The following is a 72,089-nucleotide window of genomic DNA, read 5'->3' as shown; positions in this document are numbered from 1 at the left end:
TTGTGGTGGCACTGCTGTCTATCTAATTTTACAACAAAGCAATAAACATTGCGAACTTCTGCAATACAAGTGTCCTGTTGGTTTAACATCGATTGTTGTTCCAACATGAGCTCCACTTGTATAGCAGTCCACTATCTAATTCGACACGGCCATTCAAGCGTTACTTGATTCCTGAGCAATACGCAAACGAAAGTTTCGTACTACTTTCACGTTATCGCGGCACAAACATTTCTCCAAGGCTTACATCTCGGGTTTAAAGTGAGTGCTGACGTTATGTCAGAGCACAAAAAGTTACCCTTCGAAGGGCAGTGTTGTCGACGGTTCCGGTAAACCCATAATGAGCACACACTTAAACCACTGGTTGACCCATATGGTGACGCTTGGATAAAGTCGCCTAATTCAGCAAAGAGAGTTACGCGCCGACTGCTTCGCATGAAAGCGATTCCCATAATGTAATGGATCTTCGTTCAAATAACCAGAATCTACGCGTCTCCCACGAATGCTCTTCGTGCCTAGGCATGTTTGGCAGCATCGTTGAAGAGCTCGTTTTGAGGAAATTCAGTTTCGATGTCGTTGGCTCTCAGCAACAGTATTGTTCGTTGCCAAAAAACTGAAAAAAAAACATGTGAATAAAATAAATTATAGAAATCTTTAAATTGAGTAAATATCAAACCGAGGCGACCAACGTAGCGTCCAGGTGTTCTCCTACACAGCACTTATATTGCTCGAAACCACTTTGAAAAAAAAATGTATGTATGTATATGTATGTATGTATGTATGGTATGTATGTATGTATGTATGTATTGATGTATGTATGTATGTATGTATGTGTATGTATGTATGTATGTATGTATGTATGTAAGTATGTATGCATGTATGTATCAGTGCTGCAGAGCGGCCACTTCGGAATCGGAGTGATTCCGAAATTATTCCACATTTTCATGGGATGGGAATGGAATGAGAAAAATGCTTGGAGGAATAGAATGGGAGCGAAATTGAGCACCTTTCGCCCGGGTTGCAATGAGAATAGAATTACGTCTTTTACCGAAAATGGGGCACGTTTTCATGTACACGCTGTTTTTAGGACTTCAAACATTTGTAAATCAGAGCCTTGAATTTTGCATTAAAGCAGCAATTTTGAAATAGCTTGGCTGATTACAAGCACAATGCATTTATAAGCAACGCGTCTACTACAAGTTTGTCCTTATATTGACTGTGCTCCTCTGAAGTTTATCTCTATTTGTCGGCTAACCGTGGTGGAGCAGAACTACAACGAAAGCATGCGCCCCCCTCCTACCCTTTTTACGCCTTGAAAATTTTTTAAAATTTTTTTGCCCTCAGTGGAACCCCAGATACAGTCCACAGCTCTCTGCGATCTTCACACCATTCACGTCTTGTGCTAGCTTTTGTCACAGCTGGCCGATTCGGACGCATGTCCGACAAAATGCTTGTGATGCTTGTGTAATGTGTAAATGCTTGTGCAAGTTGTGATATGTACTTTTGTCAATCTGCCCCCCCCCCCCCCCCCTTGTCTAGACACATGAGCGCCTTCGCTCGAAACTGTTGGCGCAGGTCTCTAGGTCATCAGAGCAAACAGTCGTGCACGATGAACGGTGTGCACGAGAGATAGAAAATATTCCTTCGATAAGCATTGGTTCAGGAAGCAACATCAAGCAGGAAAGCCCACGTACGCATGGCGTCACCCCCCGATTCTTGAAGAAAAAAAATGGCAGCATTACCACGGAGTGAATGATGGAGAGTTGGGCGAAGCATGCGTCCATTCATTCGTTCTTGCTTCCGTTCGTCCATGCGTCCGTCTGTGTGACCGTCCGTGCGTCCATCCGCCCGGCCGTTCGTGCATCTGTTCGTGCGTCCGCACGTCCATCCGTGCGTCCGTCCCTGCGTTCGTTCATGCATCCGCCCCTGCGTCCGTCCATGCATCTATTCGTCCTTGCTGCGATCCGTGCGTCCGTCCATGCATCTGTCTGTGTGTCCATTCCTCCATCTATTCAACAGTCCAAGTACCACCATCTCGCATCTTTTCATTATATATTCAGCATGTGCACAGCCATCCAGCGGACATTCCAAGGACTAAACGAGAGGTGGCACACGCACACTTCCTTACGGCTTGCGCGTCGTGTCTACTTCCCACCTTTAACCACCTTGATTTCATGGTATATACTAGTTCACTGTATTCATGGCACTGCGGCCCACTGCTCGCTAAACCTTTCTTAAACCGAGGAGGTCATGCCCAGCCAGTATAACGTAGCGACCCTTTCTTGTCAGATAGTGCTCAATGTACATGCCAATGGCTGCTAAGGGGAAATGAAAGACAGGAGAATTCGGGTTTTAGTTAAAGCACACGCTGCAAATTTTTGATTGTTCAAGAACGCACCGAAGACATCTCTCACCGGCACCACCTTAGAGGTCAAAATGTAAGACTGGTAACTCGCTACGACTACTACTACGACTACGAGGGACGAACAGGTGCTGCTATAAGGAGCTTCGCCCTTAAATCTAGTAACAGAAGGACTCACTTTGAGCAATATATGACCACAAAGAGTTGCCACAGCAAACTCACTAAGCGTAACCTCCTTGGTTTCAGCAAAGGTTAGCGAGGGCTACGCCGCAGTGACATGAATATATGGAACTAGTATAGAGCCATGAACTAGAGGCGGTGAAAGGTGGGAAGTAGACTTCAGACGCAGGCCATGGGAAAGTGCGCGAGTGCCACCTCTCGTTTAGACCTTGAAATGTCCGCTGGATGGCGGTACTTTTACATGCTGGATATATGATGAAAAGAAGCGAGATGGCGGTACTTCGAGTGTTCACTAGACGGACAGATGAATAGATGGATAGACAGACAGGCAGATGCACGGACGGGCAGGCGGATGGTTGGATGGACGGATGGCCGCACGGATGGAAGCACAGATGGACGCACGCATGGACGCGTGGACGCACGAACAATTTCACAGGCGGACGCACGCACGAACGGACGGAAGCAAGAATGAACGGACGGACGCACGCTTCACCCCGCTTATTATCATTCACTCCGTTGATATGCTGCTATTTATTCAATTAGCATTTGCCTGTGTCGATTTCGCCAGTGAATATTTTTTAATACTTAAAAAAAACTTTATGTCAAGCCTAAAGTACAGGGTGGATCAGTCATTCTCGTGCCAAGCTGTCATAGGAATACATGGGATGGGGACCTGGAAACGTTTGACCCCCCCCTCCCCCTGTATCAATAGAGCGTCTCTATTGACCCTAGCCCCTAGTGTTTAGTGAACTTTTGATCGACTTTCATTGGCTTAACGTTTATCGGACACTGTTCTGTGACGGATATATGCCACCTAGGTGACGCTAATCTATAAGAAATCATTGAGCTGTCGCATTCAACTCCTTCAAAGAATTTAAGCTTACTCACTTATTCGAAGAGCACTTTGCTCTACGTGCGCCCGTGATCACCTTTATAGTGAAGCCAATCTCGAAGGCCATGTAGAAGGAAATGCGTTAATTACACTAATGCCGCCAGATGTCATAACAATCCCACCTATTATAAAGAAACTACTCTTCCAATGAATTCATTCAAATAAATTTTATGACTTATCCTCGCCGTCAATTTGCTATCCAATTAAATATTTGCTCTCGTATTCTTTATATACACTATACAACTATTTCCTTAAATTGTTATCAGTTAGTACATCGAGTTTTATTTTTTGGTTTGCTGCTCTACCTCGTCAGTCATTGTAATCGTCCGTCGGCGTCAACCGTCCTTAGTACTCTGTGTCTGCTTTTGCCTTTTATGACTTGTTATTTTGTAGTTTTGAACTACTTCTGATAAGGCTAACTAATTCTGAAGCAATTTGTTTGGACCTGCTAGCTTCTTACACGTTGTCCTTATGGTGCAAGCTTAGTTTTTTTAAACTTTGAAGCTTTATAGCAAATGTTTTCCTGTCCGATGAACAAAAAATAAACACTCGGCCGAGTCTGCGCCACAAAATTTTGGAAGCTCCCCTATCATCCAAAAACGAAATGAAGTTTTTTCACGAAGAAAAACTCAGTCAGTTGTGTGAAGAACTATCGTCGTCATGATCGCAAAAACTCGGCTGGCACGCGCTTTTTCTTGCTTTTTTCATCTTCTGTTTGGTTTTCAGAAGGAGTGCGCAAGTTTGCCCAGCGTGGTATGATGGGCAAGAGAACGAGTATCAAAAAAGAGCAAGAAAAAGAGAGAAAGCAAGGCGTAGAAAGATAAATAGAGAAAGCAACAAAAATAAAGAGATAGGCAAATATATGAAAAGACTCAGAAATACCTAGACACAAAAAATAATACAAAGAAACAGAGACAGAAAAAACATACGCGAAACAGATAGAAAGAGATAAATATAGAGAAAGAAAGAGCGGGAGACAAAGAAACAAATCGAGAGAAGGAGTAAAAGTACAACGAAAGAGAACTAAATAGAGATAGAAAGAGAAAAGAAAAAGAAGATCGAGCAGAAAAAAGAAATGGGTAGTTCTAGAAGGAAATAAAAATACACAGTAATAAAACAGATAAAAAATAGACAGAGATGCAAAAAGAGACAGCTATACATAAGGAAACCTTTACATCAGTAAGTGAAGTAGTTTACTAAGCAAGACATCGTCCGATTTATTGCCTGTCTCCCGGTGTTGGTTGTGCCAATATGTTTAGAGAAAAGCCCAACACTCAACCAAATAGAAACAAGATATACCGCCAAGCTCCGCTATTTCTACAGGCTTCGTATCAATGCTGCTCATGTGCCTTTTTTTGCTATAATCACGACAGAGGCACGAATGTTTTTCTTCCACTTCTCTCATATCGCGATGCTTTGACTTCGATGAGCGTATGCAGCTATATTCTTCTCCAATAGACTAATATCAACTATTTGTATTCTCTGAAAAGAAGAATGCCTGTCGGTATCAAGATGAAGGGCGCGTACGTTTGCCTTCACTGTGTCTGATGGCGAGACCTGTTGAACGCTTGCTTGTACGAATGCTACATTTTACACCATCTGATCGATTTCCTAACTGGTTTCGAAAATTAAGGGTTATGATTCTTTCACCTTCCACTTTGAAAATCATCTCATCTCGTATTCTGCCGTACGCCTTCATCCTTTTTTAGGGCACCTAAAGTTTTTAATGGATATACTGCTGTGGAACGTTTCGGAGCCGTTCAGTGCTGAACCCCTCTCCTTGGCTATTTTTGGGCAGAGTTCTTCTTTCCGTTTGATATGTCATTTCAAGGTGGCTCTATAGACCTCTCTTTACGGAGAGGAGGATCTCCTCCTTTCTGAGAGCACAAAGGCGACGTCGCAACCTCAGCAGTTCATGTTTGGGGGTCACGCATGTTAATAGGCAAGCGAGGACATTGACGACACCCAGGAAGCCTTCAGTAAAAAGATCAATATAGTGTCTTCTATAGCAATCCGCTCTATTAGGGCTTCACTTTAGTGACGCTATTTTAACAGCCAGTATAGATTCATTGACGCATTTTAAGCATGGAATACTTTCTGCGAATGCTCATAAGCGCACATTTAGGTTAGGCATGTTTATAACAAAATAAGTGCACATTTCATTGCAGACTAAGTCAGATCAAATCTTAGCAACTTTTGTGCCTCTTACGACTCCAGACTGCGAAGAAACAACATTTAACGCATGGAAAGCACAGCCTGTCGATGATGTGGTCAAAATACTTCATATGACTGACTGAAAATCACGCACCCTGGTATTCAAATTGTAAGTGTGCTTTAGTGCTGACCCAAAAGTCACGGTATAGAATGCCGGCAATGGCGACTGCATTTTCGCTGGAAGCGAAAATGCTTGGGACCTGCGTACTGAGAATTAGGTGCGCGTTAAAAAACCCCGAGTGGTCGAAATTTTCAGAGCCTTTCACTACAGTGTTTCTCACAATCGTGGCAGGTTTTTGGTCGTTAAACATCAGTTATTATTATTATTATTATTATTATTATTATTATTATTATTATTATTATTATTATTATTATTATTATTATTATTATTATTATTATTATTATTATTATTATACTTAGAATGAGGGTTGTTGGTTTATAGAATTCGGCCTACCTTCCTAAAGCGACTTCAGATATGAGAGATGCCTTACTGGAAGGCTTCGGACAATTGCAAGTACCTATAAACACTATATTGAATGCGGAGTTTTGAGTCGCACTTAGTCGCAATTCCAGCGTTGCCGGTGTATTCAACACCCTACTGTGCATGCTGGCGTCTCATGCCAACTGTCACTCTATTTACCTGCCCATCTCTCTGAATGTCGTTTGTACAGTGAAAAAAGAAAAGGAAGACAGAGACGAGGATGATGAGGACAGAGGTGAGTGACACGAAGACTTTTTTTTACTCTAAAGGTGAATAATATATTATAAGACCACTCAATTATTGGCCAATCCCCCACAGTGGTTAAGAGCCACACGAGAAGGTCAACAACAACAACAACAACAACAACAACAACAACAACAACATGTCGCCGTGCGGCAGCTGCTTAATTTGTCACTCACATTAAATGATTGGCTCATATGTAAGAGGCCACCCTAAACTCACCGAACGAAGCCTGCCTCCAGAGCAAACTAAGCTTCTCGGATTAAATGATGGAAAAACAGGGACTGAAAAGCTCTCCAACAGGCTTGCAGTACCCGAAAAAGAAGGCCGATAAGGAACGTGAAGAATAATCGAGAACGATTTACTGCCTCACGTGGCTTAAATGTATAACTTTTTCTTTTCTTTTTTTGTGGGTGTCACACAATCTTATATATCGACTCCTGACCACCACCGCTGCTCCTATCGATCAATACGAACGCCTCCCCGTCACACTAAAAGGGTCATTCACACCTCGTGCGGAGGTTGTTCTTGAAATCTGACGCAATCAACTCGAAAGTCATTAAAAAAAGAAATAATGTAATTGAGAATATTCTTGCGCAATAAGTATCCGTTTCATAAAACAGACTTTTCCCACTCGCTTGCAGTTTGTTGCTTTTGTGTTTTTTTTTTCTTTTCGCTCCCGAATTTGAAATCCTGGGATTCAACGGACACACGTAAAATGAGTTACTGCTTTAAAACGTATTGTGTAAAGAGCATGGCTTTGGATCCTGTTCGGAGACAGATATGGTCGTCTTGTAGCGATGCGAAACGAGTGGCATCCATTTGCAAAACAGGGCTCTCCACAGGCGCAATGCGTCTTTTCTTCGAAAAAGGGCGTTTGGTGAGCTCTTTCAAAAAAGCACAATATTTTCATTTTTTAACCCCATAACTCTAGCAGCTCAATCACCATTGCATTGAAGTGACATAGTTCTATATTGATGCGATGAACTAAAGCAATTGTCATGTTTATTTTTTAATGCAGTTCCGCCTGCAAGTGCAATGCATGCAATACAATGAAAAAACAAAACAAGGTCAGAGGAAGAATAAATAGAATATGGTGCATATATCACATGAAAAGCAATGTGATGTTATAAACAAGTAATAATATCTATTTCCCGTCGTAAACAGTGGCAGAAGTTTTATGTCGCTTTCGCAACTCACAGGTTTCAATGTGTTCAAAAATTGTGTGCTGAAGAGGCTTAGGAAAACATCGCGAATTGATAAATTGAGATAGAATATTTAAACAAATGTTTCTCTTCACGGCTGTTCCGACTACTAAGGGAAACGTCTTCGTGGCGAGTGTTGAGGTCGGGCAGTGCATTATGGGTATGCTTTGAAACTTCGTGAACGATAGGCGCACACTCTCAGAACGCACACTTAGACCGTACGTACAGTATCATACAATGGCTGTCTTCAATTCTAATTTATTGAATGTGGACTGCCAGTTGCATTTCGCGAGCGTTAGTCTTGATAACAGAGAAATCGTGGCGGTTTTCCAGTTTACCAACCACTGACGAGATGCTTTTTTTTTCTTGTCTGCATTTTCTTCGGTCACCGTGCTTTGTGTTTTATGCGTGCTTTTCTTACCTTCAAATATACTTGGTGGGTAAGAGCGCACAAGTATTAGAGTGACAGCACACCTTTAAGAAGCCTGTCACTGTCCCGACTAGTGAGTGTCTCGGCAGTCATGCGCTCAGATAAGTTCCCTTGAAATACGGTATTTTCCAACAGCTTACTTTGAGTGCAAGTACCACTAAAGTCCCTCCTAAAAACGGCATTCGTTTGCAATAAATAGTCTGGCTAATAGTGCAGGCTTCTAGTGTTTTAGCTACAGCTTTAGTATAGCTTTTCACTTATCTTCTGCTTTGTTCTGTCATATACAACATGTGCTGCGGATGAAATGCCCTCTGCAGGCAGTCGATTTATATTGATTAAATTAAAAAAAACTAACAGTGTTTTGTGGACATTCAGACAAGACGACTCCGAGATGAAAGCCGTGTTTTCCTTCTCGTTTTATTGTAATAGTACTGCCCCACGCCTCTCGGAAAGCTCTATGAAAGCTCACGCGATTTTTACACGATTTTCAAAATTGAAGTCACCTTACCTGGTCTCGTATTACCTCCGAGATCTGCTGATCTTTGACCGAGCTACGATGTGAGGACATGACATTGTATATGTCACGCCCAACTTACGTTTATTATGGCGTCTCAATTTTTGACGATTTTGGGACGTTGCGATGACGCCACATGGTGACGTCACCACGTGATGACTTTTTTGCTTAACTCACTCCCGATTCCCCGGCAGGTTGTGGGTGGTGCATTTTCGTGTTTTGCGAGACATCTAGAACTATCAGCTTAATTAGTAAGCAAATACTACATATAATATTCTAGCAGACTAATCCGACATTATTTCTTCCGAGCAGTACGTTACATTTCAAATTTACGTCACGTGTAGTGAATATCCGCTCTTAAAACTGTTGTTCAGCTGGAAGCTTTCCAAGCATCTGTTGTCGACAACCTTAGTGAGTCACATTTAAGTTAGAACCATGAGCCTTTCGTCGCTCATGCTCGGCTCGCGCTATGCCGGTTAAACGCAAAGCGGCAGCTGCGCGAACCGTAGTAGATAGAACAAAGAAGGTAGCATTACATCACGTAGCCAGCCTTTGCAAGCCAACTCGTTTTAAAGCCAGCGGTGTCGGCCCAACACATAACCTTATTGGTCGAGATCACGCAAGAGATGAGATTTCTCGAGACTTCGGGCTATGGCATCCCCAGGTTTTAATTGAAGCGGGCTTGCTCGGCGCAGACCGGCCGGCTCATGGAGAAGGTTTAAAAACAGAATGCCACCGACGGTACTGAAATTTATTGCATGCTCTGAGGTTTCGGTCATGGATTAGGCCGACGCGGTGCGCTTCAATCGTGGGACGTAAGGCTCCATCCTCTGTTTATTCTTCCTCCATGGCGAGGATGGTATCCGTCGTGACCGTGACTTGCGGCGGCTTCTTCATGAGACATAAGTGGTTAGGTGAGGCTCAATGCAGGTGCTGCTTAGCTGTGCCTTAGTTATTGCTTGGCGACGGCACGGAAAGATTTTCCCAGACGATGGACGTTTTTAGCCCTAACAAAAGACGGTAAAACAAGCTCAAAACTTCAGCACAGGATTGCATGCGATGTATTAAGCGTAATTCTAGCTATATGCTGCTTTCATTTTTTAACCAGGCGTCGCAAGAATGATTGGTTAGTTTTCATAATGTATGCAGCTGTGCCCAATCGTTCCCTTACCGAACAAATTGACAGCACCGCACCCGTAATGGGTCGCCGATGGTCTGACGTCACAGACAAGAGTTCTGGTGTAACGAAATACACTCTGTGGTGTAATTATATATATATCACAAAGAGCAGTCGCCGACATAGTCTCCTGGATCGAGCAACACTTCACTGTACAGTGCTGAGTTATAATAATGCATACGCAATCTTTGCCGCATTTTTATGCAAGTGGATAGCCACTGTTATCACAAATGACGTTGCACCGGCGCCAGGCCTCTGCAAGATCTTTTTAGGAGCAAAGCTATTGAGGCCCCTAATTCGCCGTTGACGCAGTCGCCATCGAAGCTCACTGCACCGGCAAGTGCGCCGAAAAAAACAAGTGGGCCGCGCTTCTGGCAACCGCAAGTGCAGCGGCAGATAGCTTATTCTGCGCCACACGCGCCGCACACTCAATCGCTTAGTGATTCCTGCCACACATTGCAGCAAATGCTCTCCCCACCCGCTCCCCACCCGCTCCCCACCCTAGTGCCCTCATGAAAGACAGCAGTGAGTGGGATATGTAGTCGTTACCATTTCAAGAAAAGGGGGTGAAAAGATAACTTGCCGTGGGCAGGATCCGAGCCTGCGACCTTCGAATGACGCGTTCGATGCTCTACAACTTAAGTACCACGACAGCTATTCCCCCAGCCATTTTATTGGGTTTATATGTGAAATAAACGTGCGAGTGTCAGTCAGTGCCACCGGTAGCCATGGCGGCAAGTGTGGCCCAATATTTTGAACCTGTTTGGCGTCACGTAGCACGTGAACTTATTACACGTGGGCAACTGACCAATAGTCCCTCGTATACCACCTGAAGGCACTAAGTCTGCCAGTACGAGACCCTCGTTAATGAAATAGGGAAAAAATTGTTTACTTGAGGGCTCATTTTACCGTGTTCTACACAATATTATTGAGATCTAACAGACAATAATGCCAAGGAAAGTATAACGGAAGATATTAGACCGAATTGTAGTGTATATATGAAGAAAGAAAAGGTGGTGAAAAGATAACTTGCCGTGGGCAGGATCCGAGCCTGCGACCTTCGGAAGACGCGTTCGAAGCTCTACCACTGAACTACCACGACAGCTATCCTCCCAGCCACTTTATAGTGTTTATATGTGAATTAAACGTGGGAATGTCAGTCAGAGCCACCAGTAGGCATGGCGGCTGGTGTGGCACACCCTTTTGAGCCGTTTGGCGTCACGTAGCACGTGAACTATATATATATATAGTATATATATATATATGCAATATATATATGTATTTATATTGCTACGATACTGAGGATGCGCGTGGAAGAAGAGGAGAACGAGGTTGGCACGAGCGGTGATCGGTCAGATCCCTGGACTCTCGCATTGATCATCTCCTGTAAATAAAGGCATCCATCGCATCGTAACAAGATTGGTGGAAGGTGCGGGGTACAGCGGAGCGATCCAAGGCCAATGATCACGGAAGCGCTACCTCAAGAACTACGCCGAAGCCACCGACTGGCTGGTCTACCACCGCTCTCTATGGATCCGATTGCTGACGGCGACACCACGCACTCTTCGTCTGGCGCTGCGTGGCCCCGGCACTTGGTACCACGAAGCTTCTCAGGGAGGGTCGGAGAAGACGTCGACGAATGGCTGAAACACTTCAACCGTGTGAGTAAATACAACTGTTGGGATGCGGCCTCCCGGTTGTCCAACGTCGGATTGTTTCTTCAAGGGACGGCGTTGGTGTGGTTTGAAAACCACGAAGAAACAATAATGACCTGGGAAGCGTTTGAGAAAGAAATAGCGAGCTGCTTCGGGGACCCATTGATGAAGAAGAAGCGCGCTGAGCAAACTTTGATGCAGCGTGCTCAAGTCCCCGGTGAAACATGCACAACGTACATTGAAGAGATCCTGAAATTGTGCAAGTCTGTAGACCCACGCATGAAAGAAGATGACAAGGTAGGGCATCTTCTCAAAGGGGTTGCTGAGGATGTCTACAATTTCCTCATCGGCAAGGACACCTTGGCGTCTGTAGCGGACGTAATACAACACTGCCGCACGTTTGAGACACTGAAGGCTAGGCGCATCACTCCCAAATTTGGTAGACTTGCCAACGTCACCACCGTTGCAAGTGTCGACGTCCCTCCAACATCCCCCTGTGATCTTGCCTCAATGATCAGGCAAATCGTACGCGAAGAACTTGGACGACGTGATGCTGTCAACCCGCCGAGAGCACCTGCTATAACACCTCCCCGCCATACGACGCAATGTGTGCTGCCGTTCATGCCACGCTATACGATGTGCCCCAATCAAGAGCACCAGAGCCCCCAACTGACAACTTACATCATCGCCGTGGTTTCCAGAACGCCTCCCGCCAACCACCTACAATGGTGTCTTCGTGGGACGATCATGGGCACATGGCGCTTCGTGGAAGGTTTGGCGACGTGCGTGAGGCCCCTGTGTGCTATAACTGTGGTTTCCGTGGACATGTGGCTCGATTCTGTGGTCAATGGCGTCGCCCCCAGCAACGCTACTACGAGGGACAATCACCTTCTTCTCGACAAAACCGCTGGCGCGGTGGTATGCGTTCAATGCGGGACGCGTACGTTGGGGACGGCTTTCAGCAAACGACCCACAGTGATGCACATGTAGGACGCAATTTCCACCGGAATTTACGCAACGACTCGCCTTCCTCCGTGCGAAGCTTGACGCCCCCCACAACACGCCGGTTCCGTTCCCCATCTACTGGTCGACGCGTCACCTCCCCGCCTCCGGGAAACTAGGTGGTGCGGCCAATGGAGGTGAGGTCGCCGAACATTTGTCACTACATCCACCTATGCCTCCACCCGTTTTTATGACTCAAAATAGGGTCCCCGTGCTTATTGATGGACTTCCTACGATGGCTTTGATAGATATTGGAGCAGCTGTTTCAGTGATGAGTCTTAACTTCAAATTGCGGCTAGGACAAAAAGTGATGTTTCGCTGGGACAGTTGTGCATCATTTCGTGCAGTGAGCGGGGAGACATTGTGCCCGATCGGTGTGTGTGTTGTTAGTGTCACTTTGGGTGACAAGGTCTTCGAGGCTGAATTCGCCGTCCTGACCAGCTCCACCCATGACATCATCTTGGGCATCAATTTTCTACGCGAGTGCGGGGCTACTGTAGATTGCGGTGCGGGCGAGATTATGCTATCGGCATTTACGGACGATCCTAGGTGCTGTCAAGGATCTATCACCGTCATTGAGGATGTTGTCTTGCCGCCCAACTCGATGAAGACCGTACGCGTTGACGCCTCTGCTTCGGACGCCGGAAAGTTTGATGTTCTTGTGGAGCCCATTCTTCTTAATTGCGCCAAGAAAAATGTGCTCATTCCACATTGTGTTCTGTCGATCAGTGATAGACGATCGGCCTTATGGGTGTCGAACTATTCAAATGAACCTGTTATGCTACCCGGCGGAATGCGACTCGCCCGCTTCGAACAAAATGCGACCAGTTTTATTGCATCTTTAAGTGACGAGAGAGTAGATCCTATTTGTGCAACGTACCATACAGAAGCCAACTTTCTGAGTATGGTAAACAAGTCGCTATCATCAGAAAAACGTCAAGCTTTGGTCGAAGTCCTTGCGAAGCACGCTACTATATTTGACTTTGCGCAGAAAGAAGAGCAAATAAGTGTACCCGAGTGGCGTACTCGCCATGGGATTGACACAGAATCCGCTCACCCTATCCGGCAGAAACCATACCGTGTCTCATCTGCGGAGCGCAAGGTCATTACTCAACAGGTAGAAGAGATGTTAAAGAAAAGGGTTATTCAAGAGTCGTGTAGTCCTTGGGCTGCCCCTGTGATTCTTGTCCAAAAGAAGGATGGTACATGGCGATTCTGCGTGGATTACAGACGGCTCAACTCTGTTACTAAAAAGGATGTCTACCCGCTTCCCAGGATTGATGATGTCATCGATTGTTTACATTCGGCATCGTGCTTCTCATCCGTGGATTTGAGATCTGGTTATTGACAAATCCCCATGCACCCGAATGACAAAGAGAAAACGGCCTTCATAACCCCAGATGGTCTATTTGAATTCAATGTAATGCCGTTTGGCTTATGCAACGCTCCAGCCACGTTTGAGCGCTTCATGGGCTCTGTGTTACGTGGAATAAAGTGGGAAGTTTGTCTTTGCTACTTGGATGACATTATAATATTTGGCCGTACATTCGATGAACACAACCATCGTCTAGACATTGTTCTCACCTGCCTTGAGAGAGCTAAGCTCACCCTGAACTCTAAAAAGTGTCACTTTGGCAGCCGTGAGACTCTCGTTCTTGGTCACCTGGTGGACAAGCATGGCGTTCGACCCGACCCCCAGAAAGTCGCAGCAGTCAGCAGCTTCAAACAACCTCAGTCGGTACGAGAGTTGCGAAGCTTTTTCGGCCTATGCTCGTATTTCCGTCGCTTCGTGCCCAGGTTCGCCGACCTCGCTTACCTTTTGACGTCCCTACTCAACAAGAACGCACCTTTACGGTGGTCAGCGGAATGCGAGTCGTCTTTTTCGCAACTCAAGTTTGCTCTTACGTCAGGGCCCGTACTTCGCCACTATGACCCATCTGCTGCCACAGAAGTTCATACCGACGCCAGTGGTGTAGGTATTGGCGCCGTCTTGGTCCAACGCCATGGAGCTGCTGAACACGTCGTTGCCTATGCCAGTCGCTGTTTAAGTAAGCTGGAGCGAAACTATACTGTCACAGAGCAGGAATGTCTCGCGGTCATATTCGCCGTGCACAAGTTTCGCCCTTATATCTATGGACGCCGATTCTCGATTGTCACGGACCACCATTCTTTATGTTGGCTCACTGGACTACGGGACCCATCTGGTCGTCTTGCTCGTTGGGCATTACGATTACAAGAACACGACTTTGAAGTCTGCTACAAGAGCGGTCGTCTTCATGCCGACGCTGATTGCCTTTCACGACTTCCCCTTCCGACAACCGAGTGTGACGCTGACAACTTTGATGAATATTTGGCTGTAGTGGATACTCCGTTCTCCGACCTAACAACTTTTCGAGCAGAGCAACGCAATGACAACAGTCTCGCTTCTTTATTTCCGGAACAAACTGTCAACGTGGTTTCGTCGTAAAGGATGGCGTTCTTTACAAAAAGAATTATTCCGGCGTAGGCCCTCGCCTACTTCTAGTTGTGCCTACAAGTCTTCGACAACACGTACTTAGAGCAATGCACGACGACCCAACATCTGGCCATATGGGTTTTTCTAGGACATTTTATCGCACGCAAGAACGCTTCTTCTGGCCGAAGATGCGTAAAAGTGTGACTGCATACGTTGCGAGCTGTGAGCAATGTCAACGCCACAAGCGTCCTACAACTTCGCCAGCCGGACTACTTCATCCCATAGCAACCCCGAGTTCACCATTTGACGTCGTAGGTGTCGACCTGCTCGGCCCTTTTCCGCGATCAACGAACGGCAACCGATGGATTATTGTGGGCGTTGACCACCTCACACGTTACGCCAAAACTGCGGCGATTCCTGCGGCAACGGCCACTCAAGTTTCACAGTTCATGCTGTCACACGTTATATTGCGCCATGGATCCCCCCGTGTCATCATCAGTGATCGCGGGCGGCAATTTGTTGCCGATGTAGTTGAAGACCTCCTTCGTCTTCCTTCGTGCCATTTTCGTCACACTACCCCGTATCACCCGCAGGCTAATGGTTTGACGGAACGAACAAATAGGACTCTCGTCAACATGATTTCCATGTATGTTGATTCTGGACACAAAACATGGGACGCGATTTTGCCATTTATAACTTTCGCCTACAACACTGCACAGCACGAAACAACGAGATACAGTCCATTTTATCTGCTCTACGCACGCCAACCCCGCACAGCTCTTGACACTATTCTTCCTTTTTCCGAGACTGATCAACCTACTCTCGCCGAAATCATTTGCCGTGCAGAAGAGGCCCGGCGCATCGCCTGTCTTCGAACTTTCGTCTCACAGAAACGCTCCAAAAACCGTTACGACAGAAGTCACCGGCACGTATGGTTTGAGAAAGGGGATTTGGTGTGGCTTTGGACGCCGCTTCGCAAGCGCGGCCTCTGCCAAAAGTTTCTGGCCAACTACACCGGTCCGTTTGTTGTCTTGGAACGTCTAAGCGATGTCACGTACGTGATATCTCAGCTGTTGTCAACTGGCCGCCGCTCAACCAAGACCAACGTCGTTCATGTTGCCCGTTTAAAACGCTATCATCATCGCAACGAAGCCTAACTCGCCCGGTGGGCATCGTCTGCAAAGGGGGAATTGCTACGATACTGAGGATGCGCGTGGAAGAAGAGGAGAACGAGGTTGGCACGAGCGGTGATCGGTCAGATCCCTGGACTCTCGCATTGATCATCTCCTGTAAATAAAGGCATCCATCGCATCGTAACAATATATATATATATATATATATATATATATATATATATATATATATATATAAACGTGTGTCTGTCTTTGTGTGGACTTTAGATAGATAGATAGATAGATAGATAGATAGATAGATAGATAGATAGATAGATAAATAGATAGATAGAGTCCGAAAGGCTCCACACTTAAGATAATTCCACACCTTGTATACCTGTGCACTTCATAAAAATGGGTTGCCATCGCGTGGTATTGCGTATGGTGTCTCGCAGAATCCATCCATCACGAAAAGTTCAATTTATGGGCCGTAGGCTAGGTATTGAACCACAACGACGCTAAAATAAACAGATAAATATGGTGGCATTATACACATCGTTCTTTCCACGAGCCCGGTGTTGAAAGTACGATTCCGTAGAGCTTAGGTGGCTGTCGAAATATCGTATTTCCTTTTCTCGCCTTATTCAAATAACCCCTACGCCTCCATGCACTTTGATCACGGATCACGAGCTTTGAGTGGAAAGCACGTGTCCTTGTCTATTTTCTGGCGTACATTCTTTTGAATTTTTCCTTATGCGATTCCAAAGGTTTGATATGTTTATGTAAAGCTCACTAGCAAGTATATGCACATACGCGAAAAAATTAAAGGGGCCTTAAAACACTTTTTGAAGTAACCATAGAATGCATTCTTTAAAAGAGCTTGTTGCCTCATAAATTCAACACCGCAAAATTTCAAGAATTCGTCCAGTACGAGTAGAGTTACAAATAATTGTCGCACTCTGCAATCGCGTCCTCCCTTCTTTTGTCTGGGCGAAAGCACTGGAGTTAGGCGAAGCAGGCAGGGATGGCAGGGGAAAAGAAAATACGTCACGCGCTCCTCATGACCTTCAGCACTTTCTCTTTGTTTTCTTTCAATGCGCGGCTTATTTCGTATGATCGCCCATGCACGTGTGGACGAGTAGCGGTTTTCCGCGGCGATCGCTGTAATGACTAAGTGCGCCATGTTCATATCACCCAATGCATGATAGATGGCCGTCTAAGCGCAATTTTTGATCGTCTTCCATCGTTCCTCGAGAGAAAAGACATCAATTTTTAGCTTACTTCGCTTATTTAATGTCAATTCTAGGCCACTTGCTGCACTATATTAAATAGCTCGCGTGTTCTCGTTGCTTCTGCTGTCAATGGGCAGCGTTTTTTTGAACATGCCCATTAAGTGTTGCAAGGCCTCTTTAGGGCATATTCACACTAGTTCAGCCAGGCCAGAAAGAACAGCAAAGCCGAGCGGCCATCGTTGTTTATATTTATTTTTTTTCACAGCGAAATCTTTTATGACATCACAATGGATGTCACCTGCGCCATAGTTGTCCGTGGCTACCACCGGAGTCCGTAACCGCAATCATGCAAAATAGAAAAAACAATTAAATAAATCAAATACGCAAAGTACATAGTGGGATTTGAACCCCGGTCCCCTGCTTACCAGCGCACATACAACAGAGGCAGGCTGGTGCTGGAGTCTGCCTTGAAAACTGTCCTTACACAGGCTTGATGTCGGGAAAGAAATTGCGTTAATTGAGCAATAAAGATTTTTAGAAGTTTTAGAACAGCAAAAGAACAATCAGGCATCTCGCAAGGCGAATTGCGTAATGAGTAGATCATCAAATGCTCCAACCCCATTACAAAAGCTTCAGGCACAATTATTCATCGTTGCCCCGTTGCGGTGGTCTAGTGGCTAAGGTACTCGGTTGCTGACCCGCCGGTCGCGGGATCGAATCCCATCTGCCGTGGCTGCATTTTCGATGGAGGCACAAATGCTGTGGGCCCGTGTGCTCAGATCTGGGCGCACGTTAAAAACCCCAGGTGGTCGAAATTTTTGGAGCTCTCCACTACGGTGCCTCTCATAATCATATGGTGGTTTTGGGACGTTAAATTCTACATATCGATTCTTTATCGTCGTCCACCACAGCATGGCAAAAATTGCACAATGTCCCTTCCAAGTGTGCGGCGGCAACCACGCTTCTCCGAGGAACGACAAAGAATGGCATAGTGAATGCCACCCTACAACTAAGCCGTGCCGTGGTGGTCTAGTGGTTAAGGTACTCGGCTGCTGAGCCACTGGCCGCGGGTTCGAATCCCGGCTGCGGCGGCTGCATTTTCGATGGAGGCGGAAATGGTGTAAGCCCGTGTGCTCAGATTTGGGCACACGTTAAGGAACCCCAGGTGGACAAAATTTCCGGAGCCCTCCACTACGGCGTCTCTCATAATCATATGGTGGTTTTGGGACGTTAAACCCCACATATCATCATCATCTTACAACTAAAACGTTATGATGCTTAAAATCAGAGTGGGTAACGCACAAGTGTGCTTGAAAATCCTAAAAGCCTCTGAAAGGCCGCTTTTCCAGCTTTTGTTGTGGCTGTGCTGCGGCGTCCATGCAGGCCTGGTGAATTTTCCTCTGTTTTGTTCCCTTCTACCCTGTTTCTGTATATATTGTTATACGGTCTGTTTTCTTTTATTTCTTCTTTTTTTGAGGTTCGAGTCCCGCTCCACCATGGTATTCTATAGTGGCTAAGGTACTCTGCGGCTGACCCGCAGGTCACGCGGCCGAATCCCAGCTGCGGTGGCTGCATTTTTGATGGAGCCAAAATGCAGTCTATGCCTTGCAATTTATGTTTTTACTTCATTTTAATTCTTAATTTCTCTCGTTCTTGTTTTTTGTTTTGATTTAAGTCTCTTCCTATTTCTTTCTATTTGCTTCTCTTTGTTTCTTCCTATCTATCTTCGATTTTGCCACAAGACCCTCGGTATTTCAATCTTTCTGTTCTTGCACTCTGTTTTTTTTTAATTTTTTTAAACGACGATATAGTATTTTTCAGCACACATAAACGCAAATAGTTTGTTCTGTCTCTCTCTGTTTATCTTTTGCACAGTTCAGTCACTTGGCAAAGGTCGAAGCACCAGTTGACTGCCCGGCCATTTAGAAATGGTGGCGCAGTTCATATATGTGAACATAGTCGATCAAAAAGCCATGAATACGCATAGCTGACGTGCAACATCAATACGTATTAGGTGGTGTTTGTTCCTTCACTAGAAAATACAGAGATACGTAATTCTAGAAACTCTAGTATTTCTTAGGCAGTGCTGAAATAGCGACCCTATGCACGACAACGCTTTCTGCCGACTATATAGTGCAGCACCTGGCAGGACGGGAATGGTTCGAAAACAGGATCATAGGTGGCCACGCATGCGACCAAGACTTATGCAGCATGCCCAGCAGAAGACTAGCGTATTTAGACGAGATCTTCAGTAAAGCCCGCAGATACGCGGCCAAGTTTTGAATGTGAAGCCGCTCTTGGACTCACATGTGTAACGCCATAATTACGTGCGTCCGTACGTATGCGTCGAAACGCGTGATCCTGGAGCGGTGGAGTGGAGTCAAGTTGGTCACGCTCGCCTCGCATGCTCTTCTCGCAGCTGCACGATGATGCCACTCTCTCTTTTAAAGGCGATGCTCTTTAAAGCGGCACCCGTTCGTCCCTTGTCGTCGTAGTCGTAGTTGTAGTCGTAGTGTGTAACCAGTGTTGCATTTTGACCTGCAAGGTGGTGCCGGTGGGAGATTTCTCTTGTGTTTTGTTGAACATTAAAAAGTTCGCGGCGTGCACGTTAACTAAAGCTGAATGCTCCTGTCTCTCATTTCCCATTAGCAGTCATTGGCATGTACATTGAGCACTATCTGACAGAAAAAGGTTGCTACGCTATAATCGCTGGGATAATCCTTGGTTTTAGAAAGGTTTAGCGAGCGTTGGGCAGCAGTGCCATGAATACAGTGAACTAGTATATACCATGAATTTGAGGTGGTTAAAGGTGGGAAGTAGACCCGAAGCGCAAGCTGTAAGAAAGTGTGCGTGTGCCACCTCTCGTTTAGTCCCAGGAATGTCCGCTAGATGGCGGTGCTTCTATATGGGGAATATATGATGAAAAGATGCGAGATGGTGGTATTTGGAGTACTGAATAGATGGACGAACGGACGCACAGACAGATGCATGGATGGACGCATGGACGGACGCAGGGGCGGATGCATGAACGAACGCAGGGACGGACGCAGGGACGGACGCACGAAATGACGCACGCATGGATGGGCGGATGGACGCATGGACGGTCACACAGACGGACGCATGGACAGACGGAAGCAAGAACGAATGGACAGACGAATGCTTCGCCCCGCTCTCCATCATTCACTCCATGGATATGCTGCCATTTTTCTCTCCCACTGCACGCTCACAGCGGTGCCCGCAGCTGCTGGCTTCTCCACTCGATCGCAACACACTTCTCTCTCTCTCTCTCGCTTCACCATTTACACCACCCGCAATGCTCGACCGCCCGTCGAATGGACACACTCTTTTGGCTTGTTTATTTGTGATGAAACTTACACAAAACCAAACACGCCTTCCGTGTCTTTGCGATTTACCAAACGTCTATCCTAGTGAAATTCTACGCCGAGTTTCGCTACAAACCGCTCTTCCAGCACCCGTTTTGACGCCCGTTTCAACCGGGTCAACGCAATGCGCATCCCTGCTTCTTCGATACCATTAAGACTCACTTCGGGGAGATGGTATATAATAATTTTCTCAGCTTCTATCCATTTCCCTCTCTGCGTTTTCCTTTTTCTGCCTTTCTGTTTTTCATCTTCTCTTTTTCTTTATTTTATCTATCTATCCCTTCCTACTCTTTTCCTCTCCTCTTCACGTTCTCTGGCCCATTCGGGTTACATTATTCTATGGAGTTTCCTGAAATTAACTAGAGGCTACTGTGGCACTGCGATCATTCAGCGACCGTGGAAATGATGGGTAGTACACGTATTTGCCCATTCATCGTACTTGGAGGTTGGCGAATCACACTTGTGGCTTCACTTTGCTGTGTTTCGGTTTTCTTTCCAAGGAAAGAATGAATCCTTTTGAACTTCGTGTCCCGATTCGAATTGGTAAGCCAAAGAATTAAGTTGGGGAAGGATAACCGCTGGAGATTTCCTGATTTTTGTTCAGTTAGAAAACAACTCCAAGTCATACAAACACACACGGAGCCAGAAGTACAAAGATTGGGCCAATCCGCGTACTGCCCATCGTTCCCATGCTCGATGAAGTGCCGTGCGTTGCAGCTCATATAGACACTAGCACCAGAGTTCCCTCTAGTGCATTTGTAGGAAACTCTATGCTTTATTCCACGCCATACAAATAGGTGCAGCGGACTAACGCGTAGTGGGCGCACATCTTCGTTTATAATATAATAATAATTTGTAGGGTTTCAACGTCCCAAACTTACCATATGATTATGAGAGGCGCCGTACTGGAGGTCTCCGGAAATTTCGATCACCTGGCGTTCTTTAGCGCGCACCCAGATCTACGTCTTCGAGAAGCAAAGCAGAAGATGGAGGATGAAAGAAAGACATCACTGGCCTAACACGCCCTAAAAATGTGGTGGCAATTCGTGATGATATTGATAGCTTTTGGGAATGCCTAACGGCATAACACCAAGCATAACAGCTGCAGAACAAAAACACATATGTGTCACATGAAAACAAATGGAATTTACTTGAAGAACAAATATTGAACGTTTCGGTAGAAATTGGTGCTTCTTTTTTATTTAATTTAAAAATCATCCCATGGCTTCTCCAGAACTAGCGAGTGAGGCGGGTTACAGAACAATTAGTTAATGGGCACGAGCCATGCATACAAATGTAAAATACCAGCCGAAGGAAGTAACGCACCATCCAAGTGAAAATCGTTACATAATAATAAAACATGTAGCTGGCCCGCAAGTCTGATTCGAGCAAGTTTATTCAAACGTCTGTTTCGTTCTTAGAGGAAACGATTACGGTCATTCGCATCCTATAAGGATGGTCTTTAAATCTTGAGAGTGACGAACTTATTCATGCTTTAGAAGCGTACGCACGCAACAGAGATGATAGGATGTAGTAAAAAATATGCCATCAGGATTTCTGCTGTCACTGGCTGATGACACTGAGAGCAAAAATATCAAGACAAGGAGCATACACTCAGCCTGTTGCTCTGGGCTACTTGCTAAGGGGCAGGAAACTTCATTAGATCGAGCAAACCACTCGAGAAACTCTTATCGCGCTGCACATATACTATCTCACGTGTCTCAGAAAGAACAACAAATGGGAGTAGGTAAGTGACTCTGGGTGATCGCGTAAGAGTTGCAGGTGAACAACGTATCGCCTGAGTGGAGACTATTGCCGTTGCTGGAGTAATTTCCTGCTCCGAGATACATAAAGCGGCGGCCAGAAACTGCGAGCCCCACACATCCATACCGGTACATTACGGTATACGTTCGGGAATATACCTGGTGTGTAGCCGCGACCGCCGTACACAAGCCCAACGCCCTTCTCACTCGAAGAAGTCGGCAAATATTGAACGTTGAGGGAGCAAGGCTGGAGATTGCGGAAACCGTACGTATGTGTACAGACCAAACCTCCCGAACAAGCACATGGTCATCGCACGCTAGAGGAGGAATTGAGATTGCTGAGATTTACACGTGGTAGCTGGCTGAGACGTGTAGCCTCTGTCGGGTCTGAACGCTTATTGCGAGGCCCATGCGGGATTCGAGAGCCACCATATCGCCGTTCAGCAGCTTGAGCAAATGTCCCCAATAAACAGAGTCCACCATGCAATATATGGTGCCTGCAAACGCGATACGGACACACATAGCAAAGAATCATTCCCCCTCTCCTCCTCCTGAAATGACATAGTGGTATGAAGCTTGCTTTCGCTGGCTTGTTGTTATAAAACTGAGATCGGGTTATGCTCTTGCGTTTCTTTTTGCTTACTTTTTTCTGGAATACTAAGCGAAGAGTGGGAGAGAGGAGCAAGCTGTTCAATACAGTCGATGTATTGAGTCGTTATAACGCGACAGCGTTAAACAGCTCGTTTCCTAGAAATTTGGGCGTTGGCGGCGGCTTTTTATTGTGAGCGAGAAAGCAGCGTTCGACATCGGCGGAAATTTGAGGTGCATGGAAACAAAGAAAAATTCGGCAGATCCCGCGTACCTAGGAATGGACGTATGCGAAGCATGCGGAGAGAAGGTGACCGTGTTGCAATTTTTTTTATTGAGTGACGCTTCATGAAATGGTGGTAACTATATGAACAAATGTTGCGCGCATAGACATATGTAGAACAGTTTCACGTGTTTATATAACCAGTTCTTTGCACTTACACAACGATGTAAACTGGAACAAGCGTATTAGCGACACCAGAAGCTGATATGAAGTGCTGAAGCTCGTGAAGATGTGGGCCCTGGTCGCTTCTACGCAAATCAACTTCAGTGCATGGCAACTAACCACAATTGACGCTAACCCGACATGACGGTTGTATCAAAAGAGTACTTATGTAATGTTTACGAAATTGAGTAGGCAGCACTGCAGCCATTGTTGGCGTTTCACGAAGATTAGTGTCTATTTGAAAAGTAGTTTCGAGACCTAGTGTAACCATTGTATAACTCTTGACTGCCACGCTGAATGCTTGGGTTCGATTCCTGCTGGAGCCTAAAGCCTGAAATTTATTATTTGCATTTGTCGTGGGGTGAACAGTGCCTATGTCATGTTTTTCTTAACGCTGACATTTATTTTATGGGTTCGTTGGGTCGACGCTACTGATGTCGGGTATTGCTTAACGCTCATGCGTTAAAATTGCCCATGTGTATTCTTGTCGTTTCTTGGTAGTGTCAATCACTTGTTGCACATACCTGCCTGTGGGTATGTGCCACTGTTTGGTGGGAACTGTTTGACGACGTACACGGCGGGATTGCGACATTATTCATGTCTTGACCAGCACATCACGTTCGCCAAACCATCTTACCCTCCCTTGCTAAATTTGGTTCACGCCAAGTTAACAGAGTGGCCACGAGAACACCAAAACGTAAGCGGAATGATAGTGTTTATGTCCGGTGTTGTCGCGACGCCGAAATTTTTGAAAGCTAGGTCGGTGCCTTTCGCCCTACGAACGTCAGTCGAGAATGAGCTTGACCGACTGCAGGAACAAGGGATCATCGAACCGACGCAACATTCGGAATGGGCTACACCACTCGTTGTCGTCCGAAAAAAGAACGGTACCCTACGCCTCTGCGGAGACTACCGGAGCACTGTCAACCTGGCGACAAAAGCATCTTCCTACCCACTGCCGACACCGGAAGAGGTTTTTAGCACGCTTCGTGGTGGAAAAATCTTCAGCACCTTGGACTTGACATAAGCCTACCAGCAGCTGAAGGTGAGCGAATCAACGTCTCAACTGCTCACGATAAACACTATTAAGGGTCTTTACAAAGTTAAAAGGCTACCATTCGGAATATCTGCAGCGCCAGCAATCTTCCAGAAATTTATGGAGTCTACACTTAGCGGGATCCCAGGTGTTTGCACCTACTTGGACGATGTTATTGTCGGTGGCGCCTCCAATGAAGAGCACACAGAACGCTTGGAGCTCATTTTGGAAAGGCTAGCAAATGCTAATTTGCGCATCAGTAAAGAAAAATGTGTTTTTGCGGCGCCTGAAGTGAACTTTCTTGGACATCGAATTGACGCGCAGGGTATCCATCCCACTGAAGACAAAGTGCGTGCAATCACCGAAGCATGAGCACCTACTAACAAGCAAGAACTGCAGTCGTTTTTGGGGCTACTGACGTTCTACGACCGGTTCTTGGAACATTGAGCTACAGTGGCCAACGATCTATATCAGCTCCTGCAGAAAGAAGTCCCATGGACTTGGTCACCATGCCACCAAGAGTCATTTGTTGCCCTTAAGCAACTACTTCGCAAGTCTACTGTTCTGCGACACTACGACGAAAGGAGACCCCTACTGCTAGCCTGTGACGCATCACCATACGGAATGGGAGCAGTCCTCTCCCAAGTTGACGACCAGGGACGGGAAGCCCCGATCGTCTTTGCTTCGCGCACCCTATCGCAGACAGAGAGGAATTATTCCCAGCTAGATAAAGAGAGACTTGCCATCGTCTACGCAGCAGATCACTTTCGGCAGTACATTACCGGCAGGAAAGTGACTTTCATAACAGTGTGTGTGTGTGTGTGTGTGTGTGTGTGTGTGTGTGTGTGTGTGTGTGTGTGTGTGTGTGTGTGTGTGTGTGTGTGTGTGTGTGTGTGTGTGTGTGTGTTTGTGTGTGTGTTTGTGTGTGTGTGTGTGTGTGTGTTTAATTTTTTTTCGCAAGTACAGTACTAAATATTTATGGCTAGACTTCACCAGTCTTCTGCGGTGTTGGTCCTACGCTAGGTAAAGATCACATATTAGTTCTTGAGTGACCACGTACAGTGAGTAGTTATAAGTTGATATTACGTGAATTTTCAGCAGCGCGACCAGTTGCGTGATGTTACGTAGTGTTATGGGTATGTCTAGTTATTACGTGATGCCTTGTGATTTTCGCCCGTGAGTATTGTTGTTATGTAATACGTTGTGATTTTTTTAGTCTCAGTATAAGTTCTTAGTTCAAGAGTCACAATTTTCCTTCACGTAGCCATATCGGCTTTTAAAATAAATCAACAAACAAAATCGGCTTTTAAAGCACACAAGCAAGAATGCTTTACACAAGCAGCCATAACAAGTCGCAACACATAAGCAGAGTGCTGCGTACCATGGACGGCTACGTGATTCTGTTGTAGAAGACCCTCCTTATTTTCAACTGAGCGTATTCAACATTTAGTAATTCTCGGATATGCGCGCCCACTTGTTATGTCGGCTGCAAAGTGTGCGACTTTTCTGTGAAGTGGTCTCGGTTGCTTCATGGTTCAGGTGTCGCTCTCCTAAGATCGAGCACTTCGTGGCCAAAGCAGCTGAACTTCATCACCAGCAAAATGCGAAAATAAAAAAGTAACCTTGTAGACTTAGATACGTGCAAAAAATAATATTAATGATACAGCAGCTTCACACTAATTGAGTCAAGCATGAAAGAATAGTGGAGTACATCGACCACCCTTGTTTATAATAATTTCTTTCTTTCACACTATTGTTGCTGTTCTGTATTTTTCTATCTCTTTTCCATCACTATTTTTTTGCTCTTTCTACCTTTTTTTCTCATACTCTTACCTTCTCTGTTTTTGACTAGATTTTCTCGACCCGTGTTACTTTATTCCTCTTTCTCTGGAATGCTCTCTCTATTTTGCCCTGCGCTTTTGCTCTTTTTTTTTCTGTGTGTATCTGTTTCTTTTACTTCTATTTCTCTGTCTATTTTAACGCCTTCCTGTATTTTTTGCCTCTGTGTCCTTCATTCCTGTGTTTATCACGCGAATCGAGTTGCCGTCCTCTTTCTGGAAGCCATCAGAAGATGGGGAAGAGGACAAAAAGAGTGCGTACCGGCTGATTTATGGCACTCATGATGATGATAGTGTTTTACAAGACCTACAGAAATTGTCCTCGCAAACAAAATTTTATATTGTTTTCACTCAGTAGTGGGATTTCCAAATCTCTGTGTCGCGTACCTCATCGAGTTGTCTTTTTTTTCTTTTCTTCGCTAAACAAAGAACGATCGAAATTCCAAATACTACTAGAAAGCCCACCGCTTCGTCTTGCCCCGCCGTGTTGCTCTAGTGGCTAAGGTACTTGGCTGCTGAACTGCAGGTCGCGGGATCGAATCCCGGCTGCGGCGGCTGTATTTCCGACGGGGGCGGAAATGTTGTAGGCCCATGTGCTCAGATTTGGGTGCATGTTAAAGAACCCCAGGTGGTAGAAATTTCCGGAGCCCTCCTCTACGGCGTCTCTCATAATCGTATGGTGGTTTTGGGACGTAAAACCCCACATATCAATCTATCAAACATTTACGGCTTGCCGAATAATCATATGCCTTGAGCCCACACAGTTTAGGACTGTACGTTACTTCCCCAAAAGCCCGTTTAGCCAATGCAATAGCCCCCAATATGCTAGCGACAGCTCTCTTGAGCACTTCTCGGTACAATGGAGAGATGAAATGATTGTGGAAAATAAAAGGCTCTATTATATTGAAAACATTTTGTGCCTGCTCGTTCAGCCTTTGTAAAAAAACGCGCCAGGAAAGGAGCCATGAAAAACTCATGAGATTTACGCCACTGCTGTCATTGTGTTGTGGCATGCGATGTCACAGAACACACAGTTTCGCAGCGAAAGCTGTTATGAAATCACAAGAAGGGTGCCGTAGTTGTGCACTGCCACCAGTGTTCGTAACTGCTACCATGTAAATAGGAAAAAAATATATTCAGGATGCAACTGCGTTCTCACCGTGGCAGCCCAGCATTTGCACCACAGAGCTATGGTGTTTTTTTCCCTTTTATTTTCGGTTGAATGTCACGCCCGGCAACATCACTATGATATTACAATTCGCAACAAACATGCGCACCATAAATGTCACAGCAAACGCTACAGTGGCTCGCGAGCACTGCGACAATTTAAAGCGCATTGCTACATATCATTTGGGGTGCACGTTAAAGAACCGCAGGTGGTCTAAATTTCCGGAGCCCTCCACTACGGCGTCTCTCATAATCATATAGTGGTTTCGGGACGTTAAACCCCACATATCAATCAATTAAATATCATTTATTCATAGCAAGCAGAGCTTCTACCCTTTCTAAGCATGAAGGAACTCATGCACTTGCTCTTTTTACCTCGATATGCCTTGAATTACTTCCTTTAAAATAATCTCTGACTGCATGGCTCAAGTCAAAGTCACAATAAAATGTTTATTTATTCGAGAGTGCCACATTCTGCACAAGGCAGTCATCATTATTATGTCAATTGGTAATCCGTGTTCATTCTCTACTGCTAAATACCTGACTCCATAAGCCTATAGCAGAAAATATTGTTTGATTGTCTTTTGTAAAACATCTCAAAAGTATGAACTTTCCTACCTGTGTAGATAAACGTGGTCCATTGTTTAAAGTTGGTTACAGATTACAGTCTAGCGTATATGGCATAAAACATCCTCGTTCATCTAGACATGTTCTTATTGGAAGTGTACCGATATGCAATTTTAAAAAGAAAGTTTTTGCACTTGGAGTTAGTTGCATTTTTTTTTACATTCTCAACCTTGCGTGTAGTATATATTGGTCTGTACATTATGATGGGAAGCACAGTGTCACATAAATGCTTATGAAGTTTTTGTTTTTCTTTCGAACAGACCACAGGCTGTCTGTCGAAAAAAAAATTGGCAGACCCCACGTACAGTGGGAATCGATGATATGCGAAGCACAAATGATGACTGTTGATGTGTCACTTGAGAATGAGACGTTACGAGGTGGGTGTAAACAAAGCCATACATGACTTCCTTGTCAATATTATAATGTTTCGACGTGTCATATACCTTCGTCGTCTATTCACGTTACGCAATATCAAATTTAGTATATGTGTAACTAGCAAAACAGCCACAAGCGTGCTATGAGCGTAGCAAGTAGTCATGTGTTTCATGACAAGCATGTCCTGATTATCACGTTTGGACGTGTCATTTACCTTCATCTTCCGTTCGTGTCTCGTAATACCCAATTTGGTATATGTGAAGCTAGCAAAATGGTCGTGAGCACATCATGAGCGTGCCATGTAGTGATGTTGTTATATGACACGCATATTGTGATCAGCATGTTAGCACCAGTCACACACCTTCGTCATCTAATCACGTCACGTAATACCAAAATTGGTACATGTGAAGCTTGCGAAACGGCTGCGAGCGCATCATGAGCTTGGCATGTAGTCATGTTTTAACATGACACGCATCTCATAACTATCATCTTTGCACCATTCATATGCCTTCGTCATGCATTCACATGATTGATTGATATGTAGGGTTTAACGTCCCAAAACCACCATATAATTATGAGAGACGCCGTAGTGGAAGGCTCCGGAAATTTCGACCACCTGGGGTTCTTTAACGTGCACCCAAATCTGAGCACATGGGCCTACAACATTTCCGCCTCCATCGGAAATGCATTCACGTGCCGTAATACCGAATTTGATATAAGTGAAGCTAGCGAAACGACTGCGAGCGCACCATGAGCGTGGCGTGCTGTCATAACTCACGACTTACATGATATGTATGTCAATATTTCGACGTTAAGGTCTGTGAATTGTGTTCGACATGCAGTCATGCCGTACCACACCAGTCTTGCAACATGTCATGTGAACGAAACCACCGCAAGAGCAGCAAAGCCATGAAATGTAAATCCTGACAATTCATGACATACATGGTATGATAGTCATGACTTGTATGTCATGACTATCAACTGGGTCATTATAGACATGTTAGTTATGTTATATTCATGATAGTCATGGTATGACTGTTCTATTATACTTGTCATACGGTCATGTTATGTCATATGAAACTTGGTATCGATACCGTTAACGAAATGGCCAGAAGAGCTAAAGTCATAGGCGGCTAGATAGATAGATAGATAGATAGATAGATAGATAGATAGATAGATAGATAGATAGATAGATAGATAGATAGATAGATAGATAGATAGATAGATAGATAGATAGATAGATAGATAGATAGATAGATAGATAGATAGATAGATAGATAGATAGATAGATACGCCTAAAGTCACTAAAGCTCGCTAAAAAATGCTTCGCATTTAAAAAGGACACTCGAAAATGGCACACCACAATTTCTTTTATGTAGACTTGTACTGCAGCCGGAATCACTTGAGTGCTAGCATGTTATTATTTTTCCATGGGACAATCGACCATTTTCTGATAACAGTAGGTCGCATAAGACTAGGCAGGCTGTTGCCAGAGTTTGTTGTGAGCACTCAAGTGATGACAGAGCTATTCCAGTGGTTGAAAACCTTGCACTTAAATACCCTATATATACAAGCATTATATTGATATGGAACCGCGTTAACATACGCAATATTAGCCTCGAGAACGAACACTGGCGTTGCTCTTCACTCTAAAAAATATCGAGTAAAAAGGATGTCTTTTTGTCCCACATCGATAATCGTCATCAGGCTTGCGTGCACTTCTTTTCTTGAAAACTCGGCGCTGGCGTCTTTCCTATCGAGAATGCAATGTAACCCTGATAATGGGCATGTCGATCGTGACCGGAATGAACAAGGCGCGGGCGATAGCGCAAGTATGGAACGCAATATAGACGACGATTATTGTTGTGGGACAAAAAGACACCCTTTTTACTCGCTCTTTTTTTAGAGTGTTGTAGCGACGATGTGACATCGCGACAAGAACTCGCCTGCTCCGCCACCATTTTCCGCTCTTTTTTTTTTTTTGCGCCCGTTGTGTGCCGGTTCTTTAGAGATATGGTGATGATTACTCCTACATTTCGCGATGCTAATCTTTCAATGTACCACCAGCTGGAAGGTTTCATAACTAATGAAAGTCGTTTAAGCTGTTGAAGGTTTTGACAGTACGGCTTAAGCTGAGCGATCTCCCGTTCAAACAGAAGACCCATTCCGAGCTGGACACCAAGACGTTGCTTGTTTCCACTGCGTACTCAGCAAAATTGGTGCTATGAAAATACGCAAAGTGTTTCTCGTCGAACTTCGATACAACTAGACATAATATTCAAGGTAATATTTCATATAATATTCCGACGTTATTATAGCGAAAGCTGCTATGAGATCACAACTATGGTCTCGCGCAGCGCCGTAGTTGTCCGCCGTCACTGCCACCACCGCTGTTCTTAAAAAAAAATTAACTACGCAGTGGGGCTAAAATTCTGGTCCACTCGGTGGCAGTCCAGTATTCTACCACTGAGCAACGCTATTGCTTGGGACTTGCTGGCAAACTTTCCTTGCACAGGCTAGATGTCGTAAAATCAATCGCGTTTATACGACTTATAACGCGTTTTAAAACGGCGTATGAACAAACAGCGATCGCATAGTGCAAGTATAGAATAACGAGTGGGTCGTCTGATTTTTAAACCCATTACAAAGACTTGTTTTTTTTTTCAGCTGTTCACTTTGGCCTATACCCACTTCTGGCGTAATTCCTCATCGTCGTCAGCCACTGCAGGAACAATTGGCACAAAATTTCTCGCAATAGTTTAGCTGATACCACACTCCCCAGAAGAATGACGAAACATAGCGTAGCGAAGGCCGGCCTACTGCCCTAATTTTTTTATTATTGGTGCTGTAGTGGGCAGAAATCAAGTGTGCTTGCAGCAGTTACCTAATGAGTGTTTAGAAAAAGCTCTGAAAGTCCGCTCTTCTAACTTTTCCTGTGACGGTGCTGCGCCTTTTGCCCTAGGCCTGGCGTTTTTATTTTGCCTAATTCCTTGTGATTTGCCATGAAAGTAACGTCTGCCACTGCAAATTTCGAGGTGATTAGACGGAATGATGAAATTTTTAACTGAAGACTGCCCATGAATCTGTCATAAACAATTATTTACCATATTCGGAAAATAAGCAAAATAATACAACCACACGCACAACGACTTCAGAGATGCTGCGATGTTCATTCACTCATATGCTATGCACAGATTTGTTTTCTCAAGTCACCAGGAATTATGCAGTCGTAAGCCGTAATGTGCGTGAAATGTGGGTCTGATCTACGGCCGCGTCACTAAAATAATGTTAATTTTGGGTGTGAGTACCACCGATATCAACATTTGCAGAAGGAACGCCATGGTCAGAATGAGCACTTTAAAAGGCACACCCGACTGGTGACATCATCCGCGTTATAATTAAACGTTTTTCTGCTCCTTGAGGTGACAACAGGCCTCACACGTTATGTCTACCTACAGCCTGATGCTCGACAGGTTTCCAATGCATAAATCAAACCAATTTATGAGGAGGCTATCTACGGTGGTACTCACGAGCGTACAACAGCTACGATGCTGCAGGATTGACCAATTTCACAGCATTAATAGTTTGCCCGCTTTACCTCAACCAGATATAACCTCAATAACTTCGGTGAAACAATGCACCAAAAATATAGCGAGAAAAACATCCAACCAAAGAACTTGGTGGCTGATCAAGTACTCGAGAAAAACTGACACGACAGCTGCAGTGGTATTCCAGAGTGAGCGCACTCAAATATTTTGCGCGACTTGATACTGCACGCGTACGTAGTGCTCGGCACACAAGCAGTAACGATGTCTGTAGTTACGCGGGTGCGTCCGATACTAAGTAGCCCATGAGAGCGAAACCCTCATATCTTTTGAAATCACCCATTTAACAACTAACCGAATGATGAAAATATAATGTCTGGCGTGTCAACACCATGGCATCATTAGGCGTCAATGATTTTGCTGTATCTAAGCGTAAACGTGTTCTTCTTTTCCATCCCTGTCCACTGCCGAAGCTGGGAATGACACCAATTATAAGTATTGCAAAGGTAAGATTATTTCCATTTTCTTACAACCGAGTGCGGGCACAGTAGGTAGAAGCATAAGTAAAGTTTTTTCATTGCTTTACCAGGATCATTATCGATGCTGCTTTCGTCATTCATCTGTAGCTTGAGACAAGCGAAAAAGCGAATGCAAACAACTGAAGAGCGTGCAAAGTGAGCGCTATTTATATAAGCGCGCAACTGCGGTTGTCGATTAGTCCTTGCCGTGACGTCTACCAGGCCTCCCACCAGGTAGTTCCACTTCAACTTCTCAAGCTAATCGCGGGATAAAAGGAGAAAATAACAACAAGATGTTAAAGATTGAGAATTCTGTAACCAGGCGTCACACAATGTGTTGCCTAACGCGTGGGTCGTTGAATTCTTCATCGTCATTAGTTAAGGGAATCAAATAATGAATTAGTAGGTACCTTGCATTCGTACTTGTATTAGTGACCCCAATGGAGTTAGCAAGAAATTCTTCAAATGACACTCTTCCAACATGCGTTGCGAGAGTGCTGTGCTTTTCGCACAGGCCTGAAGTTTTTTTTTTTCTTTTTACGCCCCCATGAAATAATTGTGCTTTCGCCTGTTGACGTGATCAGTTGAGATCGGCGACCAGTCAAACGTGTTGTGATAATGAAGGCAGTAAAGAAGTGCGTGAAGTGCAATTTTTTTTTCTATGAAGGTGACCAAAGTTGCTAATGCGGGTCAGTAAGTGACGCACGCGACTTCAGTACGCGCTTCGCTATACACTGCCCTCAATGGAGGCGTCTGTCCTGAAGTTCACTCACACGTACAAAGTGACGAAACATCACTTTGCGGTGGTGTTCTTGTTACTACAATCGAGATAAACGTGACCATAGTCTAGTGAGTGGAAGAATAAACATAGGCTGAGGATATCACAGCTGAAATAAGAAAAAAAAAGAGGTGGACATGGTCGGCCCCATGGTGCGTGATAACCGCTGGTCATCATGAGTAACTGACCAGATTCCAAGAGAAGGGAAGCAGAAAAATAGGTAAACAGATGAGATTAGGAAGTTTGCAGGATTAACGTGGCAGCAAAAAGCACAGGACCGGGTTGATTAGCGGAACATTGGAGAAGCCTTTGTCCTGCAGAAGGCGCACTCAAGCTGATGATGATGATGCCGTCGACGACGACGCCTAAGATGATGATAGCCTAGCTAGCTATTGCTCCGCCTCAAGGGTGCCTTGCACATCACATAGTACTTAATCGGTAGATCATACTTCGCTTTCATGCGAGTGACTGAACATTACGCAAGTGCGTGCGTGATGTGTATCTTGCGTGAATGGCGAGTGTTTGGCACATGCTTGCATAGTTTTGGTCAGCCCGAATATGCACATGGTAATCGAATATTGGCTCGCTGTTTCGGTGAAAAAGTTACATATTTTCAAAAAAGAAGACAAAATTCAAACATTTGCATCTTCAGGCACATCCGTAAAGAAGTGAAATATTGGATGTTAGCACTAAGGAAAAGAAAGAAAACTATTAGCCGTGAGTCGAACAGCGTTTACGGTGCTTGACTGCTGACCTGGAAGACGTGTTTCAAATTCCCTAAGCAGCGGTCGCGTTTATGTGGAAGCGCGGTTGCTAGAGTCCCATATACTGTGTGGTGTGAGGGAAAGTTTATGAAGTCAAGGTTGTAGATATTTCCGGAGTAATCTGTTAGGGTGAACATCGTAATGATGCCATCGCGCAAAATTTCAGTATTTACTAGTAGGGAGAAAAAGTAATGTTTTAATTTCTGGCAAACGCAACCTGGTAACCAATAACTGACAGTAACTGACCAGTAACTGAGCTGGTAACTGACAATGCTCATGTGATACGTCGTCGTCTTCTCATCGCTGTATACATTAGCACCCGGGGAATAGCCGAACTATATCCTCGCGACTCAAGGTTTGGGCAAGTCGTCAGATGTTGTCAAGGTCTCGACTTCGTAACTGGCGGGAGAAGTCCGAGCAAGAACGTGGTAGGTACCATGATATCGAGACAGTAACTTTAGAAACACCCAAGAGTGTTCGGTGGGGCCCAGAGCCAAACTGGGACACCGGTCTTGAAGTTACCAATTAGTTGGCCGTCACCGTGCCTAAGATTACGCGACTTTGGCCTTCAGTCGTACATGAACGGGTCAGCTGTCGACAATCTTTTGCGTACCTGAAAACTTCGGAAAATGGGGCTGTACCCACACGTGCCAGTTGTGAGGAAGCATGGTGACCAGCATTCATGATGGCTGGCGTACGTCTAAAAGAAAAAAAAGGGTAATATTTCTGTGGTCGCTTGCGTAGCAATGTTGTACGCCCATGTCACGAAAGTAAGGACGGTATTCCATATGGTCTGGTTCGATGCGGTGTACGTAGTCAGCTTATCACCGAGAGTGTGAATAAAGCGGTCGTGATGCAGTGAACGACGTTGCACTGAACGAGCATTGATTCCGTATCTTCGGACAGGAAAACAAGCCCTCTGTCACTGAAAAGTTTGCGGGGAGCACCGTGGCTCAGGACGAAGTGATGTAAGATAAAATACGCGACTTTTTTCGATGTTGCTGTGAACAAAGCAAATGATGTACTTACCCTTGACGGGCCCCTTTGAAAAAACGGAAAATTATGGTCATATTGATCAAGATGATGATTATTACTCACCCGGTACATTGACCTCACTCCTAAGCACGTTTAGCATACTTGACATTGTATTCCTGTGTAGTAAACAATACTCTGCACTGTATTATTCGACTTGTATGGTAATGTGACTTTGCAGAGCGAAGTAAAACTTCTGCTACGTGACATTGGCATGGAGATAAAGAGAACAAAGCAGATAGACTGGCGCGAGCTGGTCTGTATGGCTGGTGCTGCTCGCATAACCAGCTGTAAATACATCGGTGTCTACTCTTCAGGTCAGCTTTCTCGCAACATATTTAGTGTAGTGGTGTGATCCCCGTCCTCGCAATACCATACGAGTTTTTGGACAAGCTGGTTGTTTATATTTTCATATTTGCGGAGGCCGTGAAAGAACTGCCAAAATAAGGTGTTGTGAGGTATGAATTCATAGCCATTATACACTCGTTGGGCGGTGATATTGTGCGAGGTGTCAACCCTATATAAATTGACAGTAATCTTGACCATCCAACAAGACATCGTGCAGTTAGACTTACCAAATGTGAAAATATTGGTTCTACGAAGATAATGCTTGTTGAAAAACAACGAATCTAACAAAACGCGGGAGAGCGCAGAAATATATATCACGAAAAAAATTGGCAGCATATCCACGGAGTGAATGTGGGAGAGTGGGGCGAAATATTCGTCCATCAATTCATTCTTTCTTCCACCCGTCCATGCGTCCGTCTGTGTGACCGTCCATGCGTCTATCCGCCCGTGCGTGCGTGCGTCTGTTCGTGCGTCCGTCCCTGCGGTCATCCATGCCTCCGCCCCTGAGTCCATTCATGCATCCATCCATGCATCTGTCTGTGTGTCTATACGTCCATCTATTCAACACTTCAAGTACCACCATCTCGCATCTTTTCATCATATATTCTCCATATAGAAGCACCAGCGCACATTCCAAGGACTAAACGAGAGGTGGCACACACACTTTTTTACGGCTTGCTCTTCGGGTCTACTTCCCACCTTTAACCACCTCGAGTTCATGGCATATACCAGTTCACTGTATTCATAGCACTGCGTGTTACGCCCAGCGAGTATAACGTAGCAACCTTTTCCTGTCAGAGAGTGCTCAATGTACATGCCAATGGCTGTTAATGGGAAATGAGAGACAGGAGAATTTGGCTTTTAATTCTTGTGGCTTGCGCTTCATGTCTACTTCCCACCTTTGACCACCTCGAGTTCATTCATGGTATATACTAGTTCATTGTATTTATCGCCCTGCGGCTCAACGCTCGTTAACCCTTTCTAAAACTAAGGACGTTACACCCAGCGAGTACAACACTCGCTTTGTGGCTTCGCTTTCGCGACCGTTCGGCCATGACAGCTTGAACTCTTCTGGTTTGACACAAATGGGGTAACAAATGGGGTAAACTTACTTCTCGAGGTTTCTTTCGCTTTTGCGAGACCCTAAGTTCCACATTTTCGGAGAGGCTTGCATGCTCAGATACAACGTAGCAACCCTTTCTTGTCAGATAGTGCTCAATGTACATGCCAATGGCTGCTAGTGAGGATCACAGCGTGCGCGTTAACTAAAAGCCGAATGCTCCTGTCTCTCATTCCCCATTAGCAGCTATTGGCATGTACATTGAGCACTATTTTCTATTGTTCAACAACGCACAGAAGAAATCTCTCACCGGCACCACCTTGGAGCTCAAAATGTTATACTTGTTACATACTACAACGGCTACGAGGAACGAACGGGTGCCGCTATAAGGAGCTTCGCCCCTGAAAACCTAATCTCCTTTATCGCTCCTCACAGGCTATTCGACGATATATTCACTTTCAAAGACATTGACGATTTCATATTTCTTTACATAAATCTTAATACACCGAAACATTGTCATGCGCTAGGATGAGGCTTATGCTCTAGGGCTGCATAAGCCTCGTATGAATTGGGTGTTTGTAAAAACATCGACTTTTAGAAGCTTCATCAGCGGAACCACATCGCGTGTTACGTTGTAGCGCCCTCGTTTGGGCGGCGCGCAAACCGGAGAGCGCGCGATGGTGACAGAAGAAAATAAAGAAGGCGCTAGGCCGTGGCACGTCAAGCCACGGCTCACGTTCCGGGCTGGCATCGGTTATCGTTCAGGCGTGTCTCTCTTTCGCTCCTGTGGCATAAGCCTACAAGTGGTGACCCGGACGAAGACAATGACTGACTCGAATGGACCCTCAACCGAACAAGCCTCACGTCCGCAGGACGTCTCGGCCGTGCAACTGCGTCTCCCATCTTTCTGGCCACAGGACCCGCACGTTTGGTTTCATCAGGTCGAGGCGCATTTCTCCCTGTACCGCGTTGCCTCGGAAACGACACGCTACTACCACGTAGCCTCCGTCCTTCCTTCTGACGTTGCCAGCGAGCTCTCCGACGTCCTCTCCAACCCCTCGGACAATACGCCATATCAGCACCTTAAAACCAAGGTGCTGGAACGATTCATGCCTTCGGAACGCGTCCGCCTACAGCAGCTCCTTGCAGAGGGGGACCTTGGCGACAGGCGCCCCTCCCAACTACTGCGCCGAATGCGACAGCTTCTTGGAAAACACAACGTCTTCTCACCCAGCGCTATGTCTGGCCCGGAATCAACGGTGATGTGCGCGCTTGGACGCGCATGTGCCTGCCCTGCCAGATGACAAAGGTCTCCCGTCATACTAAGACGCCGCCCCAACCTTTCCTTCCACCCGGCCGTCGTTTCGACCATGTTCATCTAGACATTGTGGGCCCTCTACCAGTGTCTCAGGGGTACCATTATATATTGACCATGGTCGATCGCTTCACACGCTGGCCAGAGGCTGTTCCAATTCAAGATATCACAGCCGAGACAATCGCCCGCGTTTTCATTTCTACGTGGGTATCCCGTTTTGGCTGTCCTGGCACCGTGACAACAGACCGTGGATGCCTTGCCACTGGTGCTCTTAGGTTTACGAGCTGTAATCCGGGCAGACCTGCAGTGCTCAACAGCAGAGCTGGTGTATGGCACTTCCCTACGGCTTCCGGGAGACTTCTTCACGTCAACGAAGCTACCAGACCAGCCACAGCAATTCCTACAACGCCTCCTCGACTGCGTTCAAGACCCCCGGCCCACTCCACCCAGACCTTCCGAACACAAGACCATACTCGCCCACCCTGATCTGGCCACTGCAACACATGTTTTCGTGCACCACGATGCGGTCAGACCACCTTTGACACCAGCCTACGACGGACCATTCCGCGTCCTTCACCGCACCCCCAAAACTGCCACTCTACTTCAGAACGGCCGTGAAGAGACAGTTAGCTTGGACCGACTCAAACCGGCGTACCTGGAGACCGCCCTAGAAAGCCTCTCATCTACGACTGATCTTCCGTTGGAACACCACAAACGGCATGTCACATTCCGACTTCCAGTCTACACGGGGGGCCCTGTAGCGCCCTTGTTCGGGCGGCGCGCAAACCGGAGAGCGCGCGATGGCGACAGAAGAAAATAAAGAAGGCGCTAGGCCATGGCACGTGAAGCCACGGCTCACGTTCCGGGCTGGCATCGGTTATCGTTCAGGCGTGTCTCTCTTTCGCTCTTGTGGCATAAGCCTACAACGTAAAAGAGCCGATGACTCAGTTGATGATAAAAATACAAACGATGCAAAAGAGACAAAATTTCTACTGCGAGATGCTTCCTTCTTTTGCAAACGACGGCGGCCATCCTGAAAAACAATAGGTGCTTTTGCTTTCGGGTTACGGGACAAGACTGCGATGTAAAATTTTATTTCCCGTTCGGTCGGTTCAACAAATACGCGACAGAGTCTGCGCTAAGTGCTCTGCCAAAGAGGCTATAAATTATGCATCTTTTATCCTCACTTCCTTGTATTTCGTAATCCTTCTCGCTTTACAAAATATTTCAGACGCCGCGGAATTAGGTTAGCCCAATATAAAAAAAAATGCCAGCATATCCACGGAGTGAATGATGGAGAGTGGGGCGAAGAATTCGTCCGTCCATTCGTTATTTGCTTCTGTCCGTCCATGCGTCCGCCAGTGTGACTGTCCATGCGTCCATCAGCCCGTCCGCGCGTGCGTCTGTCCGTGCGTCCGTCCCTGCGTTCATCCATGCAGCCGCGCCTGCGTCAGTTCATGTGTCCATCCATGCATCTGTCTATGTGTCCGTTCGTCCATTTATTCAACACTCCAAGTACCACCATCTCGCATATTTTCATCATATATTCCTCATATAGAAGCACCGCCATCCAGCGGCCATTCCAAGGACTAAACGAGAGGTGGCACACGCACACTTTCTTACGGCTTGCGCTTCGTATCTACTTCCCATTTTTAACCACCTCGAGTTCATTCATGGTATATAAAAGTTCATTGTATTCATGGCACTGCGGCTCAACGCTCGCTAAACCTTTCTAAAGCTAAGGAGGTTACACCGAGCGAGTATAACGTAGCAACCCTTTCTTGTCAGATAGTGCTCAATGTACATGCCAATGGCTGCTAATGGTGATCGCAGCCTGCGCGTTAACTAAAATCCGAATGCTCCTGTCTCTCATTCCCCATTAGCAGCCATTGGCATGTACATGGAGCACTATTTCTTATTGTTCAAACACGCACAGAAGTCTCTCACCGGCACCACCTTGGAGGTCAAAATGTTATATTTGTTACATACTACTGGTGACGAACCGGTGCCGTTATAAGGAGCTTCGCCCCTAAAAATATGGTAGTCTCTTGTGGATGCCAGACAATCTTTCAAGAAAGACATTTTCGGATATGCTTCGGAGGCGTACATCTAAGCTGTCGAAACAATCAGCCAATCATCTGTTCAGGAGTTGACATCACGAGCGTGTGCTATCTAAAAGATCCTTTTGCTTATGCTATTTTGTCCCTCATATTATGTGAAGAAAAAGTGAGTCCATGTCTATCTATCTATCTATCTATCTATCTATCTATCTATCTGTCTATCTATCTATCTATCTATCTATCTATCTATCTATCTATCTATCTATCTGTCTATCTGTCTATCTGTCTGTCTGTCTGTCTGTCTGTCTGTCTGTCTGTCTGTCTATCTGTCTATCTGTCTGTCTGTCTGTCTGTCTGTCTGTCTGTCTGTCTGTCTGTCTGTCTGTCTGTTTGTCTATTTATCTGTCTGTCTGTCTGTCTATCTATCTATCTATCTATCTATCTATCTATCTATCTATCTATCCGTGTATAAAGAGAGCAGATTTTAGTCTGGCGAAAGAGCTTTGCGAATCACCTCCTTCCCCTCTAAGGTTATTTTAAATGGCATGAAAACAGGGAGTTAGGTAATTAGCACTTACATGACTGGTGTAAGGCATTTGGGATTGCATTGTTAATGGACTAGAATTATTGTGAACGCTAAAGATTCAAATTAGATCATACCATGAATTGTTTCTGCAACGCTACACGGGTTTAGGCTTATTCAGCTGCGCGTTATCAAAACTAATTGGGGAGAGAGCCGCCGGCATTATTGCTGACGAGAAGATTCACGCGGATTGAGCATCAATACTAATCAGGATCACTTCGTTGCCCTGAGGGAATGTTAACGCCATTAAGCTGCTATGTTAAGCTGATAGGTTACGCGCTTAAGCTAGACTTCATGTACTGCAAAAGTACTTCCTTAAAAATTAAACCCCGAGTAAAACAACCTTGCGAACTCTTCTGCTTGTCCTTGAAATGTCAGCCTTTAATTCATTCAACCATTTTCCCAATCACGGTGTTATGTGTTTTGCAATCAGTAACCGTTGCCTAAGGGTTGCAAATGACTTTTCATAGAAAATCTGAAATTCTTCTTCACGCCCTATGTGCCAATGACCATGGTTTGTCTGAAAGTTGATATTTTTTAGCACTAAAGATTAGCCTCAGGCCTAATGACTTTCGTTACTTGACGTGCTAGGTAAACTTTTACTAGCCTGGAAAAATTTATTCAGGACGTTATCTTCTGTGCTTATCTCGCATGCCAAATAGTAATCCGCGATAATTATAGCTTCCTGGTTTATTGTGTGTGGTACCGAACTTGTTAACATCTCTACCTTTCCTCTCTCTCGTTTTCCTGTGGTGGAAAGGCTAGCAGTTATTACATTCCCAAAACATTTGAAGACATGCCAGCAGTGTAAACTCTAAAAAAATCTTCTGGGACCTTTTTTAATGCATGACTTGAGCCCTAAATAACCTGAAAGCGCTGATTTTTCCATGTTTTGTAATAATCGAATCGGACAGACAGTGCCATTTATTAATGATGCTTTTATCAAGTTTGTTAGTACATCAGCTCTTCCTAGCGTTGTTTTTCCTTCATGTCAGAGAGGTGAGCATCGATGAATTATCAATCAATCTGTGAAAATTGTCCCGAAAAAGTAATACTTGCCAGCTTCCTTTTTATTGACTTAATCGATTGGACCTTTCTGATTCATCGATTTACGAGCGATGCGAAAGATGTGAAGTCGAACTAGAATTCTGAGGAAGAGTGGTGACTGTGACGTAAATACGAGTGCATAGTGGGCGAGGGCGAGACACTCTACTATGTCGAGTGTTCTCTATTCACTTGTATTCATATTCAAAACAAAAAAAACAAAAAACGAGACACCGAAGCAAGTAGCGAACACACAGAGAAGACTGGCGCTATAGATCGTGTGATCTTTTTATTGAAAATAACGTGGAATAAACCAAAAACCGTAGGACATGAGCGCACGCGCACCATTACACTTCGACGTGCTTTTTATATCTGCAGCTCCACGTCTTACTAAGATTTGCTTTCAAATACTTAAGCTCTTCGCTGGACAAAGCGACCGACACAACATTGACACATTTTCTTTCGTTCTCGCTGACAGGAAACGCCTCTATGATTTCTCACGTTGTCTGATCCTTGCCTTTTCTAAGCGTACGTGTAGGGGTAAACCCACACCTGCGGCGATGATCCGCTAATTATCTCCCCACTCTTTGCGTGTCAACTTATAGCATGGTGCAATCTGTCAATAATGAGCACCCGGTTTGTCCCATATATGAAGCATCTGCCACACGAAATCTGTCTCTTCTACACGACACCAATCTAGCAAGCTACAAAGGGTGTCTAGCGCTTTTTCGTGCACGAACTTTTGCCTTTGTGACCTTTCACCACTGGGCATATACGAGCCAGCTTATCTGGAGCGGAGGATACCACTGACACACCCAAATTTGCTGCCACTTTCTTTAGCCGAAGAGGGAAGCGGTGGATGTAGAGCAAGGCTACATGTCTCGCACTTCGCTTGCCAGTAGACCAAGATCAAGCATCCCCTCAAGTTTACGCCTCTTTTAAGAGGACTTGAGCCGCAAAAAATGATGAGTTTTTGCAAAAACCCGCACTCTGGAGGCGCTCTACTTGGTGTTGCAAACTTTACCCAAAAAGGTGGTCACATGACTTTACGAGGGCCATTATAAGGCAGTTTACAGCGATTTGATTTCTTTTGTGCGGTGGCCGAATCGTATGTTACGTGAGCCCAAGTGACGTGGACAGGCCGCTCCATGCCTTATGGTACGGCTGCCGCACGTGTATGCGCTGCACCATAACCACAATAGAGTTGCTAAAGAAACGGATCCCTTCCGGGTAGTGAGTGCCAATAGTAAAGGCCGGTGCACACCGGTGACTAGCAGCGGTCGCGCGATCATTTGCGACTGGTCCCAAACAGTCGCGAATAGTCGCAAACGGTCCCAAAGCGACTGCTTTGTCTAGTCGCTTTGTGACCGATTTTTCAGTCGCGCGACTGCAGTCGCAACGCTGCTGGAACCAATCAGCGATGCTCAATTTTAGTTCTTTTGTTTTTTTATTGCGCTGGCTTCCTGCCGCCAGATACAAACGAGTGCGTTCCTCTGGGTCTGTGGCACCATGGCCACCACGGAATACTTGGCTTGTAGATAGCGGGGCGCAGCAGCTCGAGCAAAGTGTCGAATTTACGTGGCGGTATTCGTAAGAAGGGAAACACCATCAAAGTAAAGAGAAAATAAATTGTGCACTATCTTTTCCCCGTATTCAGAACCGTTTTATTGTCTTGAACTTTATCTGTCACCGCCTTCAATGCAGCGCTTTTGGAACGCGTCTGTGCTTCATGCCTTGGCAACGACTGAAGACACCGCGTTCGAGACGCGTTTGTGCTGTATTGTAGGCTGTGGCAAGTCAGTTTAAATTCAAGGACCGTTTCTGAATACGTACGACTCTCGGAAATACTCCTCGTCGTCTCAGCGCAGCTCGGGAGGCAGGTGGCTTGCATGACCGGCCAACTCCCGCGATCGAAAGGACGGTCACACCCACTACCGGCTTTTTTTTTTTCTATGGAGGCATCTGTGATGCCAGCGCTGACACCATGGCACAGCGCATCAGCACCATGACAATGTCTTGGTCTTGGCTTGAGTCGTACTTGACGCTGTTGGGAAAGCTGTACGAGAACGGGCGAAAACAATAAATGTGGCACGCCCGATTTGCTCCGCTCACTTAGCTGGCGGTGATCAGCTGATCGGTGCCGGTCTCGCTGATAACGAGATCCGGACGTGACTCTCCGCTTTTGCGACTTCCAGTCGTTCGCATGCAGCCCCTGCCGGTGTGAACATCAATCGCTTTTTAGTCGCCAGTCGCAAATGGTCGCGTGACCACTGCTAGTCGCCGGTGTGCACGAGCCTTAACACTGTTGGCTACATCAACCTACACTGCCTGATGATTTTTGTCATTTAGCCAAGACAAATCAATATTATTCATGATTTGGCTAATAGCAACCGGTATACATTTCATAGTTTAGGCTACAGTGTTCGTTGTATTGTATGATTGTCTATTGTGGTCACTGTAGTAATTACAGGGGTTTTGTCGGTCAGAACGACGGTATGACTATAGGAGACGCCGTGATAGAGTGCTGCAAAAATTTCAACTCCCTAGGGTTCTTGAACTTGCAGCCTAAATTTGAAGTTGACGCTCTTTTAAGCTTTCGCCTCTGTAAAAGTGTGACCTTCAGGATTATGGTGTTTTGCCCTTGTTGTTTTCTTATCAGAATTAATTTGTAGTGCCAGAAACATGGACACAAAAATAGGCAAGAGGCGACATACTGTGCTTTCACCTCCAGTGTATTTTGTGTGATCACCCGTACGTCACCTGTTGTTTTCTTTTGGGTCCGCGTTTCTTGTGTCGGAAATTGTTTCTGACATGTCACTGCCGGGGCCTGAATCAAACACGCGTCCATGGGGTCAGCAGACAAGTTAGAGTGTGGACGAGTTCCGTAACTGGTACACCACAGCGACAGCTATCGGCATATGTAGGCTCCTGCATTTATGCGGCAGCAGCAACGCAACATTGTCATACAAACGAAACGAGAGAACCCATCGATGCATTCGTCTGGGCCTCTAATCTTTCGGACGCCTGGTTAACTAATGCGATAGCGTTAAAGTGCTCGTTTCACAGTAAGTCTGGCGTCGGGGTCGGTGGGGTTGGTTTTGACCGAAAAATTGGGAAATATGTAAACGAAATAAGTAATAATTTCCGTGTAGCAGTGGCAATTGAACCCAGGCAATTAGCGGGACTAACAGTTATTCTACCATCTAAACACGCGTCGGCTTGGAAATACAGTTAAGATACCTTCCCCTGCTTGGAAATACAGTGCAAATTATAATAAGGCTTCATGTTTAAAGCTGATTGCCCAATAAGAAGGCACAAATGCTCCTGTGCATATTCCTTTTAAGACCACGTAGGGGTACATAGCAAATCCGTAAACTATTCACGCGCATAGTTGCTCATGGTTTAAAGCATGCTACCCATTACACAAAATTTAGCCGTATGCGAAAGCGTCACTGACACAATCCACTCTCAGCATTATTGGTTGCATTGTAGTAATCCACAATTTAAACTTCTCGAGTAATACACAATAAAAAGTGTGCACTAAGTGATTGAAGTACGCACTACGAACAAGATATTTAAAGCGCCTTCAGCTTTCAATGGCGAAGCCTAACGATCCTTCAATTTCATGTTTTTTATTTGTTTTTGAGGGTGCACGAGAGTCGGAGTTAGCGTTGATTGCGTACGAGTTAAAACAAAACAAAATGAAACAAGAGGAAAGCGAAAAGCATTTCAAAGGACCTTAAAGTATCAATGAGCTGAAGCATTTCAGTCGAGACACCGCAGACTTCGTATAGTGTCCCGACTTATTTCTTGTGTCCCCGTCGCACCCGTTGGCTTTTATTATTTCATAGCACCGCAATACTGTCAAAGAAATGGATTACCAGGGATACTGTGGTGTTGTCTGTACTCGTGTTTTTTTTTCTCTATGTACAAACACGGGCGCTGGACAACTTCAAGTTTTATGCGGCAGCTTAGCTATTGGCCTGGTGTGCGACTGATGGCAGCGCTGCGAGCCGCGATTGTATGAAGTCAGTTTGAGGATTTGCGCGCTTTCGAGGCGTGGCACCGTATAGAAACCACCGTCGTTGTAAAACTCGCAACTGGTTACTTTATGTATGGTGGCTACCGAGGTTGTTACAACAACTTTGGTCGCCCGCTTTTATCGCCAATTTAGAAGTACAGTGCTTTGTTTCTTAAATCGGTGGCCGCTTGTCTCAGCGGCGAGTGCTTCGCATTGGTGGAGTACTTCTCTGTGCCTCTATATAATCCCCTCCCCCCCGTTAAAAAGGGGTTAGCTTTCACAACTATCCTAAAGACCCGAACCTGAGGAATAAGTGGATAGGTAAAATCAGTGAGAGGAAGCACCCCACGCCTTCATCAACCAAGTGTGCAGTAAGTACTTCACTGACTGGGACTTTTGCTCTACCCGCCCTACGCTCCACTTTCCGGTAAGCTTTCAACCGTGTTTTTGCGCCCCGCTAGTACATCAGCCATTCATTGCACATAGACTACAGGCATAGGCGACTTACACCAGGTGAGGTGCCGTACAAAAAAACTACCGCAAAAACCCATAGACAGAGAGCCGACGGCGCGGCCTCCGAATCACCTCGAGCAAGCGCGCCTCGTGAGCGTAGCTGAGCGGCGCCGGAAATCTGAGACTACAGCGTTATTTGGTTTATGTAAGTACGTAGTTTAATTATGAAGACAAGCGCACGCCTAGTGCACTGCTTACCATAAATTCATACCCCCAGGGGTATCTGCTTAAGCAGGCGTTTAGTGTGTAGCGACACCACGGACACGAGCTAACGAGGGGGTGGGGGTGGGGGGGTAAACTTTTTCTCACGCCTAGCCGTGCGTGGCTTTGCCGTGTCCGTGAAAAAGGGGAAAATGGGGGTTGAGGTGACGCCGGGTGATTGGATCTTTAAGGCCCCCCGACAGAGGCAACACACCTCTTTGGCCCCGACTTCCCGAAGACGGCACCCCTGGGCTGACCCACCCAGAGAAAATCGGCATTCGCCTTTTCTTATCTCTTTCTTTCCCTAGATCTTCGTCTTTATTTCAGTTTCAGTTTATTTCAGACATAGTTACATGACATGAAATATGTCCACGAGGCAAGGCAAAAGGAGACTCGTATGTCTCCTGACGAGGCCTTCAGCCTGGACTTACACGTCCGACAGCCAGGAGCAAAATCAGAAAAAATAAGTATAATGCTCATTGCACAACTTATATGAACGAAAAACAAACAGTAAAAACACATTAAGACAAAAACTATACAAAGTTTACATTGTTCAGGTTTAACAGTTTTATAACGTTACATAAATGTACAAAATTACATATTTTCGTGTTCAAAGCAAAATAATTGTAATTTCAAGGAGGCAGGAAGAGAAGCTTTACTTGTTTTTCAAAACGAGACATACTTGTGTTCTGATTAGCCAATTCGATTAGGGATGGGTATGCATTCAGCATTGAAATAATCTGATAATCTATAGTTTTAGTACCATAATTAGTTCTGGGTCTTGATTCCGTCAGTGAAATAGTGCTTCCTCCTACATTATATCTGCCCTGTCATTTTCTTTCTTCTATTTACTGCCGAATTTCTTGGCGGGGAGGGTTAACTTGTGTAGTTGCTCAACCTTGGGCAGTTATATTTGGTTATAGTGGCAATGTACGGCTGGCGTCTGCCGTCCTATACAAGTGCTTCAGCGTCCCCTAGTTGGGTTCCATGGTGGGTGGCCGCCATTGCTGCCAAAACAACCAAACTAATATGAGAACACCTTCATTTCCCCGACTACTTAATCGTCTCCCTCAAAAAAGAGTGCGCACCGAAGGACTAGTATGTTTCAACCTCCCCGGCCTATCCTTCCCAAAGTTGCATGTAATTCACTGTGAAATTCCGAACAAACAAGCAAGATCAATTTCTCTATTTCTGATCTCAAGGTCGCTGACCAAAGTTTTGGACCAGGTTACAAGGTAACTAAGATGCCAAGTGGTGACCTCCTGCTCGAACAGAGCGACAACAATTTGAGAAACTTTGCAATCTAACAGCATTCGGCAGCATCCCTATATCCGTTGCGCCTCACTGCTCGATGAATATCCCACGCGGAGTCTTCTCAGAAGCAAACCTCCTCGGGCTGTCCGAACAAGAATTCCTGGAAGGTTGGAAAGAGCAGAATGTAACTGAAGTTAAACGAATTATCATCAAACACGATGGCAAAAAAAAACACCTACCAAGCACCGCATTTTAACATTTGCATCTACTGTATTACCTATAGACATCAATACAGGTTACATAAAAATCTCCGTCAGCTCATATATTCCGAATCCTGGCCGTTGCTACAAATGTCAGAGATTTGTCCATGGCTCGCAGAACTGCCAAGGTGAATACACTTGCGCAAAATGTGGACACCAAAGACAGACCTCTTATCAGGGTACGAACACCCCTCACTGCGTCAACTGTGACGGGGATGCAGCCTACTCCCGTTCCCTGCCCAAACTCTAAGAAAGAAAAAGATATTCACACGCTTAATGTAAAAGAAAACATCATAGTTAAGGAAGCCCGTAACAGATGTGCGTCGATATACAAAACACCTTACGCTGATTCGGCGTGCCGGGCGGCAACGTCGCCCCAGCCCCCACCACTCCTTCGGCCACCGCAAAGTGAGCCGTCGGCTGTGGCACCTGCCCCCTTGGCGGTAGCAGCCCAGTCTGTTCCGCCAGCTCGCGAACTGGTACCAGCGACCCCAGGGTCGTCAGGTACCAAAGCCTCGTCTCACCAGGTGAAGTCCGAAACCCGAACTATGCGGCCCGCGCGTGCAGGCATCCAGTGCCGCACAGGAGGCAATGGACACCAGGTACCCCTGGTACCGGAAGATCGACGTGGCTTCTTAGAGCGCGCCAGGAAGAAAAAAAAACGCCGATAATAGGGCCCGATGACGCTGGTGTGACTTTAACTCACATCTCCCTCGAAACATCAGAACTCCATTTCTCGTACACACAGCAATATTTTACTTTCATGTTTAACGCACAAACTATTCAATGGAACGTCAGGGGCCATCTCAGCAACCTCGACAATGTCTAAGAACTCTTATACAAACATGCGTCGAAAGTGCTGTGTGTACACGAAACACACTTAGAATCCAAACACACTAACTTTCTTCGTAGCTACATTATTTTCCGAAAGGACCGTGATGGAGCAACGGCATCACCTGGAGGTGTAGCCATTAGAGTTAATCAAGGGATTGCAAGCACGCACTTACAGCTTTGGTCATCCCTTGAAGCAGTGGCTGTTTGAGCGGTACTCTTTAGTAAACTCGTCACCAATTGCTCTATATACATACCTCCACAATTTCAACTGCACAAACATGAAATTCAGTCCTTGATAAATGAACTTCCTGAACTCTATCTTGTCCTAGGGGACTTAGCGCACGGTAATCTGTGGAGCGACTCTCCTTGCGACGCGCGAGGTCGCCTAATTGAACAGTTCCTCTTCTCTTCCGGAGCCTGTCTTCTGAATTGGAAAGAGCCTACATAATACAGCATTGCCAACAATACCTACTCCTCCGTAGACCAAAGCATTACATCTCTATCGCTTCTACCCCTACTGCAATGGAAAACCATAAATAATCTTTACGGAAATGACCATTTTCCGGTAGCATAGAGCACACCAACACACATAAGTATCTTTCACAGGTACCCAAAGGGCTCACCAAAAAAGCCGATTGGGAACAGTTTCGGGAAGATACCCTCTTAACCTGGAATAACTTGTGTGCGTTAAGCATAGAGGCGGCTATGGACTACTTCATACCTTTTTAATTGACGCTGCCACCAAATGTATTTCACAAACACGTAGACTAAATGGATAACGCCGTGTCCCTTGGTGGAACAACGAGTGTCGAAAAGCACGTAAAAAACAAAACAAAGCATGAAGATTGCTTCGAGAATCACCGACGGCCGAAAATCTCACAAATTTAAAGAACACATAATCTCAGAGCAGGAGGACGCGCGGACAGGCAAGAAAGAAAAGTTGGCAAAAGTTTTTATCTGGCATCATTTTGTACACACATGAGCGTAAGGTCAGGAACAGGGTGAGAAGGGTGGAATATAACAAGCATGTGCGCTCTCTCTGGTGGACACACAAGACGACAGCGTGGACACACAAAGCGACAGCTAGACGAACCGCCCAGGAGCACACTTAGAGCAAGTTTCCAGCTCGTCACACTACTCTCAAGAGTTGCAACGCTACAAAGCAAAGGTGGAGAAGAAGAAACTAGATACCAAATGTACAAAATACGAGGCATACAACCAACCTTTCTCCCTACCTGAACTGCAGGCATCTCTAACCTGCTGCAGCACTTCTGCTCCGGGATCTGATTGTTTGGTCTGTGAAATTTTTGAAGAGCCTACCTCTCGAAACACAGGAAACCTTACTTTACCTTTACCATGCCATCTGGTTTTCCGGCGATATTTCTTCGAGCTGTAAAAAGGCCATTGTCATTCCTATCGTGAAAGAAGGCCAGGATTCATTCTCTGTTGCGAGTTACTGGCTCATAGCACTGACAAGCTGCCTATGCGAAGTTTTTGAAAAGATGATTAATCACTGACTCATACATTTTCTTGCCCCGCCATGGTGGTCTAGTAGCTAAGGTACTCGGCTGCTGACTCGCAGGTCGCGGGATCAAATCTCGGCTGTGGCGGCTGCATTTCCGATGGAGGCGGAAATGTTGTAGGCCCGTGTGCTCAGATTTGGGTGCACGTTAAAGAACCCCAGGTGGTCGAAATTTCCGGAGCCCTCCACTACGGCGTCTCTCATAATCATATGGTGGTTTTGGGACGTTAAACCCCACAAATCAATCAATCAATACATTTTCTTAAAACAAACAGCTACTTGATCCATACCAAGGCGGGTTTCAATAAGGCAGGTGTACCATTGACCTCCTGGTACGTATTGAAGCACAGATCCGAGATGCTTTCCTCCATGAGCAATTTTTCCTATAGGTCTTTCTCGATCTGGAAAAAGCCTTTGACAGTACATGGTGCTTTGGGGTGTTGCGAGACCTCTCACACTTAGGTGTCCGAGGTAATATGCTGAACGTAATTCCCAGTTGCCTGTCCAATCGCACTTTCCGTGTCCGAGCGGGGAATGTCTTGTGTGGAACTTTCGTACAGGAAACGGGAGTGCCGCAAGGTGGTATGCTGAATTGCACACTTTTCATTATAAAAGTGAATACCTTACATACCTGTATTCCACGAAGCATGTTCTATTGCATATACGTCGACGAGGTGAAGATAGGCTACAAATCATGCAACCTCATAATGTGCGAGCGGCAAGTTCAACTTGGCTTGAATAAGGTAACAAAGTTTGCTGACGAGAATGGTTTCACTCTTGACCCACAAAAGAGCAGGTTTGTTTTATTCTCAAAAAAAAGAGGTCACCATCCAGATCCGGACATTGACCCGCACGGTCAGAGGCTACCAGTGAAGTCTGAGCAAAAATTTGTAGGCATTATATTAGACAATGAACTAACATTCATCTCTCACATTAAACATCTCAAAAACAAGTGCCTGAAAGCAGTGAATGCCATCAAGGTTTTATCGCGGACATCATGGGGCAGTGATAGGAACTGCCTGCTGAATCTCGATAAAAGCTTCATATGCACACGTCTAGATTATGGGGTGATCATATACCAGTCTGCAGCCCCAAGTGCCTTGCAAATGCTTGACCCTGTCCACCATAACAGCATCCGCATTTCTACGGGTGCTTTTCGCACCAGCCTTGTAGGAAGCCTCTATGTCGAGTCAAATGAGTGGCCGCTTCACCTGCAGAGAACTTACATGTCTTTTGTATATTTAGTCAAGGTGAACGCAGACAACAAACACCTCTCCTTTCCACTAATAATGATTTGTCGAGCTCCGCTCTGTTTCAAAACAGACCTTCAGTAAGACAGCCCTATTCAGTTCGCTTGAAGGGTCTCGCTGAGGAGACTGGTTTGTCACTTGAACACAGCTTAATGACTCCTGAGGCATAGCTACCACCATGGTAGTGGCAGATTCTAAATTATGATGTGTCTTCCCTAGAAGTTACAAAACACGCACTCATTGCCCACATCCGCACATACTTCCTGGAACTTCAACACAAATACACGTGTCCTGAGGTTTTTAAAGATGCCTGCAAGTCTAACTCCTCTGTGTCCTGCGCTGCTGTCGGGCCATCTTTTTTGGATGCTGGCCCTCTACATCCAGGTACAAACATATTCACAGCAGAAGCTTGCGCCATACTTATGGCCGCTAAACGCATTAAACAATTGCAACTACAAAAAGCACTAATTCGCATGGACTCCCCAAGAGTAGTTAAAGCTCTGCAAACTTTTTTGAAAAAAAAACCTGTCCTCGTCTCACTTTACTCTAGTTTATGCACTCTACACAATCAAACAACATGTCATTGTGTGCTGCGCGCCAGGGCACCGTGGGATCCAAGGCAACGTTATGGCGGACCAGCTTGCTGCAGCCATCCACAAAAGTGCTGCCACTACACCCATATCAATCCCGGCCCATGACCTTAAACTGTCTCTCGAACGAAAACCGGGGGATTACTGGCAGAAAAAATGGGATAGGTACGCACAAAACAAACTACATGTTATTAAGCCACACTTTGGTAATTGGCAGCCAGTATCGAATTCACGTCGTAGAGGTAACACTAACAAGGCTCAGGATAGGGCCAACATACATGACACACTCATACCTTTTGTCTGGTGGAAATCCAGCATTGTGTGACAGATGTGGTGAAGCACAGACAGTGCGTCACATTTTAATCCAGTGTGAACACTTAGGCACTCTAAGAAGACAACAGTTTTCATTACTCTACCGACAACAAATACCATTTCACCCTTCTATGTTCGCCGGTAGAGAACCACTTTTCACTCATAAATCTGGGTTGGCTTCTGATAGAGGTGTTCGCACTTTTAATGTAATATACCAAGGCCTCACGTAGCACGACCTCTCAAGAGAGGTTGCAGCTGTGGTGGCTACATTGAGAGCCCCTGCCTTGCACCCCTTGGACACAAGAGTGCAGATGAGGCACTTGTGCTAATGTCAGATGTCTCCACCGTGCTTTATTATCAAACCATTTCGTCACCCATACTCACTATACATTTCACGTCACTGTCCTAATTTCATTACTTCTATGTTTGACCCAGCTTAGCACGAGGAATTTTAAGGTCTTGATACAGCCACCCAACACACACACCGTCATTGTTCACATCTCGTCTTATGACCTGGCGCTTTTTGGTCATCAAATGGCCCTTGCGCCAAAAAAAACAACACGCATCATCACCATAAATTCATAAGCGAAACCTGCTGTTCGTCTTTAGTGCTTATTAACTAAAGGTTCTCACATAATGTTTGTGGTTCTGATAGTGCTACATATAGTCAGCGATAGCTATTTGTTATATTCGGATACCCGAGTGACGGCCCCGTGTGGTATTAATATGAACTACTACTTCATGATGTCGCTCGAACTGATCAAACATTACTGGACAAACTGCCGTCATTTGCATTAGCCAAGGAGTGCGTTAAGGCGGAACTTGCCCCCGTCCCGATTCACACCAGCACCTACCACTCAAGGCTTTCCTTACTGCAATCCAAGTGTGATTATCTCACATTTGGTACGTTGATGCTGCTTTGAATTTCTAGTATAGATGTCAGGAATGGTCGATCGATTGCGGCAGCAGCAGTTTAAACAGCTGCTCTATAGTATTTATCTCGTGTGTTGTTTGCGAATGCCACAGGGGCAGAAAAAGCGGTTTTCATGAATACCCTCGTGTTCACTGTCACGTACATTCTCTTGTTCACTGTCACTATCGTTGGACTGCATAAAACATATCCTAAGAAAAAGGGCAGGCGGGCCGTTCTCTTCAGGATTGTTGTTAAATCTAATGTTTTTTTTTTCTCGGGCGGACGAAAGACACCAATGCACAGAGCAGTATTTCACCATTGCGCAGAACTCGATCGCCACGGGAACGTTATGGGGCGGGTTGGCAAGTCAAGGTGTTTTCAGTACAAGATCCGTGACGGTGATGTGATCTCCATTGACGGCATCCACTGCGCACATTCAACAACATGGCTTTCGTCGTACACCACCGCGCCGTCGATGAGACACCGCGATGTTTCGCATGCTGTGACTACATACTCGTAGATGCTGGAGAAAGGCACGCTCTTTGGCATTTCGAAACACCTGAAATCTATAATATCACACGGCGGAAACTGCAGATCATGAGCCAGAACACACATATAGTTTCACTTTCTAACCAGCAATGCTGTCGGCGGCATCGGCATGCTTATCGGCCATTTGGGAGGTTTCTTGGCCTTCTAGATTAGGCTGCAACTAAAAAATAGTAATTGCACTTGAAAACATACGTTGTGCGCGTTAGCTGACCCTCGCGAGCTACTTTGTTGGACAAAGTTCCCGCCCGAAGCAGACGATCCGCGCACAGGAGTAGCGGCCGTTGCAACGCGGGGGAGAGTGGCATGGAGAGCGGAGTCCACTAACTCACGTCCCACGCAAGCGGGCGCCACTCCAAGATCTCGAGGGGAGCAGAAGCTTTGGCGACTAGCTGCACATATTCAACAATTATCTCCGTGTGTCTGCCCAAGTATTTCAAATAAGAATTCTTGTAATCTACACACAACATTGCAAGAGATGGTTCTTTACAATCACCACCTTTGATTTACCTGAAAGCGAAGAAAAAAAGGCTCCCTTTGGCACAACTTAAAAGGCATGGATTCTGCTTTTGTGTTCATTGAAAAGTGATCATTGAAGTGACCATAAGTTTCTTGGGTGCTGCTGCTCTCACAATCTCGAAACCAACGAGAGCAGCAGCAAACGGCGACATTCTTCATGGGATCAAGGGTCATTAGTCGCATTCTCCGTTTGAAGAGCTTGCTCCTTAGGCTCGACCCTTGTCCATTCATCTCGCTGTAGTAGCCACCAACGTTACTAGATCCTGCTGGTAGCCACGCTCCCTTTGGAGCCAATGACAGGGTCAGAATGAAACGAGACACGCGCGTCTCTCTTCTTGCATGAGAGGGCACGCTGTGCAAGCGATGGTACGCTAGTAAAACGCGGGAAGCAACCGACGCGACCGCAGTCCGTTGGCGCGCCCATAGTGTGCAGCGTTCTAAGGAATGGGGCGTTGGCGACTTCCAGTCAAATCCGCCGGTTTTCTCGGAGTAGAGGGGATGAGGGAGAAGTGCTGCAATGAACCTTGGCAATAATAATAATGAAAATAATAATAATATTAATAATAATAATAATAATTGCTGGAGTTTAACGTCCTAAAACTTTTGCTGTGCCTGATAGGGCGCGTATTTGTATGACGCCCAAGTGGATCTACAGAGGATTCATGGTTTACCAGATTTAACCTCCTGAGCAAGATCCTTCATCATCATTGACTTCGTGAATTTGGCATAATTTTTTGTACGGAGCCGCTTTCACTGTATTTTTTCCGCTGCTGCTATCCATGCCACTCCACTTTTTTATCCTGTGTGACCGCCCTAGCCTGTCTCGTCATCTCCAGTTATGCAGAAGGCTCTACGTTACTCTGCAGCAGCCCCACAACAACACGCTGAGGGAAGTGCCCCAGTCCGCTTTTTTCATTCTCTCTTACCAGTATGCGTTCTTGTAGACGTCAAGGCCGATGTGTTCGTGAACCACCCAGTGCACGATATTACGGTTGCGTTAAAGAGCTCATTTCGCAGAACTTCTGGTATCGGAGTTACTGGCGTAAGCGGTGTCGACGACGGCATCAGGTTGAGCCTGAAAAAAACATCGTTGGCCATGGTCGAAAACTGGAACTAGATGCATTCAAAGATGCAAGCCGGTGGGCGTTTGCTCTTGCTTTTTATTTTTTTTTTGGGGGGGGGGGGGCAGTTTGTCTCCACCGAACAGTGACAGCAGGCTATTGATTGGGAAGGCAATAGTGTGTGTGTGTGTGTGTGTGTGTGTGTGTGTGTGTGTGTGTGTGTGTGTGTGTGTGTGTGTGTGTGGGTGTGTGTGTGTATGCGTGTGTTTGTGTGTTTGTGTGCACGCACGAATACCGCTACCGCTTGGAACTCCTGACGCCTAAACACAAAGCTTAAGGGTCCCACAATTCTCACTGTGCTATTTTAACGCACATCAAAAATTTCTTGCGCCTAATACCTTCACCATTATACTTTATTTAAAAGTGCGTCTAGGCGGGTGTGTTTCAACAAAAACGCCGATGTTGCTTTGTGAAAAACACAATTTTATGTAATTTTTGAATATATCCTTAAGGAAAAGGCGTCAGAAAAATATATTCAGTAAGGATACACAGGCAGGCATACAAAATGGAGCTCAGTCTGCACGAGATAGCACTAAACATCGTCTTTTTTTCTACCATGTTATTCTCTAGCACACTATAGGAACATTTTTGTTATTTTGTTGAACTGGTCGCCATAGAGATGTTGAGGTATATGTTACCTGCCTTGCTCCATTTCTGTAATTTCTCGAGCGAAAGTGTCCACAAAAAAAAGAAACACCCTCCCCCCCCCCCAAAAAAATGGCAGCATATCCACGGAGTGAATGATGGAGAGTGGGGAGAAGCATTCGTCCGTCCATGCGTCCATCTGTGTGACCGTCCATGCGTCTGTTTGTGCGCCTGTCCCTGAGTTCTTTCATGCATCCGCCCCTGCGTCCGTTCATGCGTCCATCCATGCATCTGTTTGTGTGTCCGTTCGTTCATCTATTCAACACTCCAAGTCCCACCATCTCGCATCTTTTTATCATATATTCTCCATATAGAAGCACCGCCATCCAGCGGACATTCCAAGGACTAAACGAGAGGTGGCACACGCACACTTTCTTACGGCCTGCGCTTTGGGTCCACTTCCCACCTTTAACCACCTCGAGTTCATGGTATATTCTAGTTCACTGTATTCATGGCACTGCGACCAAACGCTCGCTAAACCTTTCGAAAACCAAGGAGGTTACGCCCAGCGAGTATAACGTAGCAACCTTTCCCTGTCAGATAGGGCTCAATTTACATGCCAATGGCTGCTAATGAGAACTGAGAGACAGGAGAATTCGGCTTTTGCTTTCTTACGGCTTGCGCTTCGTATCTACTTCTCATTTTTAACCACCTTGAGTTCATTCATGGTGTATACAAGTTCATTGTACTCATGGCACTGCGGCTCAACGCTCGCTAAACCTTTCTAAAGCTAAGGAGGTTACACCCAGCGAGTATAATGTAGCATCCCGTTCTTGCTGCTCAATGTACATGCCAATGGCTGCTAATGGGGATCGCAGCGTGCGCGTTGACTAAAAGCCGAATGCTCATGCCTCTCATTCCCCATTAGCAGCCATTGGCATGTACATTGAGCACTATTTTTTATTGTTAAACAACGCACAGAAGAAATCTCTCACTGGCACCACCTTCGAGGTCAAGTGTTATACCTATTTCGGGTATGTGCCACTGGTGGTTACATACGAGGGACACCCATGCCACGCCATAAGGAGCTTCGCCCCTAAAAAAGATCAGCAAGAAAGTAACATATAGCGTACTGAAAAAAAGTTAACGTGGTAATGTGCAGTTTTCTTGCAGAAGTTTCTCATTGCAATAAAGCGATCACACGCTCACATTTCTGGTTGTGTCCACAGTATACGAACTAACACATCATTCTGTATATAGCAGACCATATGCAATGCAGGTTCTTCAAAATTATTATACGTGGCATTATCGCATGGAATTTGCTCCGAAACAACAAATACGTAGCCAGTCTGCGTGGCGCGTCAAATTTTGTCTGAAGATCAGGTGCTGGAAATCAAGTGGGTGACCACGGATGATAACCTCTTTCCGAGAGGTTGTTTTTCTCGACACGACCAGGCCGACCGAGCTCTACAGACTATTATGCACCAAACAGACATGGTCATCTGTTTATAGAAAATTTAGTTTTTTCGTGTTTACTTATGCCTGTCTAAGCCATTGTCTTTATTTCCTTACTTCACTCTCTGCTTTCCTCTTCCAATCTTCCTTACCTCTGTCTCGTTCCTCCTCTCGAAGGAGTAAACAGGCGCTGTGCCCCACTAGGTGGCAGTTGTCAGCTTGCTCTCTCCCTCTTTTTTCTGTGTTCTTGTGTATCTATCTGTGCGTGTAAATCAAATCAATAAATAAACAAATAAATATATTAACAAAGTCGGGTAGATGGCCGCTCCAGACATCGGGCGCTGACAGCAGATCTGTGGCACTTCCAGTGCGTGTGAGTTCCGCTTACGCGTGAGCACGACTCTAACAAAGGGAACAAAATAATGAATGCGTCATTGCCAAAAATGAAAGCTTTCAATTGCCAACACAGTCCATAATATAAATTAAGAACTGTGATGGTAGCTGGCAGTCAATCCTTCACCAGAAAAGGAGCATAAAAGCACTAGTCGTAAATTCACAAACAACTTATTTTTAAAGTATACGTGGAATACGTGTCACTATATATATGTAACCCAGGGATATATATATTTATATATATATATATATATATATATATATATATATATATATATATATATATATATATATATATATATATATATATATCACTCATTCATCCACTTGTCTTCATATTTACAATGCAATTTCGTCTAATTTTTTTCCCGTATACTTTCCTTAGCATTGTTGTCCATTAGATCTCATTAATATTGCGTAAAACACAGAAAAACTAGCCCTTAAGTATACACTTTTTTCCTTAATTCATTAACGAGGGTCTCGTACTGGCAGACTTAGTGCCTTTAGGTTGTATTCGAGGGACTATTGGTCAGCTGCCCACTCGTGATAAGTTCACGTGCTACGTGACGCCAAATAGGCTCAAAAGAGTGTGCCACACTCACCGCCATGGCTACTGGTGGCGCTGACTGACACTCCCACGTTTAATTCACATATAGACCCAATAAAGTGGCTGGGAGGATAGCGGTCGTGGTAGCTCAGTGGTAGAGCATCGAACGCGTCATTCGAAGGCAGCAGGTTCGGATCCTGCCCACGGCAAGTTATCTTTTCACCCACTTCTCTTCATATTTACATTATAATTTGGTCTCATATCTTCCCGTATACTTTCCTTGGCCTTATTGTCTGTTAGATTTCATTATTATTATTATGTAAAAACACAGAAAAACGAGCCCTTAGGTATACACTTCTTTCCTTAATATATATATATATATATATATATATATATATACTGATGAAGTTTTTCCAATGCGTCATACATACTTGGGAAGAAAACAGACACAACTTAATGGTTGAGATGACGAGTATAAAATTCATCAAAATCACAAATGGTGACTGCTCTCTTTTCTTGTTTCTCACCGGAACGCAGCCACTTGATATTCATATTCCATTCTATTCATTCATGAGTTTATGAGGTGTTCAACGTTGAATATGATGAAAACTATTATTCCTCCAGCCCTCTTTTTTTATTCTTTAAGCTTTTTCTCCATAGGCCATTGCAGAGAAGCACACAGTACAGCTAAGGCATCTGATGCTTTCATCTGCTCCTATTTCTTTCTGTAGATAATTTGTATGACAGTGATGTCATTTCCATCTCATGCAAGAAGAAGTAAGTTAACCTTTATGCAGATTTTATTACTGCCGACCCAACATGTCTATCAGACGCATGTAATTTTTCTATTTCAATGCGATCCCCGATACGTTTACAAAGGCTACAGCTCCATCAATAAGCCGTCTTGGCAATAATTTTGATCTCTTCCATTCGTTTGTCAGAAGACTGTAATCTGAGCTTAGTGGAACAGTGTAAGCTTCATCTTGTTGCATTTCTATTGTTCGTAGCTCTCCCGATTTCTGGCTTCCCTTCAGGTCCAGCCACTCACATACCTTGCGGCACATAACAGTAAAGCGTTGTTGAAAACTTGTAGAGCGATACAGTTTTTCTTGCTGCATTCTCATCGCAATTCAGTTTGGATGAACAGCCATCAACCATGTAGTCTTTCTGTCATTTTCCCAATACACACACAAAAAGCATACGAAAGCATTTTTCTTCCATACACACACAAACAAATAATGCTTTGTTATGAAGTAGAAATATGACCTGCGTATCGCCTCGGGTCAGTGCTCCCATAGGTTAGTGACACAGAGATCATTTGAAGTGGGAGCCTTGTGCCGTCCAATCGCTTCCACTTTTATGTGCTGTTGTGCTCTGAAGAAATGTACAGGGTTTCAGCCAGATACGTGCTATTGGAAACCAGACATCACGGTGACTAAAAAAATTCAAACTTAGACGACTATATCAGCTTTTGTAAACAGGCGAACGAATCAGAGAATCACTCACTTCAAGTGAACTGCACCGCCTGTTTTCGTCTAATGCGCACGCGTCTGTTTTCTTTCGTACTTTACCCTTCTCGGCAGCAAGACGTTCATGAACTCTTAGAGCTATGCGGTAAGCGTAAACGTGTCTTTCGAAGCTCTTTTTTTTAATGCGAGCATTTCTTTGCGTACTGCACGCACTTCTGGCGTCTATCTATCTATCTATCTATCTATCTATCTATCTATCTATCTATCTATCTATCTATCTATCTATCTATCTATCTATCTATCTATCTATCTATCTATCTATCTATCTATCTATCTATCTGTCTGTCTGTCTGTCTGTCTGTCTGTCTGTCTGTCTATCTATCTATCTATCTATCTATCTATCTATCTATCTATCTATCTATCTATCTATCTATCTATCTATCTATCTATCTAGCCGCTAACCTTTAGCTCTCCTGGCTGTTTCAATAATGATATCGATACCAAACTTGGTGTTGCATAACATGATTGCATCACGGGCATAACTGAGTTGTCATAACATGAAAATTGTGAGATGTACTTCATAAATGTCATTGTTTACATACAATGGTCTTGTTACTCTTGCGGTGGTTTGTTCACATGACATATTGTAAATGTGGTATGGCATGACGTGACTGAATGGTGAGCATAAGTGACAGACGCTAACGTGGATATCACGACATGCATGTCATGACTACACGCCACGCTCATGGTGCGCTCGCGGCCGTTTCGCTAGCTTCACACATACCAAACTTAGTATTACGGGACGTGAATGGATGACGAAAGTATGTGGCTGGTGAAAACATGATACTCATTAGATGCATGTCATGTAGGAACATGACTCAATGCCACGCTCATGACACGCCTGCGGCCGTTTTGCTGGCTTCATATATACCAAATATGTATAACGTGACGTGAATAGACGACAAAGGTAAAGACACGTCCAAACATGATAATCACGGCATACATCTCATGTAAAACAAGATTAAATGGTACTCTCACAGTGAGCTCGAGGTCGTTTCTCTACTTATACATGTACCGAATTCGGGGTGATGTGACGTCTATGGATGACGAAGGTATATGAATGGTGCAAGCATGATAATCACTGTTTGTGTGTAATGTAAGAACATGAGAACATACCAAGCTCACGATGCGCTTGCGGCCGCTTCGTTAGCTTCACATACACCAAGTTTGACATTACGTGACGTGACGAGAAATTAGACGTGACGTGAATGGACGACTAAGGTCGTCCAGAGACACGTCCAAACATGGTAAATATAATATATGTGTGTCAAGTAAAACATGACTACAAGCTACAATACTAGCGCGCTCACAGCGCGCTAGGATTAATAATTAGAATTAATTATAATTAGGATTAAGGCTAGGATTAATTTGATATAAGCTCCCCTTATATCAAATTTGATATCACGGGACGTGAATGGACGATGATAGTGAATGACACGTCGAAACATAATAATCATGACATGCGTTTCATGTAAGATATGACTACACGCTACGCTCACAGCATGCTCGCGGCCATTTCGCTAGCTCCACATATACCAAATATGGTATCACGGGACGTGAATTGGCGGAATAGAAGACGAAGGTAAATGACATGACAATTATGACATCGAAGTCATGTACGGCACAATTTACGTCCGCCTCATAACGTTTTTATCATTTTAAAGTGACATATCAACCTTTCTCTTTCGTGCTTCGCATATCAATTACCACTGAACGTGGATCCTAACATTATTTTCTCTTTGTAAGCTAATAAGTCAGCCATATTAACTGCAGTGAGCCTGTATGGACTAATTTGTGAGCAGACGCCGTGAAGGCGGTGAATAGATGAGACGACGAGGAGTAATACACGTAGAGAGGCTAATCGCCCCCCCCCCCCCTATTGACTTTCGGGTTTTGTAGCCTCCCCAGTGCTGAAGGGAACTTCTGGAACATAGTCTAAAGACCCAAAACAACGCTTAGTGGCGCTGCAACTCTGGACAGGCATCGTACTGATAAATTATGCTGATAAAGACATTAGGTCCGAAGTCTAAGCAGGCTTTGAGAGAGGCAGTGAGCAAAATAATAATCGATGGTGAAGTTCCCGATGGATGGAAACTTAGCAGGATGAGCATGATCTATAAAGGAAAGGGGGACAAAGCTGACATAAACAACTACCGTCCTATAACAGTGACATCAGTGGTCTACAGGCTGGCGATGCAGATTATAAAGGAAAGACTGCAGGCGTGGATAGAGGATGAGGGGATGCTGGGGGAACTGCAGAATGGGTTTCGGAAACACAGTAGGTTGGAGGACAATCTGTTCTCACTGACACAGTACATCTAAATAGCAGGAAAGGAACACAGGCTCCTGTGGCTAACATTTTTAAACATCAAGGAAGCATTTGTTAGCGTGGTTCAAGGGGGCTTCTGGGGAATACTGGACACACTAGGTGTAACAGGTGGACTCACTAATATTTTAAGAGATATTTATAAAGGTAACAAGGTAGTTTTAAAGTGGCAAAAACAGGTGTCCAAGCCCACAAAGGCAAAACGGGGCTTAGACAGGGGTGTCCTCAGTCACCTTGTTATTTATAATGTACCTACAAGGATTAGAGGCCAAATTAGAGGGAAGTGGACTTGGCTACAACCTCTCTTTCGTCAAACAAGGAAAACTCGTTGAACAGGCACTACCAGCATAGTTGTACGCAGATGATATAGTGCTAATGGCTTACAACAAGGAAGATTTCCAGAGATTGATGGATATCTGCGGTAATGAGGGAGATAGGTTAAACTTCAGACACACTAAGGAAAAATTAGTAGTCATGATTTTTAATGATACTGAAGGTAGTGAGCTTAGAATACAGAAGGTCACACCAGAGATAACAGATAGATACAAATATCTGGGCGTATGGATAAGCAATGGGCCGAGTACCTAAGGGAACACACAATATACCTGACAACTAAAGGTAACATGAATGCAGCAGTGATGAAAAACAGAGCACTGCGGAATTACAATAGGTATGATGTTGTGAGAGTAATATGGAAAGGGGTCATGGTTCCTGGTCTGACGTTCGGCAATGCGGTCTTGTGCATAAGATCAGAAGTTCAAGCAAGATTAGAAATTAAGCAGCGCGGAATAGGTAGGCTTGCCTTAGGAGCTCACGGGAATACACCAAATCAGGGAGTACAAAGGGATATAGGATAGACATCATTTGAGGGCAGAGAAGCTAGCAGCAAGACAAAATTTGAGAAGCGATTGAGAGAAAAGGGGGAGGAGCGTTGGGTTAGAAAGATATTCAGCTACTTGTACTTGAAGAATGTCTATACACAATGGAGGAAGTGAACCAGAAAATTGGCGGGTAAATACTTGGAAAAGAACAGGGGGCCAAACCAAAAACGAACTATCGGTTAAGAAGAAGGTGAAGGAAATGGAGACCGAGATGGAGTGAATTGGCATGATTAAAAAGTCTGCAATAGGGATCTATCGAACTTTTAAGCCGCAAATTGCCAAGGAAAGGATCTATGATAATACCCGGCGTAGTTCTCTACTGTTTGAGACCAGGACGGGAGTATTGCGAACCAAGACAAATCGGGCCGAATACGAAGGGGGAGACACGGTATGCAGTGCGTGTGGAGAGGAGGAGGGAACTGCCGAACACTTGATAATATTCTGTGAAGGGCTTCACTCTATAGTTCAGAATGATGGCGCAGAGTTTTTCAAAGCACTGGGGTTTAGGCACAGGGAGGGCAAAATAGACTTTAAGCGGGTAGAAAACCTAGAAGGAGATTATCTGGTTGGTGGCTAAAGTCAAGGCACGAGTGAAAACTAAACCCTTCACTGCAAAGTACGAGTCCTCAACCTCACTATTTAAAGGAAAAAAATAAATCTAGTTTTTAATACACTAAGTATTACGGCTTGGTGGCGTTAGCCTCCGCCCGATTTAGAGGGTACACACATATTAATTCATGTAACCTTCCATCCGGCAGCGTCAATTCTGGCCTGAAAATAAAAATCGCGGATTGTACGCCACGCATTTCCCCTAATTTCCACCGTGCTGTCGTTTGCTTCCGTGCACGTGCAGGGCACTTGCGTTGCACTTAGGGCGCCACGCACCGCTTCAGAAAAATCTTCCAGCTTGACAGGCACATCGAAAAGTGAACGTAGTCAAAGCAGAAAAGTCTGTTAATAACATGTACGTTGTATCGCAGACCACAACGACGCCAGACTTAACGTTAAATGCATGCCTCAAGTCCGCAACACTTCGGTGTATGACAGGTCGAGGTAAGCTTGCTTCTGTCATATGTTAAATGTAACTGATGGTTTATATTCAGTGCGAAATGCAGCCACCCACGTGATTGATGCTCTACGTTGTCGGCAATGAAAAACATGGTTGCTGCTTTGATGTGCATGCTGGCAGTAGCAGACGCGTAGTCTCGTGAATAAACTTTCGCGGCGTGCGAAAACGAAAGAAACAATGATGACACGGCAACGGTACAAAAAACATTGTAAGTTTAGAGTCATGCCCTCCGTACCGCTGGAGCTACCCGCAAATGAACTGCAAAGAAGCTAGCTTAGCATTAACCGCTGCGAAGCAAGTTCAACTGCTACCTTCGTTTTTAGGGGCGAAGCTCTTTATACACTCGTTCATCCCTCGTAGTGCGTAACCAGTTTTGCATTTTGATCTCCAAGGTGGTGCCGGTGAGAGATCTCTTCTTTGCGTTGTTGAAGAATAAAAGAATTTGCAGCATGCGCGGTAACTAAAAGCCGAATTCTCCTGTCTCTCATTCCCCCATAGCAGCCATTGGCATGTACATTGAGCTGTATCTGAGAAGAAAGGGTTGCTACGTTATACTCGCTGGACATAACCTCCTTGGTTTTAGAAAGGTTTAGCGAGCGTTGGGCCGCAGTGCCATGAATACAGTGAACTAGTGGTGGTTAACTCGAGGTGGTTAAACTCGGGGGGCTTAAAGGTGGGAAGTAGAGACGAAGCGCAAGCCGTAAGAGTGTGTGCGTGTGCCACCTCTCGTTTAGTCCTTGGCATGTCCGCTGGATGGCGGTGCTTCTATATGGGAATATATGATGAAAAGATGCGAGATGGTGGTGCTTGGAGTGTTCAATAGATGGACGAACGGACACACAGACAGATGCATGGACGGACTCACGGATGGCTGCACCGTCGGATGGACGCAAGGACGGACGCAGGGGCGGATCCATGGACGAACGCAGGGACGGACGCGCAGATGGTCGTGCGGACGCACGAACAGACACACGCACGGACGGGCGAATAGACGCTCGGACGGCCACACAGACGAACGCATGGACGGACGGATGCTTCGCCCCACTCTCTATCATTCACTCCGTGGATATGCTGCCATTTTTTTACCCTCTTTAGGGGGCGAAACTTCTCAAGACGTGGTCGTGCGTCTCCTGTATGTAGTAGCCACTTCTCGTTTAATTTTTGGAATGTCTATTGGAGGACGGTACTTGTATATGATGACTATATGATGAAAACATGCGAGACGGTGCTACTTCGAGTGTTCACTAGACGCACGGACAGATAACAGTCAGACAGACAAATAACAGACCGACGGGCGTGCGGACAGATGGACTGACAGATAGACAGACAGACGGATGGATAGACAGTCATACGGACGGTGAACGAGCAGACAGACTAATGGACATACATACATACATACATACATACATACATACATACATACATACATACATACATACATACATACATACATACATACATACATACATACATACATGCATACATACATACATACATACGTACATACATACATACATACATACATACTTCCATACATACACACATACGTGCATTCATACATACATACAAACGTACATACATACATACATACATACATACATACATACATACATACATACATACATACATACATACATACATACATACATACATACATACATATTGTAACGGGGTTTATTTGCAGAGCACAACGCAGAAGGCGAAGCAGTCAGCAGCGTCTGGCCAAGCGCAGCAAGCACGAGCTTATGCTGATGGCGATGCCCCTGAGGCGCCGAGAAATGCCGCCGAGGCTCCTCTTCTTCACTACAATCGCCCTCCGCAGAAAAAGGCGCCATCCTGGCGGATTAGGGAGAAGAAACGACTAATGTGTCGTAATATGGCTTGAGGCGAGAGACGTGGACACTGTCGCGGCCGCGGTAGTGTAGGTCTGTGGATGGGATGATGGGCTCCACGATATAGTTGACGAGTGACGTTTGCTCTACAACGCGGTATGGCCCGATGTATTTGGGAAGAAGTTTTGCGGAGCGGCCAGGTGCGGTAGCAGGTGCCCGAAGCCATACCAATGAACCAGGTGGAAAGTTGGGAGCCGAACGGTCCCCAGTCTGGCGGGATTGTTGCTGCCACTGGTCCTCGGTAGGAAAAGAGCGGGCAAGCTGGCGGCATTCTTCAGCACGTCGGGCAGCTTCGGACAGAGTTGTACTTTCGGACTCACAAGGTTTATATGAAAGAATAGTGTCTACTGTATTTGAAGGTTCTCGTCCGTACAGAAGAAAGTATGACGAAATCCCAGTAGTAGCTTGTACGGCAGTATTATGCGCGTAGGTGACAAACGGGAGAACTTGGTCCCAATTTGAATGATCAGAGGCGACGTACATCGACAGCATATTGCCAAGAGTACGGTTGAAGCGCTCCGTCATGCCATTTGTTTGAGGGTGGTACGCTGTACTTGTGCGGTGAACGATTCGGTATTCGTTGAGTAATGCCTTCAAGGCGTCAGAAAGGAAGGCACGGCCTCTGTCACTTAAGAGCTCGCGAGAGGCACCATGACGCAGAATGAAACGTTGCAACAGAAGCGTTCCAACGTCACGGGCTGTGGCAGTCGGCAGTGCGGCTGTTTCGGCATAGTGTGTCAGATGGTCTATCGCAACAATTATCCAGCGATTACCAGCTAGCATTGATAGTAGTGGTCCGTAAAAGTCAATGCCGACGCGATCAAAAGGTCGACTAGGACAAGGATGAGGTTGTGACGGGTAGACTTTCCCGGGAGGTAACTTTTGTCGTTGGCACTGAGCACACGAGCGAATGAATTTCCGCACGTAGTTATACATGCCACGCCAATAAAATCTCAGTCGAAGCCTAGCGTATGTCTTGAAGAGGCCTGCGTGGGCGCACTGTGGGTCTACGTAAAAAGCTTCGCAGATAGCAGCTCGAAGATGGCGGGGTATCACAAGGAGACACTTGCGACCGTCAGAAAGGTAGTTGCGTCGATAAAGAAGATTATCCCTTAGGCAAAAAATGCTAGCCTGGTGGCGGAGAGCGCGAGACGGTGAAGGAGTGAGAGGATCAGAAAGAATGCTTATGAGGCCACTGATCCAGGGATCATTTCGTTGTGCCACCGTCATGTTGCGCAAGGCGGATGACGCAAATGCAGGCTCGAGGGAAGAGAGGCAAACACCTTCATCCGATATGGGTGAGCGAGAAAAGGCGTCGGCGTCCGTGTGCTTACGACCTGATCTGTAAATAACGCGTATGTCATATTCCTGAAGTTTGAGCGCCCAGCGAGCAAGTCGTCCGGAAGGGTCTTTAAGTGTGGATAGCCAACAAAGGGCGTGGTGGTCATTGACGACGTCGAATGCGTGACCATACAGGTAGGGGGCAATTTTCCAAGGGCCCAAATAATAGCTAAACACTCTTTCTCGGTCACAAAGTAGTTAGCCTCGGCTTTCGTCAAAGTTCGGCTTGCGTAGGCGACGACATATTCATCAAACCCTACCTTTCGTTGCGCGAGCACAGCGCCAAGTCCAACACCGCTGACATCAGTATGAACCTCCGTGGGAGCGGCAGGATCGTAGTGGTGGAAGATGGGTGGTAAATTTAGCAGGCGGCGTCATTTGGTGAACGCGTCGCCGCATGCTGGTGACCAGGTGGAAAGGTCCTTGTCACCGCTAAGAAGGTCCGTTAGGGGCGCAAATAGGAAAGCGAAATTTCTAATAAAGCGTCGGAAGTATGGCGACAAGCCGACAAAACTTCTGAGTTCCTTCAAGTTCTTTGGCTTCAGAAAATCAGCGACTGCTCGAAGCTTGGCGGGGTCGGGAAGTATGCCGTCCCGCGGAAAGACGTGGTCAAGAATGGTGAGCTGTCGGGCACCAAAACGACACTTCTTGAGGTTGAGTTGAAGGCCGGCGTCGGTGAGGCGTGTGAGGATGTGCTCGAGGCGATTTAAATGGGTGTCGAAATCGGTGGAAAAGACAACTACGTCATCGAGGTAGCATAAACATGTGTTCCACTTGAGGCCTCGTAAAGTAGTGTCCATTATTCTTTCAAAAGTGGCTGGAGCGTTACAAAGACCGAAAGGCATAAATTCGTATAATCCATCAGGTGTGACAAATGCTGTTTTCGGTCAGTCAGATGCTTCCATAGGAACTTGCCAGTATCCAGACCGTAAATCCAGCGAAGAGAAGTATTCTGCTCCCTGCAAACAGTCAAGGGCGTCGTACATTCGCGGTAACGGGTAAACGTTCTTACGGGTGATCTTGTTTAAACGTCGATAGTCCACACATAACCGAATGCAGCCGTCCTTCTTCTTAACAAGAACGACCGGTGACGCCCAGGGACTGTTAGAAGGCTGTACAATACGCCGCTGGAGCATGTCAGCAACCTGGTCGTCAATAACACGGCTCTCCGACGCTGAGACTCGGTAGGGGCGCTGCCGTAGAGGCGTATGGCTTCCTGTGTCAATCTTGTGAGATATGTTTGATGTGCGACTGAGGCCAGAAGCGTGGCTGTCAAAAGAAGTACGAAACTTTTGCAGCAGGTTCACCAACTGGCTTCGTTCTGAAGAAGAGGTTGCGACATCGATGGAGCGGTGGAAAGCGTCAAGGAGTGACTAGTGGCGCTTTTGTTTAAGGTGGCGTTTTTGTTTTCACTCACAGAAAGAAAGCACACTTTCTTCAAAGAAACATTCAAGACATTAATACGCGTGTCGGAAATTCTGTTGAGCCAATGTGGCTTGATGTTCGACGAAAGATAGGGGAGCTACAAAAACCATGAAAGCTTGCAATGCATGCACCCTGCAATATGCCTTAGTAATGCAAGTTCGCATGGAAGAAAAAGCAAGCTCACGCTTTTATGGTCGCACAGGAAGAGAAGCTTCTTTCTGCTACAGAGAAAATGGCCATACTCTAACATATCGCCCCATAACGACGGCGTTTTCAGTTAGAAAATGCGCAGTGGCAAAAAGTGAACACGGCAATAAAACATACCATTCGCCATCCAAAACACTTTCAAATATTTTGTTTTTTATTATTCTTGGGGAGTTATAAAGCCGCAAATTTCGCCAAGCCAGATCACTGCGCTGCTTATACGTGGTCCGCGGTAAATAAGATAAGTTATAGTACAAGGAAGGAGGCCGTTTAAATCAATAAACGCCTCACACAAAAGCAGGAAAAGGCGAGATGCGAGAACGACTGACGACCGAAACACGCACAAGAAATGCCAAAAGGCCAGGTTCCCACGTGGAGGAAGAGCACATCCGGCGGGCTCCGTTCTCTGCCGTGACCGGATCCAGGACTGCGCCTAAAAGGAGTTACGACCGAAATAAAAACGGCCCATTGCTGCGACTAAAACTACGGCGCCAGGCCCAACTTTGAGGGCACGGAGCACTCTGACCAGCTAGGTAGATGTGTTGAAATAGTGGGCGAGCCCGCTGCTAGTGCAGGCCAACTTGGTTTGTCTTATGTACGTGCAAAGCGCCTCTGGCTCCGGATGTCACTCCTAAACATGTTTCCTCTCTACTCGAGCCTTACCGGCCTCTCGCACGCCCTGCGCAATGCACATAAACGTTGTAGGAAGAGAGTAGAGTGAAGAGGAAGGGGAAATGAGGGGGGCAACACAAGAAGCCGTACCTCTAGAACATGTGTATACGTAACGCAGATGGCCCTCCCTGCACTTAATGGAGCAGCTTGAGCTGCCCGTATACAGGGTACAGATATTGGATACGTGCGCGTGCACCCGAGGGAGCTTGTACATCTTTCTCGTTCAATCCCTGCCACGTGGAAGTCCGGGATGTTAGTGTTTTCACGAGCTCGCGGAAAATGCTCCCAGAGACGGATGGTAGTTTAAGGCGAACGTGTCCCTCGGCGCTACGCTGAACACGCGGGCTGTTGGAGATTATTCAAAGGACCGGTACTTCCGATTTTCTCGGAAAGAAAGTGAAAGAAACTGTATACTCGTAACGTTTGAAACAATGCCTATAACTGGCGAGTTTCCTAAATGTAGGTCATGCGAGGTAAGTGTGCCGTCAAAACCATGCAAGATACAAAAACCAGTACGACGTTATATCGCTGGAATGCAAGCGCCAAAGTAATGTTCGTATGCACGTGCGAGAAAGCACGTTCTGATATGCAATGTTTGAAGCACCTATCTATATTGGTATCGCTCTGATGCATTTGAAATCTCTCTACAGCAATAATACGGTTCACTTTCCTATTCTTGCGCACGTTTCGTGCAATGCTTTAGCGGCATGGTCGGGTTGCCCTGACCATGCCGTTAATGTAAAGTTTACCTGGGGAGGTTAACGTGTACGAGTGCACAAGCTAGACTGCTATAAAGAGACGGAAATGTTGTAGGCTCGTGTGCTCAGATTTGGGTGCACGTTAAAGAACCCCAGGGGGTCAAAATTTTTAGAGCCCTCAACTACGGCGTCTCTAATAATCATATAGTGGTTTTGGGACATTCAACCCCACACATCAATCAATGAGCCACTAGACCACCACGGCGGGGCGATGACATCAATAAGCACACACAAAACAATGCTACTCGATATTCGTGTCTTCAATGATCGTAAGTTATGGAGAGAAACAGCACGGGGTGCGCTCCCGAAACCTACGCCAGCGCTTCCGCATACTGCGCTTCAGCAATGCGCGATGCAGAGATTGGTAGCTTGAGCCGGGAACCAACACCGGCGTTCTACGTCCTGAAGGCTTCAGTTTAGCACCCCAAGGCGCGACGTTCGCCCGTCAACATTGTTGCCTTGCTGGTGCTAAGCCTGTGCTATCACTCTTGCTGGTGATAAGCCGGTGCTATCCCACTCGAAGCAGTCGGTGGTGAAGCATTATTGGTGCATGGGAAGCTGCATGGCTTCAACAACGAGCCGTCACGCTCTAACACGAAGCGAAAGGCAAAGATTAAGACCGCGTCGGCGGCTTTTAGGTGCTCACTCGGTCAGGCTTTTTCACTGTGGTCGAGAAGATTTAACCATGGTCTTCAAGACTACGCCAGAGTGAAATCTCTGACGCCATGCTTAAACTACGTCATGCCGCATCACTTCCCAGGAGCATTTACCGACGGCGGCACTATCCCGCTTCGCCAACAGAGAGCACGGAGTGAGAGAGAATATGCAATTGATATAGGGCACCTTGGCACGGAGCCCACAAGTCACCTCAATAACTCAGTTGGTTGAGCACCGGGCAATTTTTTTTTCGCTTCCCATGAAGTTAGAGGTTCGACGCCCATTGGAAAGACGGTAGTCTTTTTTGGGGACCTTCCACGCCAAAATTTTGGTCTGTATGTCTATCTGTCTATCTGTACATTTGTCTGTCCGCGGTAACGATCGCCGGAACAGCACCAAACGATACCTCAAAAGGCTAACCACATCTGCAGCGCCGACCAATATTGCTCAAGTTTCAGCGTTCATACTAGTGCTATTTTTTAATAAAAGGGCAATTATTGCGCATATCTAGAGCACCATAATAGCACGTCGATTTTTTGCATGTTTGCCTTTATACTAGGGAAGGCACACAGAAGTAATTCTAAGGACTGTAGCGTTTATCACGCTGCGCTGACAGTGCAACGTGATGCACAAAAAGGCAAGGGTTTTCAATGCTTTGCTAAGACGACAAGGTGGTGACACCTACCCGTCGCTTTGCGTTCTATACCTTATCGCCTCCGAGACAGGCGCGCATCTTTTTCCGCGGGCGTGCAAGCCTTCCTTCGTTTTCGAAGATAACTGCCAGATGGCGCTCATGTCTAACGTCCCTCGATGCGCTCGTTCGCCTTCGTTGCACGAATCAGACTCTCTGAAGCAGCGCTTCCGTAATATAATTCACCAATTTTCTTGCGCAGAACATCAAATAAAAGTTTCCTTCGATCTCTCCATACGCAAGACTATAGCCTTTCGACGACATTTGCAGTGAAACATACAGATACAGGGCCATTTTTTTTCTCATTTTGGTAGTGTTAATTGTACGACGTCATATTTGTGATGAAAATACGTTACCAAAGTGTTAGTGGACCCTGACATGAAACACTTTC

This window comes from Rhipicephalus microplus, chromosome 1 (genome assembly GCF_043290135.1).
Source record: "Rhipicephalus microplus isolate Deutch F79 chromosome 1, USDA_Rmic, whole genome shotgun sequence".
Lineage (NCBI taxonomy): Eukaryota > Metazoa > Arthropoda > Arachnida > Ixodida > Ixodidae > Rhipicephalus > Rhipicephalus microplus.
Note: the sequence above shows the minus strand (reverse complement) of the source record.